The sequence below is a fragment of the Schistocerca americana genome, unplaced genomic scaffold (genome assembly GCF_021461395.2).
Source record: "Schistocerca americana isolate TAMUIC-IGC-003095 unplaced genomic scaffold, iqSchAmer2.1 HiC_scaffold_62, whole genome shotgun sequence".
NCBI lineage: Eukaryota > Metazoa > Arthropoda > Insecta > Orthoptera > Acrididae > Schistocerca > Schistocerca americana.
Genome location: NW_025726368.1, coordinates 1,205,594 through 1,277,682, shown reverse-complemented (window position 1 = coordinate 1,277,682; position 72,089 = coordinate 1,205,594). Strand labels below are relative to the sequence as shown.

Sequence of the window (72,089 nt, the reverse complement as noted above, 5' to 3'; positions counted from 1 at the left end):
TTCCTGACTAGTCTCTTAAACTTCAGCCTACTCTTCATCACTTCTAAATTGTGATCTGAGTGTACAGGGTGTTACAAAAAGGTACGGCCAAACTTTCAGAAAACATTCCTCACACACAAGTAAAGAAAAGATGTTACGTGGACATGTGTCCGGAAACGCTTAATTTCCATGTTAGAGCTCGTTTTAGTTTCGTCAGTATGTACTGTACTTCCTCGATTCACCGCCATGATTTCATACGGGATACTCTACCTGTGCTGCTATAGCATGTGCCTTTACAAGTACGACACAACATGTGGTTCATGCACGATGGAGCTCCTGCACATTTCAGTCGAAGTGTTGGTACGCTTCTCAACAACAGATTCGGTGACCGATGGATTGGTAGAGGCGGACCAATTCCATGGCCTCCATGCTCTCCTGACCTCAACCCTCTTGACTTTAATTTTTGGGGGCATTTGAAAGCTCTTGCCTACGCAACCCCGGTACCAAATGTAGAGACTCTTCGTGCTCGTATTGTGGACAGCTGTGATACAATACGCCATTCTCCAGGGCTGCATCAGCACATCAGGGATTCCACGCGACGGAGGGTGGATACATGTATCCTCGCTATCGGAGGACATTTTGAATATTTCCTGTACCAAAGTGTTTGAAGTCACGCTGGTACTTTCTGTTTCTGTGTGTTTCCATTTCATGATTAATGTGATTTGAAGAGAAGTAATAAAATGAGCTCTAACATGGAAAGTAAGCGTTTCCGGACACATGTCCACATAAGATATTTTCTTTCTTTGTGTGTGAGGAATGTTTCCTGAAAGTTTGGCCGTATCTTTATATCTGACCCAGGGAATTACAATCCAGTAGTTGATTTCGGAATCGCTACCTGATCACGATGTACTCTAACTGAAATATTCCTGTATCTTCCACCTTTTCCAAGTACACCTCCTCATCTTGTGATTCTTGAACAGGGTATTCACTATTACTAACAGAAAATTATTGCACAATTCAGTTATTCTTTCTCTTTTCTCATTCCTAATACAACCCCATCTTCTTCCATAACCCTTTCTTCTACTCCTTCCCCTACAGCCTGAATCCTGTCCCGCCATGACTATTAGATTTTCATCACCCTTTATGTACTGAATTACCCATTCAATATCCTCATACAGTTTCTCTTTCTCTTGATCTTTCACTTGCGACGTCGGCATGTATTTCTCAACTGTCGTTGCTGGTATTGTTTAAAGTCGACTCTGATGAGAAGAATCTTATCACTGAGTTGTTCATAGTAATTCACTCCCTGTGCAACCTTCCTATTCATAACGAATCGTGCTCCTATTATACTATTATCCTATACCCATTTGAGCAGAAATCCTCGTCTTCCTTCCATTTCACTTCACTGTCCCCAACAATATCTAGACTGAGCCTTAGCATTTTCTTTTTCAGCTTTTCTGGCTGCCCTACCACGTTCAAACTTCTGACGTTCCACGCCCCGACTCGTAGAAACTTATCCTTTCGTTGGTTATTCAATCTTTTTCTCATGGTCACCTCCCACTTGGCAGTTCGCTCCCAGAATGGGGTACTATTCCGGAATCTTTTGTCAATCGAGAGATCATGAAGACTGTTTTTCAAATTACAGGCCACATGTCCTGTGGATACACATTATTTGTCTTTAATGCAGTGGCTTCCGTTGCCTTCTGCAGTCACAGATCTTTAAGTGAAAAAGGTTGCCTCTGTATTCATGATAAAGTCTGTACTTTGTATATGTGCTCTGCTTTTTTTTTCAGTACTTTATAAAATTATTGAGTGAATAATTGCGATACGTTTCAGATACGATAAGTTTGGTGTACTTTACAGCAAATACCTTGAACTTACGACCCATTCTAAAGCTCACTACATCGGTTATATAAAAGTGTGGCATTTTTTAAAATCTTGTCCACTTCTACAGATATTTCTGTGAACGTCCATGATTGAAGTGCTGTCTTGCAGAGGGTTTACATTTCCGATATAAGACATATTGGATAAAGTTTCTCAGGTTGAACTTATTTGGTATGTGTGTGTGTGTGTGTGTGTGTCTAGGGAAGTGCTTGTAATCGATATATCGTTATGCTTGTTGCTTTATAGTGGACAAATTGCACACTGATTGGCAACAGTAACAGCTTATTTAATATATTTAAGTTAGCACATGTATTTTTGTTTGTATGTACACAAAATGATGTCATTTATTGCATTTAAATTCTTGAACTACACAGTGAAATCAAAGTGTCTCCAGTATCAGATTACTAACACCATAGATTACTGACTATGACCATAGTGTACTATCTCTCTCAGAACTTCATTGAAGCAGTTACCAGTTTTGCCAACCTGTGGGATTTGTCTCATGTTGTGGGACATTTTGACAAATATTTTGCCTGCCGTGGTGGCCGAGCAGTTCTAGGCACTGCAGTCGGGACCCGCGCGACTGCTACGGTCGCAGGTTCGAATTCTGCGTTGGGCATGGATGTGTGTGATGTCCTTAGGTTAGTTAGGTTTAAGTAGTTCTAAGTTTTAGGCGACTGATGACCTCAGAAGTTAAGTCCCATAGTGCTCAGAGGCATTTGAACGATTTTTGAACAAATATTTTTTCAGGAAGTGGCAAAGGGTTTTTTATGCAAAAAGTGAGATGAATATGGGGCAGTTAGTTACTGCTTCTGACTTAATGTAGTAATGGTTATGGCACATACAACAGCAAAGATAAAAATTTCACAGAAGCTAAGTACATGGCACCCAGCAACTGTCATTTGTATAACCAGCAGTCAGCATTCTCACTATGTCTACGACAAGTTTGCTTACACAGCCGTAAAACATATGCATTGTTACAGGTATGATTGTCACATACCTCAAAAATAAGGTAAAAACAGCTCACAAAAGTAATTATACGACACCGGTTGACTGTCATTTGTTCAACCAGCCGTCAGAACTTCCATTGTAGTAGCTATTGTTAGTTCAAATTTACTTTGGTATGCACAAATTAAATGCAGGTTTATTTATGAGTGAGTAGCACTTGTGAAATTCCCGATTAAATAATGCATCTCAGAATGCATGTTAGACGGGAGGTTAAGTCAAGCGGCATGTTAAGCTGTATGGTATTGTCTGAACTAGTTTAACTTACTCAGTTCAGTTTACACGAAGTTATTACACCTTGGTTGTCACTTGGGGTCTTGGTTCAAAAATGGTTCTGAGCACCATGGGACTTAACATCTTAGGTCATCAGTCCCCTAGACTTAGAATTACTTAAACCTAACTAACCTAAGGACATCACACACATCCATGCCCGAGGCAGGATTCGAACCTGCGACCGTAGCGGTCGCGCGGTTCCAGGCTGAAGCGCCTAGAACCGCTCGGCCACACCGGCCGGCACTTGGGGTCTTGAATGCGAATCTTGATCTTACTAAGTAGTAATTGTTTCTGAGTGGTTTGCCTTTGACTGTGGCAGCATACACAATCATTAACTCGGCTCCAGGGAGATAGGGTCCCATATTCTTCCACTGGGGTAATTCTTGGTTGTCAAGTCCACGTTGCGGGTGTGGGAATCCTTCACTTCAGCAGGTCGGAGTGATAGGATGGATGAGTTCAGGCAGGGACCCAACCCCGTGGGGTATAACATGGAACCCATGCCAGGATTACAGGTAAAGACCTTAATGGCAGCGATGGCGGAGAAGGCGGACTTCGGAACGGCGAAGCTGGCAGATGAGGCAACCCTCCTTTCTGGGAATTAAATGAGAGGGGAAATACCATTTAGCAGTAGCGTCTGTACTCCAGAGGGCCGGCTGCAAAAGAAGTCTGTTCTCCAGGTTAAGGGTGACCTAATTACATGCTGGCAGTAGCTATAAAATGCCCTCAGCAACAGGCGAAGCGACCCGTCAGTTGAGGAATTTTTTATTGCATGTATAGCTACATCTCTTCTAAATTCAGAGCATGCTAGGACGTCCCCCACCCCCTGAAGCGATGCACGCCTCTTGCGCCCGAGTGACGTGAAAAATGGGCGAGAATTACCCATTCATAGGTGGGATAGCTTATAGAAGTCAGTCCAACCTAAACAGCTAATGAGATTTGCTACCCTCAATATTGATTCATTGACCGTCCGACATCGTGAACTAGCAGAAATGCTTAAAAAAAGACCTGTCAACATTGCCTGCATCCAGGAGACCAAGTGGAAAGGTTCAAAGGCGAAAGAAATCGGAGATGGCTACAAACTCATCTATCGTGGTACCAGAACACGAAATGGCGTAGCAATAGTTGTCGACCAAGACTTCCGTAACAATGTCACCAGTGTCAACAGGATGTCAGAAAGGCTTATGTCTATCAAGATTGACTCAACAGCTATCACTGCCCACATTGTATCTTGCTATGCAAATCAAACTGGATGCACTGAGGATGAGAAGGACAAGTTTTGGAACAGTCCGGATGCCCTCCTTCGAGAAGTTCCCCAGGATGAGTCCATTATTGTTGGAGGAAATTTAAACGGACATTTCAGGGCTCACAAAGAAGGATATATGCGATGCCATGGAGGACATGGGTACAGTGGGTGGGAAGATGATGGATGTCAGATACGTGATTTTGCAGAAGCTCATGATATCATTGTGATCAACACATAGTTTAAAAAGAGGCCAATACATCTGGCTACTTATACAAGTGGAGAACATGCTACTCAGATCGATTATTGGCTAGTTTGTCAACAAGACATGAAGCTGGTAACGGATGTCAAAGTAATTTTGTATGACTGCATCGCCCGACAACACCGATTGCTTGTCCTCAATATTCGTGTGTTATATAACCCATACCTAAACCTAAGACTAGGCCTGAGCGAATTAAGTGGTGGTGAATGAACACCTAGCGAAAAGAGTTGATGACAGCCTTGGTAAACTTCTCCATGAAGACCGATCAGTCGGTTGAAGATATGTGTTAAGATACTGTGGAACAAATACATCAAGCAGCGAGAAAAACTCTGAAAAAAACCATACCTGGAAGAAAATACATTGATAAACAAACCTGGTGGTGGACAGATGAAGTCAAGCAAGCAGCCAAGGAGAAAAAGATGGCGAACAAGACTTGGTGGAATTCACGACTTAACATTGATCTCCAGAAATATGGCAACCTGAAATCAGCAGCAAAAAGAGCAGTAGCTGCAGCAAAAGACCAATATTACCAGACACTGTATGACCAGCTTGACACACCATTGGGAGAAAACAACATGTACCGTCTTGCTAAGTCACATCACCGTTCAACTGAGGACATTGGACACGTCATGCACATCAAGGAAGCCGACGCCAAACTGCTAAGAGATAGACAATCTATTCCCCAGAGTTGGACAGATTACTTTGATAACATCAGCAACAAAGAGTTTACACATCCACCAATTACTAGTCCTAATCCTATAGTAGGACCCGACCCCTCAATGACACCTGAGGAAGTAATGCTTGCCATTAGCAAGATGAAAAATGGAAAAGCAACTGTTTCAAATGACCTACCAGCGGAAATCTGGAAAATCCTCGGAAAGCCTGCTTCAGAATTCCTTGCTTCGCTCTTCAACCGCATCATCGTCGAAAAACAGCTGTCACAAGCATGGACATCTAGCATCACACTTCCAATCTGGAAGGGAAAAGGAGACGTGAACGACTGCTCGACTTATCACGCTATTCGACTCCTGTATCACAGTTGATAGCAGACTCAGAAGTGTTATCTCTGTAACACCAAACCAGAGTAGATTTTTTAAGGGTTGCAACACCATCGATGTTATCCATGCCACTCGCCTTTTGATGGAAAAACACAGAGAGAGACAGAAGAGTGTACACATGGCATTTCTAGACCTAGAAAAGGCTGTCGGTCGTATGCCACACGATCTTATTTGGCGAGCTCTTCGCTGCTATGGCGTCCCTGACGAGTATGTGAGTAGGGTGCAACTTTTGTACCATAATTCCACTAGTATGGTTCGGAGTCCTGCTGGAATTGCTCCGCCCTTCGATATCACTGTGGGTGTTCATCAGGGTTCTGCCCTTCCACCATTGCTATTCATCCTTTGCATGGATATGGCAAGAGCTGACATACAGGCTTCACATCCCTGGACCCTTCGTTATGGTGTTGATGTGGCACATGTTGCCCAAGCGTGCCCTGAACTCCAGCACCAGGTTCAAACGTGGAAGGACAGACTGGCTGAAAAAGGACTGCACCTCAATGTCCAAGTACAGAGTACCTAGAATGAGGGTCCCAAACCAGAGGCACCATAAGTGTCGGCGAAGGAGACCTGCAGAAGACCATGCATTGTAAGTACCTAGGGCCTGTCGTCACCTCAGACTGCGACACATCTCTTCATACTCGGATGAGGGTGAATGCAGGTTGGCTTAAGTGGAGACAGGTCAATGGAGTCCTCTGTGATAAAAAGATCCCTCAGTATCTAAAGGCAAAAGTATATAAGACCATGGTACGCCCAGCAGCAATGTATGGGACTGAGTGTCGCTCTATGACGAAACAACAGGAGCAAATGTTACACATCATGGAGATGTAGATGCTTTGGTGGTCCATGGGGCTGACGCGGTGTGAGCACATAACAAATGCAGACGTCCAGAAAAGGTTTGGTGTCGAGCCGATCACTGCCAGTTTAGTTTAGTTTAGTTATGTCATGTTCTGTAGATAATTTTTACGATTATTTTATCGATATGATGTGGAACAAGTCAGATTACAAAATATATATAGACACAAGTGAATAGTGCTAATACTAATATTACTGAAATTTTTAGTTCTACATATGCAACTACATTTAGATGTACAATTTTTTTTACCAGTTCTGAAACAGAATCTCGTCCGTGGAATAGAAGGAGTTGTCCAAAAGAAATGATTTTAAGCTAGATTTAAAACTGCTACCTGCCAGACACTTTATGTTGTTGGGTAAATGATCAAAGATTTTTGTTGCTGAATAATGTACTCCTTTTTGAGCAACTGACAGCTTCAATAACCGTTAGGAAAGGTCATTTTTCCCTCTAGTGTTGTACATATGAACATCACTGTGCTCCGCAAACTGAGATGGATTATTTATAACGAATTTCATTAGTGAATTTATGTACTCTGATGGTGCAGTTAAAATACCTACCACCTTGAATAGGTGTCTACATGACGTCCTTGGGTGAACACCACTAATTATTCTCACTGCTCTCTTTTGTGCAATCAATAGTTTATGTCTAAGTGGTGAGTTACCCCAGAAAACTATTCCATAACACATTATTGAGTGGAAATATGCAAAGTACGTTAGGAGCCTGATCTGTTTATTACCAAGACTAGCGATTATACGAAGAGCGAAAGAAACTGAACTTAATTGTTTGAGAAGCTCAGTAATATGCTTCTTCCAGTTCAAGTTGTCATCAAATTTGGATAAATCTACCCTGTTAACTGAGCCCTGTTCATATGCTACATCAATTGTGGGTGCGACTCTATTCAGTGCACAGAAGTGGATATAGTGAGTGTTCTTCAAAATTAAGGGAGAGCCATTTTCTGAGAACCACTTAATAATTCATTGAAACACATCCTTAACAATATCTTCAGCTGCTTTTTCTGGAATGGGATTTATTATAACACTTGTGTCACATGCAAAAAGTACTAGTTATGCTTGCTGAATGTTAAGTGAGAGGTCATTCAGATGAATAAGCAACAGCAGAGGACCTATAATTGAACCCTATGGGACTCCCTTTGTGATAACTCCCACTCACTAGAATTTACCACCCTCCCAACATTATTTGTGTTATTCAGCACGACTTTTTGGTTTCTGTTCGTTAAGTATGATTCAAACCATCTGTGTGTATAGCATTCGATTCCATAAAACCTGAGTTTTTCTAAGGGTGTGACGTGATCCACGCAGTCAAATTCCTTGGAAAGATCACAAAAAATACCAGCTGGCGATAATTTGTTATTTAGGGCTTGTACTGTGTGATGGGTAAATGTGTAGATAGCATTGACAGTCGAGTAACCCTTCCGGAATCCGAACTGTGACATGCTGAGTAAATTATTTTCACTTAAATGTGAGACTATTCTTGAATACATAACTTTTCGAATATTTTAGAAAATGAAGTCAGCAATGAGATTGGTCTGTAATTATTTAAGTCGCTCCTGTCCTCTTTCTTATGAAGAGGTTTGACAATTGTGTATTTCAATCTGTCTGGAAACTTTCCCTGTGCTAGCGAAGCATTACGTATATCACTAAGGACTCCACTTATTGAATTAGAACAACACTTCAAAAGTCTGTTAGAGACTCCATCAACACCACATGAGCTCTTATTTAACAGTATATTTATAATTCCCTTAATTTCACGGGGGGTGGGGGATTTGGTCCTATTTCTAAAGGCCTAAAGTCCTGGGGAATGACATTTTTAACATTTTTTTGCTTCTTCAACTGAACCCTTTAAACCCATTTTTGCTGCTACATTCAGAAAGTGAATGTTAAAAATACTTGCAACTTGTGAATTATCACTCACAACATCATCATTTAGCTTTATTGCTATGGTATGCTGCGCACTGTGAGGCTGCCCCATCTCCCATTTGACAATGTTCCATACAGTTTTAATCTTATTATCCGCATTATTAATTTCTGTCAGAACACATAAGCTTCTCGACTCCTTAATAACTTAATTTAAAATACTACAGTATCTTTTGTAGAAAGCAAGTAACGTTGGATCCTGACTTATTCTGACCTGTCCATATATTTCATTCTTCCTCTTATGTTGTATCTTAATTCCCTTAGTAATCAATGGCTTACTTGACTTTGTAATGGCTTTTTTGGATAACATTTCAGGAAAGCAACTCTCAACTATTGAGACAAATTTACGGTGGAATAAATTGAATTTGGCATTAGCATAATTTTCTGTGTATACTTCATCCCATTCTACCTTTTCTAGGCCGCTCTTAAAACTCTGTACCCTGTTCACCTCCCTGCCTTGTATAAACCTGCCTGAAGCCTGTACGGTGCTATATGTGTTATTTCCGTGAACTGTGCATCATGATCAGATAGCCCATTAACAACTGGGTACATATTAATTGTTTCTGCCTGAGCACTGTCTATGAAAATGTTACCGATAAGTGACCTGCTATCCTACTGCACATGAGTTGGAAAATTTACAACAAATACTAGATTGAAACAATGAAACAAAGATTCTCGCTCAATTTTCCTATCCGTATCTTTTAAGAAATCTACATTAAAATCACCACAAACCAGTGACTGCTTCTTTTTGTCTGACAGGTAGCTCAATAAAGCCTCTAGTGAGAGAAGCCGTCTCCGCTGTTACGTCCACATCATGAGAAAGCAAGACAACTCAGTTGCAAAAACAGAGCTCCACATCAACCCAGGAGGAACAAGACCACCAGGAAGACCGGCAAAGAGATGGACTGACAACGTCAGGGGAGACATGTACGTTATTGGCTTAAGACCAGAAGATTTCAACGACAGGGAGAAGAGGAGAAGATGTAGCGAAACAGCAGACCCCGCAAGTCGGGATTAATGCTTGGAAAGACAGAGAATTGTTTCTGGGTGGTTTGTTTTGCACACATTTAGGAATGTCAGACTGCAACCCATCGAGTGCAGAGAAATCGATATTCGGGTGCAATGAATGAGATCCGGTAAAACATACTGAAACTTTTCAAGACTCTTGGCTTCAAACTGACAGATTTGGAGGTTGGTTGGATGCCGTTGAAGGTAACAACAGAAAGGTGCGGTGTAAACAGTGTTACTTTATTGTTGCCTGCAGTAGAAGCGACCTCGAAAAAAATGCTTATCGAGTTAAACACATTAAACATGTTGAAACTGTGCAAAGGAACAAAACTATTGTTGATTGTTTTCGAAAATGTTTGATGAAAGCAAACATACGGAAAAGGCGAAGACGGCTGAACTGAGATTATCAACTTTTTTCGCTGAGCACATTGTTGCATTTTCAACAGTGGACCAACTTGTTCCTGTGTTAAAAGATGTTTTCTCTCACTTCAAAATTGCTCCAGAGGTTACTTGAGGTCGTATAAAGTGTGCCAATATAGTGAAAAATGCTATTGCAAAGGTGGAAACTGATAAAACGTTTGCCCGCATCTCGTGGTCGTGCGGTAACGTTCTCGCTTCCCACGCCCGGGTTCCCGGGTTCGATTTCCGGCGGGGTCAGGGATTTTCTCTGCCTCGTGATGGCTGGGTGTTGTGTGCTGTCCTTAGGTTAGTTAGGTTTAAGTAGTTCTAAGTTCTAGGGGACTTATGACCACAGCAGTTGAGTCCCATAGTGCTCAAAGCCATTTGAACCATTTTTTTGATAAAACGTTTCAGTATCTAAAGGAAATTTTCTATTTTAGTGAACGAGAGTACCGACATATCAGATAGCAAACATATATAAGTTTTAGTGAAATATGTGTCGCCAGTTGATGGGTATGTGAAAACCCAACTTCTGGTGTCGAAACCTCTGGATGCCAAAGACTGCTCGGAAGAAAATCTATTCATAGCTCTGAGGAGTGTGTCGAAAGAGAAAGATATTCCAATTACAAATGTGATTGCCATGGCTTGTGACAATGTGTCTATAATGTGGGAAGCTGTGATTCTGTCATAACAAGACTTAGAAATGTTGTACCAAATCTGATTTTTCTCAACTCTATATGCCTTTCATCTGCTTCAGTTACAAACAAGACACGTCAGAAGCTTCCTAGATCCTGTGAAGAGTTAATAAGGTCCATGACAACCAACATACCTGGCAGTGCAAAGCGCTGCACTATTTTACAAGAATTTCAAGAACTTTTAGGAGTTGAACGTAAATGGTTCTTTAAATTATCGGGAACGCGATAGCTTATTTTGCATATATGTGTTGTTCGTCTGCTGGAAAACTGGGACGTGTTTTTGCACTACTTCCAGTTAGCAACTATTCAAAATTAACGTCTGCAGAAATAGAGCTTCACGAATTTGAAAGTTCGTGTATTATAAGGCGCGTTTACACTTAGCTCAGAACATGTTTTTGTTTGCAGCATTGATCCCTCCACATGTTTGCTACGTTGTTCGTTGTTTGTGTATTCAGTGATTACATATTGTCTCTAAAGTATATTTTGGTTTACTTCGACACTTTTAACGCTCTTTTCCAATTGAGGAAAATATTAATTCACAAGTTTTCAGGAGATTCTTTGTGTCTGTTTATAAAACATTGGTCAGAACTTTCAAAACCCTGGTGATCTCACTGAAATACACAAGGTTAACAAACTTCCATCATACCATTATCTCCTATTAGAACCAGAATATCTTGGCCCCAAATGTGAACGGTTATTACAAACTCGCTAGGAAATGTGGAAAGGGAATTCATAAACTAAGACTTAAATGCACTGATTTCTATATCTCAGCAATCGAATAAATGAAGGATCTGCCTATACACGATGAATTTTTTAGAGACTTAAAATTCGTAGAGTCAAATATTGCATTAACAGCTGACAGAAGGTACCAGATTTGTATCACGAATCGCATCGAAGTTTGGAGGATCTGATGTAATTACCTTTGCAGCTGAATGGAGAAGTCTACCGTTTGTGGCTGAAATAAGAAGAAGGAACGTTCAGAAATGGACTTGGATCGTATGCAGAGTGAAATCTCAAACTTGAAAGATTTCCGGTATCAGGGATTCAGAATATCAGTAAACTTGCTGAGCTGGTTCTTTCGCTTCCACATTTTAATGCTGAATCCGAAAGAATATTTTCTATTGCAAGTGATGTAAAAAAGAGGAAATGAAACAGAATTCGAGGTGAGAAATGAAATTCATTTGTTTTGTGAGATGTTTATTTCAAGCAAACGGAATAGACTTCACACCTTATTAAGTGGAACAAAAACAACTCATGCTTTACAATAAGAAAAACTTGTATTAAGTGAAAGTTTAACTGTGCGATGGAGACTGAAAGAGGGAGGAGTACGTGTATATCTCTTCAAAAGCAAGGGTGTATTTTCTGAAAGGATAAGCAAGCACTTCAGTAATGTAAGTCCTGAGTTTACATTATATGATGTGGTATTGCGAGGGTGCTGTTATATATTGTAGTTGCATTTTACACTCTACTACTAGTTTAATGTGCTGTGTGTGGAATCGTAAGCCATTATTTCTTTTGTTATACCTATTGTCTCTCTCTCTCTCCCGCTCTCTATCTCTCTCTCTCACTCACTTTTCCTAGGCATCATGTGTTTTTTCTTACCATGGGACACTTTATACAGAAAAGGGACATTTTGAGTAACAGGTTGGGACTTTGAGCTTCAGAGTGTGGCATCACTGGTAGTTATTCGTAAAAAAGCAGAACAGACGACAGTCGTCACCTTTAATCGATGTTCCGTGGTTGTCACTTTTTTAAAAGTTTATTGTGTGGAATACATTTAGAAAATCAACATGTGAGTGATCTAATAATTGTCTCTTGACCGTTGACTCCGCATATCTTTTCTTTTTCTTATTAAACGTAGTTAGGTTTAATATTTGCGTGATAATATGAGTGAGCAAAATGTTAAAGTGCGGCATGAAAATACTCTGCGGTTAACAAGTCGAGTTACAGGCGAAAGAAAAATCGTATGTATTCGTGGTTGTGTCATGCAGCGGATGCTGCCTTAATTCAGTGCGACGTTAAAGACTTGTGACATACCATGGCTGGAACAGCTAGTTGAGTCTCCCAGTTGTGAATAACGTTGTTTCGGATTTACCGGTATTATTAAAATGATTCACAAAACTGCGTTGTTTGATGTACTTGGGAGTCATAATATGAAATTCGTTAACATAATTTATAAATTTGAAGTTCATATAAGTTTACTATGACTTGTATAACCGCAGTTTTGTTTCTGTAGATAGCTTCTTATGCGCGAATGTTACTTAGTACTGTGCTCAGGAAAGTATGAGTCTATATAGTGCACAACGTGAGTGATGAGTGTGCCCCTTTTTGCCACACGTTGTGTAGTTGACATCTGTGATGCTCTTATTGTTTAGGTAGTTCGCGTGTCTTGTTTACAATATGGCTCGAAGTTGTTTGTGTGTGGGGGGGGGGGGGGGTGGTATGTAGGTGTAGTAGAGATGATATGTGTATTGTAGATTGCGATGATGCCCATCCGCCTTTACCAGAACTTCACTTGTAATGTTTTTTGTTTAATCTGAATTCTGTTGTCTCTAATTCTACCGTAGCCCGAGTTCTGGAGTCAACGGAAGCGTCAGATTCCACCCGTCTGGTTTGACCCGTGACGTTATGGATGTTGTGGTCTGTGACATTACGGCGCTGAGTTTAGTTTGAGTTGGTTGGTTGTAGATGTCTTCTTGTGTTTGATGGTTCCCTCTGGTGGTGTGTCTATGTATGTGCGTTGCCTTGTGTGGTGTATTGGGTTTATTTGAACTCTGGTTTTGGAAGAGCGGAGTTGTGGCATTGTTCATGACCTAGGGATTGAAATTGTTTTCAGTGAGTTATCAGTTTTATTGTGTTCTGTTTACGTGTCAGCATTTTCGATACGTTTTATTGGTTTGCTGTTTGTGGTGCGGTAAGACGTTTAATTTATTGATTGGATTCTCTTTTTGTTGTGAATATGATGATAAAGTGAAATAGCACCATGTTGCGGGCGGAGATGGGAGAGGATATGTTGTCCTCGATTAAGTTCTGCAGGTGTCTGGATTAATAGCGGAATTTGTGAAGTGAGGCGTTTTGCCGAGAGAATACGCGGTTGGCGAAAGTTCCGGCTTCTCGGACCGCGGACATGTACATGTGTTGGTGTCGGAAGGACAATGTTTGGAGCTCCTGTAGGTGCGGTACCTGGTTCGAGAAATCTAGGTTGGCTGTGAGAGATTATTTTCATGACGTACTATTTTTGTTACAGGTCCCATATTAGTTTTTGTGTGTATGCGACTGTAGTAAGTGAGAGGACGGTGTTAGATTGATTTTCTTTTTGTAGGGCAGTGTGTTCTGAGTATGTCAGTATAAGAGTAAGTTGGGTGAGCTGGGGTTAGTGTTTGAGATAGATGAGTCACAGTTTGGGATGAGGGAAGTATGGGAGAGGTACATCTCTGGTTGGTTTGTGGGTGTGGGGAGGTTGTTACTTTGTGGGGTGGGTATGCCGATTATGTTTTCAGGGTTTTGGAGGGGCGCACTAAGAGGGACTTGAAGGGTTAATTGAGGAGGGGAGTACTGTAGTTTCAGATGCTTTTCGTCATACAAGGGTTTGGAGAAGAGGGCTTTTGATCAGTTAGTTGTAAACCATAGTTTAGAGTTTAAAAATAGCAAAACTGGTGCATGTGCTAATGCAATGGAGTTGGTTTTTTTTTTTTTTTTTTTTTTGGGGGGGGGGGCAGTGGGGGGGGGCTTGGTGGTTAAATCAGTTATAAGGAAGGGAAGAGTGGCTCTTCTAACCTGCCATCTCATTTAGATGAGTATTGGTGTTGGAAGTGTGTCCCTGGCATTATTGTGTTTTTCGTGTTCTTCTGTGGGCAGTAGGGAAGATGTACAGGATAGTGGTTGGTTGAGGGTGTTCGGTATGTGGGGGGTGATTGTGGGTAGTTGTTGTGGATTTAGGTGGGGGGGGGATTCTTTTATGATTATGTTCGAGAGACCTTTTTTTGTTACAGTTGTTTTTGACTTGTACTGTGTGATTGAGTTCAGTTTATTTTTGTGGTTTTTATTTGGTGTGTGAGTGAGTGTTGGCCAACCAAGTGTGCAGTGCCGGAATTTGTTGGTGGTAAGTAGCAGTTTTTTTGGGTCTATTGTTCATGTGTGTTTATCGTGTATCGATTGTTTTTAATTTCTGTGGGGAAGTTTGATTTTTGTGTTTTCGAGGTGATGTGGGTTTGGTTTTATTTATCGCAGTTGCAGGCGTTTGGTTTTTGGTATCATCGGCTGTGGTTGACCTACGTAGGTCAAGGGAAATGTTTGATTCCAATTTTTGTCATCTGATAATGAAGCCAATGAATGTCATGGCAAAAATTATTGTGGGCAAAAAATTTAAAGTGTGTTGCTGTAAGAGTAATTTACTTGTCAAGAACTATCACTAATTGTCTCTGTGAAGTTTTATGAAATGTCTCATTTTGGGTTTTATAGAAGCATTGTCATGAAGTATTGTCGTCTGGCATTATCATGTGAGGGCAATTCTAGGTATTTGCATGACATCTTGTTGTTGCAGCTTGTGCTAATTAGATTAAATGCTAAATGTTCATATATATAGAGTACATTAGAAGCCAACATTCTGCGAGCTAAAGGTCATGGAGGCAATAAACTTTTGTACTTCTGTACATTGTACCAAGCAGTAGTTGGCAGAAGTAAAATGTTGAGGAAATATATTACGCTCTGCAAGAAACAATACATATTTATACATGATACTATAGATTGAACTTATAGTTGTTCGTATGTAGGTAACAAATTATTCAATAAAATACCACTATTTGTCTAAGTATTTACTGAGCATGCTTATAAACATAATGTGCTTGGCTCATGCCTGCCCCTTCTGCAGTGTGAAGGGAATATGATTAAATGTAATTGCAGTACTTAACCTACTCTTGTTTTACAGAGAGTAATGTAACGTTTATTGACATTATCTGTTGGTGTAATGACACCATTTGCCCTAATGACTTAGTAATAAAATTATTACTGTTAAATTATCCTTCAGGTATGTCACATGGAGCACTTAACTAAACAAACTTCGTTCTCAGCTAGAGTTTGATGCAAGCTATCGAACTGTTCACATTCCACCGCCTCACGGAACCACCCACTGTAACTGTTTTGAAGCCGTAGTTGCTTACACCATTCTCACAGAGGTTGACGTGGGGATGTATTTGGGAGAGGAGTGAAACAGTCTGTCAGAACTAGTCATACAGCAGTAAATAAAAATTGGATGTTTGCTTTGCGACTGCCAAGTAACTCGTGTCTTTTATTGGATGCTGTATCTAATTTGTTCACTTGCATTATAAAAATAAAATCTTTAATCAGTGTCTACTATATTGGTCACACATTTACCATTTGCATCGGTAGCTTGCTAGTTACTTCCATGTTATACATGATGTATTCAAATTGTAGTACGGATTATGTCAGCTGAACAGCAGATTGCATGGCAGAAGTCCAGTGACACTGTACCTGTCTCTTACTTTGCATGCTGCAGTTCATATTTATGAATTGAATGAAGGACAGTGAACATGACAAACGGTGAGTGGAATTGCCACATTCCAACCAAACCTTAGCCTTGGGCTTTGCCACAGGTCACTTTGTCACCACATCTAGTTTTCTTCCTACTGTTAACACTGAAAACAAACACAGTTGTTTAGTTACAATCACTCATTTCGCAGTTGCCGACTGCATCGTGCAACAGAAGAGCCAGGACATTAACTACATTTAGCCTCTTGCATAGATCATTTAAAACATGTATGAAGTAGTGAGTTATCCTTTCCTTCTACTGTTGTAATTGTGGATATTGCTGTCACTTTCAGAATGAAGTGAATTTTTGCGTACTTAATCAGTGAATGAATGCAATTTGAGCCTTTGGTTGACGTCCCTAATTGCTTAGATATGTCCACAACACAGAATATTCTCCCACAGAACATTAATGAATGAATGTCTCTGTATCCCCAGAGTTGGCCAGTTTTGAGTTTTTATCAGTATTTGAACCCAAGAACTTGGAAGTTTCTACCCAATTTATTATTTTCTGTTGTCATGCTAACATTAATAGGTGATGAACTTAGTTTGCAATGCCAAACTGGATGATTTATGTTTCTCAAAGTTTGCAGCAGGTACATTTGTCTAGAACCACGTACTTTGTCTGGTTTGAATTGATTGCTTATTTTGTTTTGATCTGATAAGCTGAAAGTGCATTATTGTACTGTGTCGTGCAATGTTTGTCGGATTCTGATAATGAGTGTTTACGACCTGTCGCCGCTCGTGGCATGGCTTGCATTTGTGCGTGCTACTGCGGCTTACAATAAAAAAAGAGGAATTGTCTCATGAGCGAAACAATGGCAAGAGACTGCTATTTGTTGTTACTTACACTGCTGCTTTCTTTGATTATGATCAACAAGAACCAAATAATAGACTGCGTGTGATAGATGATGATCTGAACGAGAGTTTGGCAAAAAATTTTCTCTGTTTGAAAATCTTTGCAGCCGCCTGTTTAGTACATTACATTCTGCACAGAAATGAGTCCTCTTAGATTTAAAAATCTAGTCAGTTGCCGTGCTTCATTTCTGACTGAATCACTATTCAGCGTAAGAATAATACAAATATAGGCATGACATGATACGTATATTCTTCCATGTTTGCTGTTGTCTCTCTAGTTTCGTAGTTAATTAGGCAGACAGGATTTAAATGAGATAGCAGCAAATACAAAAAATACATGGCGTAATGTTTACATTCTTCTACCTTTTCTTTTAATTTATTTACTGATGCAGATGTTTTGGCGCCAGTATTTATCTTTGTGCCTGCAAAGCATGCCTGTGTAGCGCTGCGTATATTAGACAGCAGAAGTTAGTTGTGGCGGCACCTACCAACATTTTTCAGAACTTTCGCTTACTTTGAACCTGATTGTAAACCGCAGACAGTTTTTTAGATTACAAAAACTGGAAAAAGTGTGGCTTAGATTTGAGTGAATACGGTAATTCTTTCTCTGTTGCTGTATAATTCAGCTAGTGTTTGTCTAGGGTGCAACTAGCGAAAGCAATGGTTTTATTTTCTCCCTCTTCTGGGTCCCATTCCCCTCGCAATAATTCTGCTGCTATGCCATATTCTGATGCATCTGTTGTGATGCCAAATGGTTCACGAAGACTTGGATGATTTAAAATAGGATCATTGACTAGGGTATCCTTTACTTCCTGGAATGCCTTTTCTGCATTTTCATCCCATAATCATTTTGCCTTTTGCTTTAATAGCGATAGTAGATGTGGATTACTATGACTTGTCCTTGTATATACCGTCTATAAAATCCCACTAATCCTAAAAAGGAACGTAACTATTTTACATTCTGTGGATGTGGACAGTCTTTAATCGCTTTAATGCGTTATGGATCAGGTGTAATTCCTCTTATTCCTTAAAGATGTCTCAAGAATTTTAGTTCCTCTCGCCCAAAATGTGATGTAGCGAGCGAGCTTAGTAGTTATTCCCTTGGTATAGAATTTCTCTATTGCTCTTGAAAGTACATCACAATGTTCCTCCCAGGTTTCTGAAACAATCAGTATATCTTCTACATAAATCAATAGCTCTTGTAACAACTTTCTCCCTAATGTTTGATATAATGCTCTTATAAACACTGATGCTGATATGTTTAATCCAAATGGCGAAACTTTAAGCTTGTAGACTTTGTCATATAGGAATGCAGTATAAGGTCTAGATTCTTTAGCTAATTTCACCTGCCAGTACCCATCTGTCCGATCCACAGAACTAAAATAATTTGCTTTTGCAAAATGAGCAAGTAGTTCGTTTATGCATATGGGACAATCTCTCTCCAGTTCAATGTGACAATTCCAGGTTCTCGCATCTAGTACTAGGCGCACACCACCTGTTGCCTTTCTGACAACTATCGGTGGATTGTTGTATATGCTTGTGCTTCTTTCTACAACATTATTATCTAACATTTTATGTATTTCTTCCTGTACTTCCTCTCTTACGTTGATAGGTACAGGGTAAGGTCTAAAGAAAAAAGGTTCCTTGGTTTTGATCTTAAAACTACACACATAATCTCCTATATTCCCTGGTTTGTCTGAAAATACATCTGAATATCTGCATAATATTCCATATAGCTCTTCCTTTTGAGTAAGGGTTAACAACATTTCAGATTCGTAAGCCTTAGCATGCAAATCAGCTTTATTTGCAATTTGTTGTAGATTACTTACATCCTTTTCCATTGAACTCGTATTCGCTATTAACCATAAATTATTACTCCCGTTTAGTCCTTGACATCGATCTGTCTTAAACAAGATCTATTAGGCTACAGTTATTTAGATTGCACTTAAAGAAATCACTCTGAAAGTCTATTACCACCGCACATTTCATTAACCAATCTACTCCTAGTAATACTAGTGTATTTATTTTAGGGACTATTAACATGGTTTGTTCAAACACAAGTTGATCTATTTAAAATGTAATCCTTGTTTCCCATTTCACTACATTGCTCTTAATACCTGTAATACCTACAATATTTACTCCCGTAACAGATAAGTTAGGAAATTCCTTTATTCTTCCACTTAATAGCCATTCCTCGAAAATTGACACTTCGCTTCCTGAATCAATGTAAATTTCCACTCCTTGATTTCGTATTCCTCCGATTGCAATTGGTTTGCGTTGCACTTTTTCTAAATTTTCCTCTTTCGCTAATAACCAATCGTTAATCGGTGATATTTTACTATAAACGATCATTTTACTTATATATATGGGCCGAGTATTGTTCTGTGACATCCTGAATTCTGGCCGTTGACCTAGGATTTTTCTTGTTTTCCATCACTATGACCGGATACTGATTGGAACTTACTTCAACAGTACGGTGGTTTGCCCCATGTTATTTTGTTGCATATTTATTTGTTGGTTTTGAGGTGTAAACACCTGTGAATTGATGTTACCAATCTGAATTCTTCCCCCTCTAGGGTTATTGTGATTTAGACCATTATCCGTGCTGTGAACAGTTTCATTACTGCTTACTCTACAATAATTAGGTTCCTTCGCCCGCGGTAAGGAATTAGGAAAGGATATGTTATTTCTGTTTCCCGTATTTCAGTCATTCACTGAATAATTTTCATTTCTTTCAGTATTCAGTGTCTAAACCTACAATAAACATTAATAACTCATTCACGGTTTTCCACACTCTGTACAATATTCCTTGTCGAACGTGGTATGGTAAACATCTAATGAGTACTTTCCGTAAGTGCATTTCATCTGTTGGATTATCTAAGTATTTAGTTTTTGTCAAATGCCATTCCAAATACTTTTAATATGTGCCCCATGACTTATTGTATGGAGTAGGGTCTAATAACTTTAAGATTAATTTTTCCTGGATACTTGAAGACCAGTGCTTTCTCTTAAAGCTGTCTGAGACGCAAGTTCTTCTGCATGAGTATTTCCCCATTCCACTGCTTCTCCCAATACGTGTCCTTATGTGAAATGTATTTTCTTTAAGTCATCCCAATTTTTGGGCAAAGATCTGGCAAACACTCGTAAAAAATAAATTGGGTGTCCATCACTGTCTGGTTTGTACTTTGGAAATTGCCGTGCTAAATCAAACCTATTACCTATAGATAAACCCTCTATTACATCTTTAGTTACTCCTGTTATAGTTTCAGGTTTACAATTTTCTAATTTCTTTTTATTATTGTCTATTGCTTTCCACATTCTATGAAGTTCTTGTTTACTGTTAATTGTACCTTCCCCAGAAGTGATTTTGCCATTATTTATTTCTGTTTTGTCTTTTACTTCTTTTTCTACGAATAACTGTAAACGTTTCTCCAAATGTTGTATAGCATGAGGTGTTCCTGCTACAGCATTTTCCCGTATGGACGTGATTTGCTTATTTATGTCTGAAATACTAGTGCATACTGCTTGGAATTGGGAATTAACATTATCTACATAGCTTGTCCACTGTCGGGTTGTTAATCTATGTACACTTTTCTGTAAATGATCTGTTAACACTTGTTTAGCTACTTGTTGCACCTGTAATGGCACTGAGTCTCGTAATTCTTTTACTCTAGAATTTATTTCCATTATTTTAATGTTTTGATTATTAACTTGTGCATTAAAGTTTGATCCTAAGTTAGGTTTAACCTCTTGTATTTTATGGTTGAGTACGTCATTGATTCAGTAACTTGTTCCTTAATGGACTAAATTAGTTCTACTTGTTCCACTCTCCGTCCTTTCTTTTATTTCTCTGCTTGTTTTTTAATCATACCTTTTAGTATTGCCTTATCCTTCTCTGCTTGTTCTTTAATTATGCTTTCCAGTATTGCTTTATCCTTCTCTGCTTGTTCTTTATTTATGCCTTCAAGAATCTATCTTAACTCCTCGTTTTGCATTGCCGTATTTCTTGTGATTGGCATACACTTTTTATTACTAATCGACAGTATTAATATTAAACCCTACACTTGCAGAAATGTCTCAACTTTTTTTTTAATGTTCACGGCTCACCCTTCTGCGGAACTGTGAACTGCGTGCTTGTTGTAGAACAGCCGAAGCCAGTGCTGAAGTCGAAGCCGATGTCTGCTCTTGCTGCCACTGTCTTCTTTTTTTCTGTTTCAGGTATCCAACAGTAAATTATAGTTTCCATTCATTATGTGTTTACTAATCAGACAGTTCATTCAAAAGAAGCTCTTAAATATTATTATTCTTGATTCCTTGCTACGTGTGAGGTAAGACACTGTTGTTGATCGCTGGTTGTCAGGGGCAGCTTCTGTCTTCTATTCTTTGGAGTCGTAATTCTGGTTCAGATCAATTTTTTGCACTTAATTGCTGGTGCATTCTCCATTCGCCTTTTCCACAGTTACCATATGGGGTGTATTTTTCCGCTTTCTCCTGCTGATACATATTTTGTATGGTTTGTGGTGGATCTTACACCAGCACTATGGGGAAGTTGCATCCCTGGCTGATACAGCAGGACAATATTTTGCCGACCCTGATACACCGCCAGATGAAAGTAGTATTACCTTTATCCTCTCGTCTCAGAGTAGTTGTTTGGTGGTCCGAATCCTTCCATGCCACCTCCCTGTCAATCCAACTGTGGTGAAGATACCTGGAATGTTTTTGCAAGTTCTCTCTACTGCACTACTAAATAAATAGCCACACTTATCACAAACGGGGTACATTGTGCCCAACATTTTCACTATTACTTTTAACAACACAACAAACATTTGCTACGGTAATACCATTCTCTTGAGAACATTCAAAAATGTCCGTATATGCGTACTTCAGGACCTGAGAGAGCAAACCAGATAAACTACTGCTGTTCAATTGTTCATTACGCCCTTGTTGGTGCGTCATTTACTCCATGGTTCTCGGATTCAGGCACTTGCTGCACTATGCCACAAATGACTCCCGTATGACCAGTGGTTGTAATACCATTTTACTGTTTACTGGTCACCTTCTCACTGGCTCCATGACTGCTCCACATTCACTGCATACAAGAAAGGAAAACACACAGTTTCCCCTTTCTCACTACATTTCTTATTCAACTTACTCGTGGGCACCTCTTGTCGACGGCCTTCCAATGGTCTGTTGGGATGTTTATAAATATCTTGAAACGCTACACTAACCAACCTTGGAAATCATGACATAATTAGAATGAACAACATAGTTTATGCCAGTTGTTGTTACAACCACTGATAACATTTAATAATGGGCTGCTTACATTCTTTGCTTCGTAAACTCATGACACTATTTATAAAAGCCACAAATTGGAATTGCACACTAGAATTAATGTGATCATGAAAATAAAGCAAGAACAGGATTCAGGTCTTTGTTTGAAACCTGAGGAGCATTCGAGCATTCATTGCATTTTGTACATGTATAGATGATAGTGTGTTCCAGTTTGTATTACTTGAACAGTGAATTGTGTTTTATACATCTCGTGTACATTTGCAATCCATTTGGTTTGCATGCAGGAGACATGTCAAAAATTTATAACACAGTTACAAAGGAAAACACAGGAGAATTGCTTCAATTTAACCCTTGTATCTCTGGAAAGATCAGTGAAATAAATGTTGGTGTCAGTAGTGTTCAGTTAAAACCTGAAATTGTTAAAACTGAACAGAGCTCCAGGGCGATGTGAATCCCTGTCGTATTCAATACTGAGCTAGTCCCCCTTCTAACTATAATCTATTGGTCAAAAAGGGGTAGTAGAAGTGATAGATAAAATTACTGTCCAATACCCCTGACATAGATTTGTTGTGTAATCTTAGAACATATTCTGAGCTCAAACATAATGAGGTATCTCAAACAGAAGACCACATAGGTGCCAACCAGCACGGATTCCAAAAACATCAAGGCAGCGATTTAGAGGCAGCATTTCTTGGTTTTTGAAAAGCATTTGGCTCACAGTCAGTACCAAACTTAGGCTTATTGTTAAAAGTATGGTCATATGGGGCATCAAGTGAAACTTGATTGGATTGAGGACTTTCTGGTAGGGAGAACACATGTTGTCGTGGATGGAGAGTCATCTTCAGATAAAGAAGTGACTTTGGGTATGCCCCGGGGTAGTGTCAGGGCCCTTGCTGTTCGTGTTGTTTATTATTGACCTTGTGCACAATATTAATAGTAACCTGAGACATTTTGCAGATAGTGCAGTTATCTATAGTAAAGTACCATCTGAAAGAAGCCGCATAAATATTGTCATATCTTGATCAGATTTCATAGTAGTGTAAGGCTCTTGTACCCAAAAATCTTATATATACAGGATTCATTATTTTTCCTTGCAGAAAATTTGAGGGAGCCATCTGGAGGTGGCATTGAGGCAGCAACAACATAAATCACAACCTGTCCGTGGAAATGGCATGGCAAGCCGTTCCACAGGACTACATCCAGCATCTCTACGATCGTCTCCATGACGATGAGGAGACAGGAGCTGAAGCTGTGGCTGGTGCCAGAGCTGATGTCCGCTTCCCGGTGTTTGTTTTATGACTATCCCAGAATTTCAGCTAAGAAATAAGGCAGAGGGCACTTCTCTGCACTTAGCGACAGTGCGAGGTCTTCTGTTGATGACTACAGCGACATCTTGAAGTGGTGCGAGAGCCCCGTGGATAGCTGCATAATGAAGAGAAACGGACACATGTGGACTTCCGCTGTCACTGCTAGCCACCAAGCGGTGTGTGGCAGGGGGCACTATTCGCGCCGAAGTCATATCGCCCCCTCCGTTCCACTCGCGGATCTCGTGAGGGGATAAAAGACTGTCTGAATGCCTCAGTACGAGCTCTGATTTCCCTTAACTTTGAATGGTGATCATTGTGTGATATAAAAGTAGTTGGTAATAATATATTCTCTACATCCTTGGCGAAAACCGGATTTTGGAATTTAGTGAGCAGCCCCTTCTGTTTAGCGCATCGTCTATCTGCAAGTGTGTCCCACTTCAAACTTTCTATGAGATTTGAAACGCTCTTGCGATGGCTAAATGCACCAGTCACAAACCTTGGTGTTTTTCTTTGGACTTGCTCAATCTCTTGAATCAGACACAACTGGTAAGGGTCACACACAGATGAACAGTAGTCTACCACTGGATGAACAAAAGTATTGTAAGCAATTTCCTTTGTTGAAGGACTGTATCGCTTCAGGATTCTACCAATAAACCCCAATCTAGAGTTTGCCTTACCTGTTACATGTGTAATCTAATCGTTCCGTTTGAGATCATTTCGTACAGTCACACCCAGATACTTGACATATGTTACCACTTCCAAAGACTGGACGTTTATTTTGTACTTATACATTAATGTGGATTTTTGCTTTGTTATGCGCAGTAGGTAACACATACTAATATTGAGAGATAAGTGCCATTCATTACGCCACATGTTTATTTTCTGCAAATCCTCATTGATTTGTTCACCATTTTTGTGTGATACTACTTTTCTGTAGACTACAGCATCATCGGCAAACAGTCAAATGGCGTTGCCAGTATGATTAACCGGATCATTTATGTAAATCGTAAAAAGCAGCGGACCTATTACACTGCCTTGAGCCACACCTGATGTTAGGCTTGTTTCTGTTGAAGTCTCCACATTCAGGACGACATACTGCTTTCTGTCTATTAGAAAACTTTCTATACAACCGCATATGTTGACAGATAGACTGTAAGCGTGCACTTCTAGGAGCAAGCGACAATGGGGAACTGAGTCGAACGCCTTTCGAAAGTTGGGGTATATAATACACAGAGGGGGCCAGCTGTGTCTCGCATGACCACTGTTCCCTAAAACAGTGCTGGTTTCTGCAGATGAGCTTCTTAGTCCAGAAAGGTCTTTATATCTGAACACAAAATATGTTCCACGATGCTACAACAAACTGATGTCCGTGAAATTGGCTGGTAATTATGTGCATCCGATTTTCTACCCTTTTTGTAATTTGCTGTGAGCTGGGCCTTCTTCCAGCCATGGAACTTTTCACTGTTCCATTGATTTCTGGTAGATGACGGATAAGAATGGTGCTATATTTGTAGCGTAGTCAACATAAAATATTACAGGGACACTGTCTGGACCAGATGCGTTCCTGGTATCTAAGGATCTTAACTGTTTCACAATCCCAGATACACTAAACACTGTCAGCCATCCTTGCATTTGTTCGATAATTGAAAGGGGAATGGTACTGCAGTCCTGTACCATAAGTGAGTTTTTAAAAGCTAGGTTTAGAATTTCAACCTGCAGTTTATCATCATCTATTACATTACCTGTACTGTCAGCCAGAGAAGGTATTGAATTATTTGTAGCGTTCATAGATTTTGTGTGTGACCAAAATTTTTGGGGGTTATTCTTAGAACCTGCAGGTATAATATTGCTTTCAAATTCGTTAACAGAATCTCTCCTTGACCTTTTGACAGCTGCTTTCATTTCGCATAATTTCTGCTTTTCAGCAGGGTAGTGACTATGTTTGAAAAAACTGTGCGAAATTCTGTGCTTTCCCAGCAACTTCCTAATATGTTTGTTGAACCAAGGTGGATCCTTTCCTTGCCCTATATTTTTGCTAGGCACATATTTCTCTAGCACGTGGTGGACAATACCTTTAAATTCCAACCAGAGATGCTCAATATCTTTTTGTCCCGTGGTGAATGCTTGGAGCTGACTATGAATATCTTCATTAATGACACTCTTATTTGCTTTTCCAAACAAGAAAACTCTAAACTATTTCTTTGGTTTTCTTGCAACTTCCACTGACATAGAAGCCACAACCACATTATGGTCACTAATACCTTCTTGTAGATGAACTTCTTCAAAAAGTTCAGGTCTGTTCGTCGCCAAGATATCTAATAAGTTCTCATCTCATCCCAGAGCCCCAAGAAGCTGAAGGGTATGCGAACTGCATTACCTGGGCAGACCACAAACCTGAGAACAGAGTATCAGTTACAGAATAACCCAATTTACAGGTGTGAAGTTGATTCAGGTGCTCCCACCGCAATTTGCATGGACCTTCTGTCAAAATATGCAATTGCCAAGCAACATTATGACAATATCTCGTACCCAGCACTTCTGACCACTGTGTGATCTGAAAAAAAATTAGAAAAAAAAGTTCATTGTGTTTATACATTGCCTTAGTGAGTGGAGCAGGTGCAGGCGGCTTACTAGAGCGAGGAGTGGTGTCACTGTCTGTGAAGCAACTCTGCTGGTGATGTGCTGTTGCGAAGTGGTAGAACGAGAAGAGAAGCACATGTTGGTCCCGCATGTGGCAGGTGCGTAGTTTATCCATCTTCTGCTGAAAAGTTCGAACAAAGCATTCTCCTTCTCCATTGGACTGCTGCACTTGGGATGCGATAAATCCCATTGGCTGTACAGAAGTCATCGAATTCTGCGGACACAAATTGTGGTCCGTTGTGAGTCACAAGCAATGCTGGTAGACTTTCAAGGCAAAATATGGGATGCAAGGCTTGAAGATTGTAAAGCATCGTCGTAGAGTGTGTGGGAACCATAAAAGGGAAGAAACTTGCTGTACATTTCAGAGACAGTCGGCCAATGAGTGTTCTGGTAGTGTCCGGCAAAATCCAAATGCAAGTGCTGGCTTTCGCCAATCAAAGAACTGTTGTGGAGGACCCGGCTTGTGTTCCGCACAAGTAAGGCACTGAATCCAGAATGAGATTTTCATTCTCCAGCAGTGTGTGCGCTGATATGAAACTTCCTGGCAGATTAAAACTGTGTGCCGGACCGAGACTCGAACTCTGGAGCTTTACCTTTCGCGGGCAAGTGCTCTACCAACTGAGCTACCCAAGCACGACTCACGCACCGTCCTCACAGCTCTCGCAGGAGAGCTTCTGTAAAGTTAGGAAGGTAGGAGGCGAGGTACTGGCGGAAGTAAAGCTGTGAGGACGGGTCGTGAATCTTGCTTGGGTAGCTCAGATGGTAGAGCACTTGCCCGCGAAAGGCAAAGGTCCCGAGTTCGAGTCTGCCCGGCACACAGTTTTAATCTGCCAGGAAGTTTGAAGGCTCTGAATAGTTACCTGCTGTACTTGGAAGTCCATGCCAAACCGCATACCATGTTGGTGAGCCAGTTGCTTGGTATGGGCTATGACTTAGTGACCCTGATGAAGCAGAATAAGAAAATGTCTCCAGAGATCCTCTGGAATTGCCACACACAACTGTTCAGATTCAGTACGCTGCAGTATGACACTTCATAGCACAGGCAAGTCATGCTGATATGCAAAGTCTCGACAAACCCCAGGCTACCAGTTTGTTTCACAGTGAGTGACCAATTGGTGTGGATGTAGTACAACATAATCCACAAGTAGGGATCTGCTGTCATTGCCTGGGCAATCTTCTGGTTGTGTAAAGGAAACTGACAGACCTGTGACTCAGTGTGGCAACAAGACACTTCTGATGCTTCAACGTCTGCACCCAGTGCCAAAGGAAGATGCAAAAGTGTGTCTGCATCGGCATGCTTTGTTGTAGGCCTGTGCATTATCTCGCGTTGTAGTGCTATAAGATGAGAGCCAAATGTTGCAGTTTATGTGCAGTGAAATTCTGGATGAGCTTGGCTGGGTTAAAAACTTACTGCAAAGGGTTGTGACCGGTGATCAAGTAGAACTTTCTTCTGTGCAAATACTGGTGAACTTTAGTCATTCCAGAGATGATGGCAGGAGGCTCCTTCTCTATTTCCAGATGGTAGCTCTGAGCTTTGTTAAGCAATTTGGAGCCAAAAGCTATTGATCTGTGAGTAGAACCAATCCTGCAGCAAAGCCTTACTAAGAGGCATTAGTAGTCAAGACCATAGGTTTTGAAGGATCAAAATGAAAGAGGCAGTGGTCACTGAGGAAAGAGTCTTTGAGTCGTCGAAAAGCAGGGTCACGTTCTTGGGACGACACAAAAGGTACATTCTTCAGCAAAGACAGTGCAGTGGTGCCGCAGTCGGAGCTGGATTTGGAGTGAAGCAGATGTAATACATCAGCTTGCCTAGCACTGACTGCAGTTCTTTGGAGATCTGAGGCCACGAAGGACCTGCAAGTGTGACTACACCAGGTGAACTCCCTGAGAATTAATTACATGCCCCAAGTACTCGATCTCAGTTTGAAAAAACACACGCTCAGGTCTGTTGCATTTTAGGCCTCTTCTGATAACACTTGGCACAGGCTGTGCAATTTATAAAGGTGCTCATCTGCTTTGGGATCATCTAAACAATTTGTACACAGACACAGGTGCAGCTAATTGTTCCAAACAGCACTGAAAAATTGGAGGTGTGGGTGCACTACTGAAAAGCAAATGAAGAAATTTGAGGAGTCCCTTATGTGTATTAATGACACACACCTGCTGTGATTGTTCATCTAAAGGAATCTGGAGGAAGGCATTGTGTAAATCAATCTTAAAGTAACGACAGCTCCCAAACAGTCAACAAGTTAACCAGGTCGAGCCAGAGAAAATTAATCCGTTTCTATTCGGGGTACAATGTTGCTATCTTCTTCTTCTTTCTTCTTCTTCCATGGCACTACAATCCAGTATGAACCTTGGCCTTCCCAATGAGCTTCCACCATCCATCACGGTCACATGCTACCCTCCTCCAGTTTTTTTATCCGAGCTTCCATATGTCTTCTCTCACTCCATCCAGCCATCTTGCTCCAGGTCGACCTCGCCCTCTTTGTCCTCCCGGATTATCAAAGAGAATCTTCTTTATCACCTCGGACTCCTCCGTTCTTGCCACATGACGTGCCCATGTTATCCTTCTTGATGGTATGATTTTTGTTACAGGAGCATCAGCATATGTAGTGTACAATTCTGCATTGTACCTTTCCTCTGTTGTTCTGTGTCACAAACAGGGCCAGTTATTCTCTGCAAAACTTTCCTCTCAAATATGTCGAGCAGCCTTGCATCGGTTTCTGTCAAGGCCCATGTTTCTACATCTACATTTATACTGCGCAAGCCACCCAACGGTGTGTGGCGGAGGGCACTATACGTGCCACTGTCATTACCTCCCTTTCCTGTTCCAGTCTCGTATGGTTTGCGGGAAGAACGACTGCCGGAAAGCCTCCGTGCGCGCACGAATCTCTCTAATTTTACACTCGTGATCTCCTTGGGAGGTATAAGTAGGGGGAAGCAATATATCCGATACCTCATCCAGAAACGCACCCTCTCGAAACCTGGCGAGCAAGCTACACCGCGCTGCAGAGTGCCTCTCTTGCAGAGTCTGCCACTCGAGTTTGCTAAACATCTCCATAACGCTATCACGCTTACCAAATAACCCTGTGACGAAACGCGCCACTCTTCTTTGGATCTTCTCTATCTCCTCCGTCAACCCGATCTGGTACGGATCCCACACTGATGAGCAATACTCAAGTATAGGTGGAACGAGTGTTTTGTAAGCCACCTCCTTTGTTGATGGACTACATTTTCTAAGGACTCTCCCAATGAATCTCAACCTGGTACCCGCCTTATCAACAATTAACTTTATATGATCATTCCACTTCAAATCGTTCCGCACGCATACTCCCAGATATTTTACAGAAGTAACTGCTACCAGTGTTTGTACCGCTATCATATAATCATACAATAAAGTATCCTTCTTTCTATGTATTCGCAATACATTACATTTGTCTATGTTAAGGATCAGTTTCCACTCCCTGCACCAAGTGCCTATCCGCTGCAGACCTTCCTGCATTTCGCTGCAATTTTCTAATGCTGCAACTTCTCTGTATACTACAGCATCATCCGCGAAAAGCCGCACGGAACTTCCGACACTATCTACTAGATCATTTATGCATATAGTGAAAAGCAATGGTCCCATAACACTCCCCCGTGGCACGCCAGAGGTTACTTCGTCTGAACACGTCTCTCCATTGAGAACAACATGCTGTGTTCTGTTTGCTAAAAACTCTTCAATCCAGCCACACAGCTGGTCTGATATTCCGTAGGCACTTACTTTGTTTATCAGACAACGGTGCAGAACTGTATCGAACGCCGTCCGGAAGTCAAGGAAACTAGCATCTACGTGGGAGCCTGTATGTAATATTTTCTGGGTTTCATGAACAAATAAAGTGAGTTAGGTCTCACACGATCGCTGTTCCAGGAATCCATGTTGATTCCTACAGAGAAGATTCTGGGTTTCCAGAAACGACATGATACGGGAGCAAAAAACATGTTGTAAAATTCTGCAACAGATCGACGTCAGAGATATAGGTCTATAGTTTTGCACATCTGCTTGACGACCCTTCTTGAAGACTGGGACTACCTGTGCTCTTTTCCAATCATCTGGAACCTTCCGTTTCTCTAGATACTTGCGGTACACGGCTTTCCAAAGCGTAAGTGAGAACCATTGGATAGTGAATTTTGTTGGGCTACTGAGGAGACTTGACTGGAATAAATCACTAAAGGCAAAATATATCTTATTTGCTGATATCAGTCTAATCTTAGTTACAGTTGAGATCTCATTAAAGCAAGTGACTGTGGAACCAAGATACTTGAAGCAATCAACCCTTTAAAATGTGTATGCATTCACACTGAAAGTTGACGGCATATTCGTTGATATGCTTCCCCACAGGCCACGTATTTAGTTTTATCTTCATTTACCATAAGACCCATCTTCTTACTTGCTTGACTTAAGGCTGTAGAAGCTTCTTTCAGTTCGGGTACTGTCCATGGATTGTTTTCTATGTCATCTGCATGTGCTAAAATCTGTGCTATTTTTTTATTTCTAGGGGGTTTGTGTAATATCCTCAAACACGAATGCAGATTCTTACGTCGGACATCATAATTTTAACCATTCTCAGGAGCTTTCCCTGTATCCCTATCTCCTGTAATGCATGAAACAACTGGTTTCTATTGATGCTGTCATATGCAGCCTTAGTCAATAAAGAGGTGGTATTCGACAGTTTTCTCCAAATTTGGCGCAGGTGTGATCTATTGTTGACCTCCCTCGTTGAACTCCGCTAGTACCTTGTACCCCAGGTTCAGGAGGGTGATTCCACAGTGGTTTCTAAACTCTATTCGGTTGACCTTTTTATCTATTGGACATGATATTCCTTCATTCCATTCATCTGGTATCCTCTCCTGTTCCCATATGAGAGTGATAAGTTTAAACAGAGACTGCTCTAACATTGTTCCTCCACATTTTAACAATTCTGCTGGAATGCTATCAGTGCAGGGAGCCTTGTTATTCTTCAGTTTCTGTAAAGGTTTTTAGAACTATTCAGGGGTTCAATGTTGCCTTAGTCCGCACAAATACACCATTTGCCCGAAGGCTTCTGGATCAAGTACTAATGGAGATGCCCACTGACTGGCCCTGATGGATGCCACAGTGAAAGTTCCAAGCAGCCTGTTCCCAGAGCACGTGTAGTATAGTGTGAGACCTGAAGAAGCGAGACTGTGCATTGTCTTTAGTGGTCACATGCACAGCAGAATTAGAAGCTTTGGCTAAGCCATCAGGGGACAAATCTTTGAATTCAGCACACAACTGACCAACACTGTCCTTCAAATCAAAATTAGCAACTGATAACACATTTGTAACACACAAAATCCAAACAAATCATGGTCAGGCATATTTGCACTGTTCCGTGAAAGCATACCCAGAAGTTTGTCTTTTGCAAATTCTTGTATGTGGAAGGAAGGTTGCAAGAACCTAGTACTGGAATGTTAATTCCGTTATATGGTGTAAGTGTAATGTATTATTTGTGCAGCTTGGACTTGCTAAGATGATCAGAAGCATTGAGACAGGGAATGAAACTGAGACACTCTTAGCTAATTGCAACTGAATAGTGCAGCCACCTATTACAAGGTCCACAGAAAGCTGTGTTGTGCTAAAGAAAATGCCACTGATTTCATGATTTGTAAACTACCACTCTTCTCTTCCACACTAGAAGTTCTGTTTGGTTCAGGATGCACAACATGTACAACAAAATTTGATTTCTGTGGGTGTATATCAGGAGAGGGAGGTTTCTCTTTCTGTAAGCACACCGCTTGAACATGTCCGTTCTTGCCACCTGAAAAACAAGGTGCATTTCGTGGCAGGTAGAAGCAATGCTTATGAGCTGAGGAGCAGCGCGGGCAAGACTTCATGCCGGTATCTTGCTGGCCTGGCTGTTTATGTGACTGGCTATCTGAGCCCACTATCTGAGTCCTTGGAAGTCTGTCGCCCGCTGTCTGTCTGTCCTGACTGCTTGTTTAGTCTGAAAACTTGGATCTTGCAGCAACCTCCTGAACTTTCTCATCACAATAGTCAATCAGAACCTGGATTAAACCCCGATAATTCAAAAGTTCTGGCCGTGAAGCGGGGAATACTTCGGAGCACGATTAATAGACTAACACACTGGTTGCTGATAAGAAAAAAGATTGTTTAACAGTAACTGGTACTTGGTGTACAGAGAGGTGAGCTTCAGACTGAGCCAAGTACTCAACATAATCCTCTTTTTCCCCTTCAAATGGGTAAAATGGATCCGTAAATTGTGGTGGTGCCGTAGTTTGTGACGTCTTATTGCGAGTCTCATTGGCTGCCATCTGCATTTGAATGAAGCCCTCAGCATCTCGATAAGCTGCGTCATTTGTTGTGTCTGTAACTGAAGGGGACACGTTAGCTCGAGCATCGGTGCCAAAGGCACTCGAAATTGTGGTGCTGCTAATTGCAAGTTGGGTGTGCGTGGGACTTGGGGCAGTGGGTTAGCCGTAGCAAAGCAAAAATGCTAAAGCTAAATCAGTGTGTGGCAGTTCAAACAAGCAAACGGAACAAAAGTGGTAAGCGTGGATCTGACACAGAAATGTCCAGAAGCACAAATGGTAGAAGAACAAACAAAAATGTCCAGAAAGTGGTAAAAATTAGGCGACAAAGGGAGGAAAATGACACGGCATCGTAGGTTTGACAAAGTTTATTGCCAGATGTGTCGTGTGTCTGCAACTGTTAGGCCTGGGGCAAATAGGTGGAAGGTGGCCTGAAGATATGTCGCCATAGGAATCTGGATGGATGAGCAAAAGATTAGTGCACACAAATGCATTTTAAATAAATATGTTGTAGTCGACTTAGTGCAGAACAACTGCTGCATTGTTGGCAACTTGTGAGTGATCGTGGCTAGCTATAAGCAGAGGCGTGAAATGAGCGGCACCCAAGTGCACTGAATGTTTGCCAGTGAAGTTAACTCTCAACGACTTGAAGTAATGTTTGTCACCAACTAGCAACAGGGAACTTTCACTAGAAGCACAGAACAAAAGGTAGAAGTAGTCTGGTGCTCAGATGGCGGCCGCTTGTAACACCGTCTGGGTGGTCTCCATTGGTTGGCGACATGGAGGTTCTTCATTGGCAGGGTGATGAAAGCACTGCTTGTGGTGCTTGCAGTAATCTTAGAGCCGCCAGCTCTGGCCGTGTTGATAACCTACGGTACTGCAGTTATTATACGTACTGTGTAAGAGGAGGATCGAAATGTTTCCATTTGAAAGCTGTACAATCCAGAATTGTGTGCCAGTTGGGTGAAATTGCCGTGAGCACTGAGGCAGTCATCCCACCGACTTACCGGGCTGGAGAAACCTATTCAGTGAAACACCATTTGCTGCTGCATGAAGAAGTCTGTAACTGCCTGCTGGACATCCTCAACTGAGAGGAATTGTCGTTGCTTCACAGTTGTTTTTAATGGCAGAAGGTGTGATGATTGCATGGGGAGACGTCAGGGCTATTGGACGGGTGCTAGAGTGTGTCCCACTCGAGGTGGTGTAACTTCTGCTTTATGACATTTGCGACATAGGGATATGGGTTACGAGGCAACAGTGCCTCGTGTTGCAGTTTTCCCAGACGTTTTGCCTTAATTATATTTAGTAATTTCTCCAGTGTTGCACACAACTGTTCTCCAGTGAGGGAGACACCAGGTTCCTTGCAATCAGTAAGCAGTGGGCTCTGGTAATCAAAGAACAGGATGAGTGTCTCTTCTTCAGCAGATGGCTGGCTCTTGAACTTGAACTTGATGGGGTGAGGGAACAGTGGATGACGCCATTCCATTGTCGACGTTTTCGACTCCGGTTCCCAGTGGCAGCACCAGCTTTTGTTGCCTGCTACAATGCACTCGAGGAACGTGTTACCTTCAACATTGTCCCAGAGCAACAGAGGGGATAGTTGACTTCTGAGATGCAAAAATACAGAAATTATGTGATGTGATAAAACAGCAGGCCAAAAAATTTTCTGGAAAGAATTGCATGCATATATTCAAGTGGCTGAATGGTTAAGATCCATGTCCAAGTGACTGTCGTAATTTGTTGTAGCTTGAGTGTAATTTTTGCCTTTGAGTAAAAGTGTCATTTCTTTTATTATAGCATGTTGCTTTCAGTTACCTATTGTATTATCACAGAGCAGTTCTTTCTATGTATATTCAAAGTTTCATCTTGCTATATTACTTGCCAGTGACACATCACTTGAAAATTACATTTGTTCTTAACTTTGGCATACCACTGTGTGTGCGTGTGTGTTGTTATGTCCTCGTATGAGGCTGACACAGTTTTGGTGACTTCAGTTCACTTAATATTTCTTTCGGTTTAAACTTAATATTTCCTTCGGTTTAAACTTAATATTTCTTTCAGTTTAAACTTAATATTTCTTTCAGTTTAAAATTAATATTTCTTTCGGTTTAAACTTAATATTTCTTTCGGTTTAAACTTAAATGAAAACATCGTAGTTTTGGGCCATATTAATTGGAGGTTAGAGCATGGACAGACCCTTGTGGAGTTTCACAATATCCTTGCAGTTTAAACTCCCAGGAAAAACTGCCTGCTATGGATGTGTTAATCACATTCATTAGTGGCTTAGCAGTAAAGGCAGATGATGACAGTTTCATAAAGTATTTGAAATGCCATACATTTATGGGGGCTTTATTTAGTGTTTTTCAATCTGTTTGACTATTGTTACTCGATACTTGTAAACATGTAAATGGAAACCATATATGACATTATTTCGTGAAGTTGAAATGATACTTGTTAGATTTGTACAAATATTTATTGAAGTAGTTTCTAGATGCATTTCCTACTGATTTTAGGTTGCTTTCTAGAAAACTGTTCTATCTGATTTATTTGATGTTCTTGTTCATATGTTTTGACTGCCCAGTTTTCTCTTTTTATGATCAGCCGCCCCGTTCTGATCAGCTGCTCGTTTTTGCATTGTTTTGTGATCCAGTAATCGGCTCCTCAATGTGCAATTTGTTAGTTGCCCAACAATTCTGTGATGTGAAGGGAATGAAAGATAGTTACATAATTTTTTTAGTTTTGGTTGTTAACCCACTACTCTTTTGCAATGCTTAATGTGCTGTGTGTTCAACATTGTCAATTGCTGTAATAGTTGAACAATAATAAAACAATGGAAAATCCAGGATGGAATGATCATAATACAGGGTGATTCAAAAAGAATGCCACAACTTTAGGAATTTAAAACTCTGCAACGCCAAAAGGCAGAGCTAAGCACTATCTGTCGGTGAATTAAGGGAGCTATAAAGTTTCATTTAGTTGTACATTTGTTCGCTTGAGGCGCTGTTGACCAGGCGTCAGCGTCAGTTGATGCTAAGATGGCGACCGCTCAACAGAAAGCTTTTTGTGTTATTGAGTACGGCAGAAGTGAATCGACGACAGTTGTTCAGCGTGAATATCGAACGAAGTATGGTGTTAAACCTCCTGATAGGTGGTGTATTAAACGTTGGTATAAACAGTTTACAGAGAATGGGTGTTTGTGCAAAGGGAAAAGTTCTGGACGGCCGAGAACGAGTGATGAAAATGTAGCACGCATCCAGCAAGCATTTGTTCGCAGCCCAGGAAAATCGACTCGAAGAGCTAGCAGAGAGCCGCAAATTCCACAATCAACTGTATGGAGAGTCCTATGAAAAAGGTTAGTTATGAAGCCGTATCGTCTGAAATTGGTTCGAGCACTGTCTGCAGCTGATAAGATTAAAAGAATCGATTTCTGTGATTTTATCCTTGCTCAAATGGAAACAGATGAATCTTTCGTTTCAAAGATTGTGTTTAGTGATGAAGCAACTTTCCACACTAACGGGGAAGTCAACCGTCACAATGTCTGTATATGGGGCACTGAGAATCCGCGGGAAACAACTCAGTATGAACGTGACTCACCTAAGGTGAACGTTTTCTGTGCCATTTCAGCCAATAACGTTTTTGGTCCCTTTTTCTTTGAAGGTGCTACTGTAACTGGACTAGATGTTAGAGAATTGGCTGTTCCCTCAGCTCGAACAAGAAGCACAATAATTCATATTTCAGCAGGATGGAGCGCCACCACATTGGCACTTATCTGTCCGTAACTACCTGAACGTCAACTACCCGAGGCGATGGATTGGCCGCCAGGCAGCCCGTGACAGAGCACTTTCATCACTGGCCTTCAAGAAGCCCTGATCTAACCCCCTGCGATTTTTTCTTATGGGGGTATGTTAAGGATATGGTGTTTTGGCCACCTCTCCCAGCCACCACTGATGATTTGAAACGAGAAATAACAGCAGCTATCCAAACTGTTACGCCTGATATGCTACAGAGAGTGTGGAACGAGTTGGAGTATCGGGTTGATATTGCTCGTTTGTCTGGAGGGGGCCATATTGAACATCTCTGAACTTGTTTTTCAGTGAAAAAAACCTTTTTAAATACTCTTTGTAATGATGTATAACAGAAAGTTATATTATGTTTCTTTCATTAAATACACATTTTTAAAGTTGTGGTATTCTTTTTGAATCACCCTGTATTATGAAAAGGATAGATTGCTACTCACCATGTAGCGTAGATGCAGAGTTGCAGATAGGCATAACATAAAGATTATCAAACAAATTAGCATTCCTTTTGGCCAAAAAGGCTCTCATTGGAAACACACACACACACACACACACACACACACACACACACACACACACACACACAGAGTCAGATGTCAGTTTGTGGGATGGAGTGGAGTTCCATGCCAGATGCACTTGTTGGTCAATACAGGGACGGTTGATGCTGTTTGTGGCTGATGCTGGAGTTGTCAACCGATGATATCCTGTATGTGCTCCATTGGAGACAGATGTGATTGAGCAGGCCGAGGCAACATGTCGACACACGGTGGAGCACGTTGGGTTACGACAGTGGTATGTGGGCAAACGTTATCCTGTTGGCAAATGCCCACTGGAATGCTGCTCGTGAATGCCAGTACAACAGGTTGAATCACCAGATCTTTGTACGAATTTGCAGTCACGGTGCGTGGAGTAAGCACGAGAGTGCTCATGTTGTCATATGTAATCGCACCCTAAATCGTAACTCCAGGTGTGGTCTAGCATGCAGACAGGTTGGTTGCGGGCCCTCAATTGGCACTCTCCTAACCGAAACGAGGTCATCACTGGCACAGAGACAGGAGCAGCCATCGTCAGAAAACGCGACAGACCTCCACCCTGACCTCCAATGAGCTCTTGCTGGACATCACTGAAGTCACAAATGGCAGTGGTTTGGAGTCAGTGAAATGAATTTTACAGGGCACCTGTCTTGGAGCTGTCCTCGAAGTAACTGATTTGTAACAGTTCGTTGTGTAATTGGGATGCCAACTGCTGCCCCTTGCTGCTGCAGATGTAATACGATGTGCCACAGCAGTACGCCAAACTCAATTGTCTTCCCTCTCTCAGTAGTGGCAGGTGTCCACCGAGACCCGTCTTCTTGTGAATGTACATTCTCGTGACCACCACTGCCAGCAATCGTTGACAGTGGATACATTACTGCCAAGTCTTTTCTGCAATATTCCAGAAGGAACATCCAGCTTCTAGTAGCCATATAATTTGACTTCTTTCAAAACTGGTGAGGTGTCAGTTATTCTGTCTTTGTCACCTAATGCATTCTTGACTAACATCAACTCACAGCATCTAATCTCACAGGTAACTAATGCTCATGGTTGTAACACTATATATTTATGAGAAGTTTGCCACTGGATTGAGGACTTTTCAGTAGGGAGGATTAAGCATGTTATCTTTTATGGAGAGTCATTTTCAGATGTAGAAGTAACTTCAGGGTTGTGCCAGGGAAGGGTGTCGAGTCCTTTACTGTTCGTATTGTATATTAATGCGATTGCAGACAATATTAATACTTATCTCAGACTTTCGCAGGTGGTGCAGTTATCTGTGATGAAGTACTGTCTGGAAGAAGGTGCATAAATATTGTCAGCTATTGATAAGATAGCAAAGTGTTGCGAAGATTGACAACTTGCTCTAAATGTTCAGAAAGGTAAAATTGTGCACTTCACAAAACAAAAATATATTTAATATCAGTGAGTTAGTGTTATAATCGGGCAACACGTGCAAATATTTAGATGTAACAATATCCCCATGAACCATGGACCTTGCCGTTGGTGGGGAGGCTTGCGTGCCTCAGCGATACAGATGGCCGTACCGTAGGTGCAACCACAACGGAGGGGTATCTGTTGAGAGGCCAGACAAACGTGTGGTTACTGAAGAGGGGCAGCAGCCATTTCAGTAGTTGCAGGGGCAACAGTCTGGATGATTGGCTGATCTGGCCTTGTAACACTAACCAAAATAGCCTTGCTGTTCTGGTACTGCCAACGGCTGAAAGCAAGGGGAAACTACAGCCGTAATTTTTGCCGAGGGGATGCAGCTTTACTGTATGGTTAAATGATGATGGCGTCCTCTTGGGTAAAATATTCCGGAGGTAAAATTGTCCCCCATTCGGATCTCCGAGCTGGGACTACTCAGGAGGACGTTGTTATCAGGAAAAAGAAAACTGGCGTTCTACGGATCGGAGCGTGGAATGTCAGATCCCTTAATCGGGCAGGTAGGTTAGAAAATTTAAAAAGGGAAATGGATAGTTTAAAGTTAGATATAGTGGGAATTAGTGAAGTTCCATGGCAGGGGGAACAAGACTTCTGGTCAGGTGAATATAGGGTTATAAATACAAAATCAAATAGGGGTAATGCAGGAGTTGGTTTAATAATGAATAAAAAAAATAGGAGTGCGGGTAAGCTACTACAAACAGCATAGTGAACGCATTATTGTGGCAAAGATAGACACTAAGCCCATGCCTACTACAGTAATACAAGTTTATATGCCGTCTAGCTCTGCAGATGACGAAGAAATTGAAGAAATGTATGATGAGATAAAAGAGATTATTCAGGTAGTGAAGGGAGACGAAAATTTAATAGTCACGGGTGCTTGGTGTTCGGTAGTAGGTAAAGGAAGAGAAGGAAACGTAGTAGGTGAATATGGATTGGGGGTAAGAAATGAAAGAGGAAGCCGTCTGGTAGAATTTTGCGCAGAGCATAACTTAATCATAGCTAACACTTGGTTCAAGAATCATGAAAGAAGGTTGTATACATGGAAGAATCCTGGAGATACTAAAAGGTGTCAGATTATATAATGGTAAGACAGAGATTTAGGAACCAGGTTTTAAATTGTAAGACATTTCCTGGGGCAGATGTGGACTCTGACCACAATCTATTGGTTATGAACTGTAGATTAAAACTGAAGAAACTGCAAAAAGGTGGGAATTTAAGGAGATGGGACCTGGACGAACTGACTAAACCAGAGGTTGTACAGAGTTTCAGGGACAGCATAAGGGAACAATTGACAGGAATGGGGGGAAAGAAATACAGTAGAAGAATGGGTAGCTCTGAGGGATGAAGTAGGGAAGGCAGCAGAGGATCAAGTAGGTAAAAAGACGAGGGCTAGTAGAAACCCTTGGGTAACAGAAGAAATATTGAATTTAATTGATGAAAGGAGAAAATATAAAAACGCAGTAAATGAAGCAGGCAGAAAGAAATACAAACGTCTCAAAAATGAGATCGACAGGTAGTGCAAAATGGCTAAACAGGGATGGCTAAACAGGGATGGCTAGAGGACAAATGTAAGGATGTAGAGGCTTATCTCACTAGGGGTAGGATAGGTACTGCCTACAGGAAAATTAATGAGACCTTTGGAGAAAGGAGACCCACGTGCATGAATATCAAGAGCTTTGATGTAAACCCAGTTTTAAGCAAAGAAGGGAAAGCAGAAAGGTGGAAGGAGTATACAGAGGGTCTATACAAGGGCGATGTACTTGAGGACAATATTATGGAAATGTAAGACGATGTAGATGAAGATCAAATGGGAGATACAATGCTGCGTGAAGAGTTTGACAGAGCACTGAAAGACCTGAGTCGAAACAAGGCCCCGGGAGTAGACAACATTCCATTAGAACTACTGATGGCATTGGGAGACCCAGTCCTGACAAAACTCTACCATCTGGTGAGTAAGATGTATGATACAGGCGAAATTCCCTCAGACTTCAAGAAGAATATAATAATTCCAATCCCAAAGAAAGCAGGTGTTGACAGATGCGAAAATTACCGAACTATCAGTTTAATAAGTCACAGCTGCAAAGTACTAACGCGAATTCTTTACAGAGGAATGGAAAAATGGTAGAAGCTGACCTCGGCGTAGATCAGTTTGGATTCTGCAGAGATGTTGGAACACGTGAGGCAATACTGACCTTACGACTTATTTTAGAAGAAAGATTAAGGAAAGGCAAACCTACGTTTCTAGCATTTGTAGACTTATAGAAAGCTTTTGATAATGTTGACTGGAATACTCTCTTTCAAATTCTGAAGGTGGCAGGGGTAAAATACAGGGAGCGAAAGACTATTTACAATTTGTACAGAAACCAGTTACACGAGTCGAGGGGTATGAAAGGGAAGCAGTGGTTGGGAAGGGAGTGAGACAGGGTTGTAGCCTCTCCCTGATGTTATTCAATCTGTATATTGAGCAAGCAGTAAAGGAAACAAAAGAAAAATTCGGAGTAGGTATTAAAATTCATGGAGAAGAAATAAAAACGTTGAGGTTCGCCGATGACATTGTAATTCTGTCAGAGACAGCAAAGGACTTGGAAGAGCAGCTGAACGGAATGGACAGTGTCTTGAAAGGAGGATATAAGATGAACATCAACAAAAGCAAAATGAGGATAATGAAATGTAGTCGAATTAAGTTGGGTGATGCTCAAGCAATTAGATTGGGGAATGAGACAGTTAAAGTAATGAAGGAGTTCTGCTATTTGGGGAGCAAAATAACTGTTGATGGTAGACACTTCGTCCAGTGTTGCTGTAGCTTTTGATATTGTACAAACTGGCAGAGGTTCAGATTCATCGTTGTCTTTACTTTCTTCACTTATCGATATCGTCAATTGAAGACCTCCTACGATTCCAATTTTTTCGAAGTAAGTCCGTGCTCTGTTTACATTGAAAAAAATACTCAGCTGAATAACTTTTGATCTTTAACCTCCAGAATTTTTCAGATGGAACCAAGGGTAGATAGTGGCCTCCGAGCTGTTTCTTTACTTACATCTGTACCTTTGTTGAATTACATTATCATAGTGCAAGTTGGTAAGTTTGATTATTACTTTCATCAAATAGTGTGTTGTATCCTAATGCCTAAAAGTAACAACTTTGGATGAATAGCAATTTTTAGTTTTTTTTATTTTGCACTATACATGTATATCTTCACAACTTAAGACTTTAGTAACTTTGAACCTATACGAGATATTAACAAATGGTTTCTATTGTATGATAAGATAACTCATAAAATTTCTTTTACCTTCCAGGTCATACAATTTTGATGCAAAAGTGAACCTGAAAACATGATAAAATGTGGACGTCTCTGGAGAAAGCTCAGTGTGTGGGGCCTGGTAGATACAGACGATACCTGATACCCAAATGCAACAAACCTTTCAGACTTGGAATACATCATTTATGGAAACAGGTAGTGTTCTCCATAAAAAAAACAGGGCTGGTCACCACGAGTTTCAGATGCCATTGTGGACAGGGTATGGCAGGCGTTTGCAAGGAGTTCTATAAAATCTGTATGTACTGCAGCCAGGGAGTTGGAAATGAGAAGATCGACATGGCACAATCTCTTGCATAAGAGGTAATGGCTCTAGCCCTACATGCAGCTGCTTCAGACATTTAACCCTATGACAAACCTAGGTGCGAACAATTTGCAGTGGATATTCTATGCAAGATTGATGCAAGCATTGACTTTTTGGAAAAGATTCCTTTCTCTGATATGGCAACATTTCGTGTATCCAGCAAACTGAATTGTCATAATATTCATATGTAGGATTTGCAGCATCCTCGTGTTACACATGAAATGGAAAGACACAGTCGTAAGGTCAATGTTTGGTGCAGACTGATCCCCAGTTGCATCACTGATTCACTCTTTCCCATCACTGCCATCAACAGTGGTGTTAACGTGGACATGCTACAATAGTTTAATGTGCCACAATTCAAACACCTGCAGCCTGGTGTCATATTTCAGTAAGACAGGGCATCACTTCACTGGCCCCTAAATGTACTTCAATTTCTATATAAAAGGTTTCCAGGTAGGTGGATTGGACGAGATGGTCCAACTTCAGGTGCACCATGATCCCCTGACCTTACACCACTAATTTTTTCCTGGGGTTTTGTGAAGGATGCGGTATATTGAACCAGGGCTAGAGACCTACAGGAATTGAAGGCACACATTTGCAATCCATTCGAACATGTTACCATGGAGACCTTGAATCGTATGTGGAGAGAAATGGAATTCCAACTAGGCATTATCCGTCCTATTAAGGGTGTACGCATTGATTTGTGTGAATGAGGAAACAAAATTTAGTTATCTGATCGCGTAAATTTTATTTGTATGAAAATAGATCACTCACTGAATTGTTGAATTTCATTATTCAGTTCACTCTAGATCCTGCTATTCTCAAATTACTGTTGCTCAGTTCCATGGGTGAACTTCAGCTCTGCTTTCAGTTGTTGGTAAATCTACAGTGGGCTATCTTTCTCAGTAGCAATGTAAAAAGCATCAGTGTGTGCTATGTCCAAGAAGTTATTGTGAAGGAAAAGGAACTGTGTTTTCTTATGAACTTCTGCTGATCGAGCTTGTATTTGTAGTGGCCTCCATTGTTCATAGAAAGCTTGTAATTCTGATACATAATTTCTCGGCTCCTGTGCCAGAATTTGTGGTCTTTCTCGTAGTAAATAGTCACATCCCCCACATCTAGTGTGACACTTTGTAGCTTAGTTAATTTTCTCATCTGTAAGTTGTAAAACAAAAGAAAACCTTTAATTTTTGGTTGAGTGACAGTAGTTTTTTCATTACTTCATGCAAGTAATATCAAAGATTTTAGATGTTGCTTATGAAATACTCACTGCTGATCCATTTTCAGTTACTTGTGGACCAGCCTGTTTGCGTAGTGCTCATATCCTCAGCTAAAACTTGCAAAGTAACATCCATGGACTTTGCTTGTTTTGTGAAAGTTATATGTTTACATCCTTTCTGTGTGTTGAGTTTTAGGTAGCCAGTGGGAGGACAGTAAATGGTAACCAATGAACAGCTTGTAACTAGGTACGCCTTCCTGCAGCTACCTTTTGTTTCACTTTCTCATTTTTCTGCTTACAGGAGTTCCTGTTACATATACAGCACTTGACACTGCTTGTGAGAAAACATTATTAATCAGCATTGATGGTGAACTTGGTCCCTAGCACCCACTAGTGGGCGTCTCCACTTCCATAGCAGGCAGTAGACAGTTGGACCCTAAAATATTTATATTAGGGTTTCACAAAACTTTGAAAAAAATATTTGGTTAGTAATTATTATTTTATGCTTTAACTTGATGCAACTCTGCTTTATATATTTTATAATGTGAAGTTACATTCCCACTTTATAAATCGTCATTACAGTGGAATGGTGGATAGTTAGAAAATTTTAATATGAAAGCTACATTTTCCTAGATGTGGATAAATTTATTGCCTGTGGAATGCGCTTGTCTTCTGCTGTCCGAAGTGGGCCGCAGGACACTGTGTTTTTCTAGGTGCGGGGGCAGTGCATGTACAAACATCAGAAATTGAAAGTTGTGTTTTTTATAATTCGACAACTGGACATGATAGTGATAGGAGAACTATCTTCTTACATCTTTCATTAACCCAATGAAAATTTTGTGCTATTTTTCACGCTAATCAATGTTTATCATGCCATACCTCCCAAACTAGGTGTTGTACAACACAATTTCATAACTGGCTTCAGTATCACATGTTAACGGGAGGAAACTTACTGGCCAATAGAGTTAGTAACAGTGAAGTAATAAATTAAAATGTGTTACTTGGAATTTTTAGCAAACCAGCATTTGAAATGTATTATTTGACAAACTTTTTCACTTTACATTTTTTTTGTGGGAGATCAGAGCAAGAAAAACTTTCGGAAAGATTTGAAAACATTTTAACAGTTTGTTGGAAGTGTGTGGGTGCTACAGTTTTCGGTAGATGAGAGTAATATTTTTTGGTTCATTGATGCCATGCGAGTTCAAGCGTGCTGCAAGGAACATTTTGGTATTAAAGGCACAGTGGACTGCGGCGCAACAGTAGGTAGCGGAGGCAGCGAAGGCAAAAGGTGTAGTGGAGCGTGCAGTCTAAAAGGAAGGACTTTGTGTATTATTGTATTCAGAAAGTGCAAAGCAGTCACAATTCTTGTGTTGTGAAGGAGCATATAACATTTTAGTAACGAAACAGTTGCTAGACGGTGCACAAGAGTGCCATCTCCCAAGTAACAACATCCAACTCATTATAAAAAGTGGTTAAAGCTCAGTACACCAAATTCATATTCTTGTGGAAAAAGACCCTGTTTCACAAAGCGCCTAGCATCTAGCACACATTGGTCTATCGCTTATTCGTATGATATTGAACCTCATCCCTGTTGGTTTTTGAACAAATTCTAAGTTGGTTTCTAAATGGATCATAAGTTGATTTTTGAATGTGTGCATAATGTACATGATATTTCTGCCATAGGAATCCCAGTCCCACCTAGAAATAAATTTTCCTGCAGACAAAAGGGTACGGGGCTATATGAGATCTGCAGAATAAAGCCGAACGGGTGAATGCCAGTCGCTGTATATGTGGTTGACTGGGTTTGCAAATAATCAGCTTTGTTATAATTACTAGCAAAATCCATAGATTCAGACTACCAGAGTGGAAATAAATGAGTAACAGGAATAACAGGTAACAAAGATCATGTATTATCTTCTCGGTGTATCCAAGAAAATGAGATTTTGACAGAAAATTTGTGGCCAGACCGCTAGTAAGGGCCAGTTGTACAATCCCCAGCCAGCAGCCGCTAAAGTTCTGTTCTGGGAGTAGCGCGGAAAACGTGTTGTACGAACACGTAATAACTCCTAACTGAAGAATAAATGCGGTGTAACTAAACTGGTGATTGTGGCCAGGTTAAGCGGAGAAGTAGTTTTGACACTGGCAGGAATAGTTACTGAATTAGTCATGACAAGATTGTTTGTTAGAACGAGGAAGAAGAAGAAGAAAACGGGGACATCACACAAATTGTGGAAGAATACGACGATCCCAAATTTATATAAAAATTTTGTACTACTACTCTTCGATCTCATACTTCAGAAGCCAGAGAGTATGAATGAAATGTGAAACTATTTCCTAACATACAACGTTTTGCTTGTCATTTAATATTGGTACTTCATGAATTATATTCTGTCGTGTTACAAAAATGACCATTTGTACCATAACAGTCTCATTTATTTGGTGTGTGTTAAAATTGCTGAAATATTAGGCAGGCCTATTTAGTTTTATCTAGCAGACAGTGACGAAATACATATAAACAGACTGAGAAACCACACCAGTCTTAGGTACTACTTGTATTAACAGCTATTCCAGTGTTAAAGGACAACATTGAGTTTTCCTGTTCAAAATATTTGACAGACTTTGATGAGGTAATAGATTCTTTTGCAGAAAGGAAAGCACGCCATGTAAAGCTGTAGCAAGATTAGAGAAAAAAATGCTAGGGCTTCAGGATTGAAGAAATATGTACTACTGTCTTGCTTGTTTCTTGTCTTTACTGGTTTCATGGATCATATATTTAATTTTATTAATAGGCAACAAAGAGTTTCTGAGGAGTTCTTGTTCTCCAGGTTACAAATTCCATCCAGTATTAACTGTGAGTTATTTTTGAGGGGGGGGGGGGGGGGGGGGCGGCAGGATGTCAAACCGGCCGACTATACGACATTTTAATTTCAACTGTCCTGAATATAGTTTGATGGCACCCATCACAAAATATTACACGTTTGAATTCCACAGAGTGAAATACAGTGACATGCAGTGCGCTACAAGGTGAACATATTTTATATATTTGAAAAGTCGATTTTTAAAATTTTTGGCGTCCTACCTCAAATGCTGGAGGGAGGGGGAGTGCCAGTATCTATTATTGCCCCTTTCGGAAATATTGTAGATCCAAGGCTGATAAACGAGTTGTATGGGGGAGGTGGGTAGTCTCCTGTGACCCGTGTTTATGTTTGAAAACAAAATGGATTTCTGCGGCCGGGAGTTAACAAGTGAATTAAAATACATTCACATAATTACGGAAGGCTAAAATATGTTTTACGAGTGTAATCCCAAAAGTAAGGTCTCCTATTTTTGTTATAAGTACAGAACTCTCTTTGTGTGGCAGTTGGTCACACTGTTATTGAGAGTGCTTCACGTGTTGTGTGTAAACATGCACACGTCACGCTGAGGCGCTCAGTCTTGGCTTGGCAGCCGTTGAGAATGTAGCTCCTGTTGGATGTTACTGGCAAGTGCGAATTGCGTGAAGTTAATCGGTTTTTTGAATGCAAAGGGGACTGCGCCAATTGAAATCCATCGCCAATTGACGGAAGTGTATGGTGAGTCGTGCATGGATGTCAAAAATGTTCGTAGAATTTTAACGGAAACATTGAACTTCCGGAAGGTGTGTGCAAGATGCTGACCAAGGACCACATGCGGCAAAGGGTTGATGCTTCCCGTGCATTTCTTCACCGCCTTGCACCCAAACATGCCAACTTTCTGGACTCAATTCTCACGGGTGACGAAATCTGAGCATACAACTTTACACCTGAGACCAAGCAACAATCACACCAGTGGCCGCATCCTTCTTCACCAAAGCTGCGGAAATTCAAACACACACAGTCTGCTGGTAAAGTCATGACAACCGTTTTTTGGGATCTGAAAGGGGTACCATTTGTCGACTTTGCACCCACTGGCACCACAGTTAACGCTGACAGGTGCTGTGGGACTGGAAAAACTCGAGCGGGCAATTCAGAACAGGAGAAGAGGAATGATGAACAAGGGTGTACACATTCTCCGTGACAACGTTCGCCCACACATCACTCGGCAAACTGTTGCTCTCCTGCAACAGTTCCAGTGGAACATAATCACCCACCCACCCTATAGTCCTGAACTGGCGCCCAGTGACTGTCACCTGTTCCCTGGGTTAAAAGAACAGTTGGCCAGAAAGTGATTCACCTCTGAACAGCATGGCGGCAAGCTGGTATAATACGGGTAATTATGTTGAAAAATAGTTAAATGTTAAAGCTGTAAACTGATGTAAACCGCTGTAGAAATAACAGCGCTGTGTACTTCAAAAATAGGAGACCTTTTTTCTTGGTATTACCCTCGTAGTTGCAGATTTTATTTTATTCCCACACTTCAGACAGTCAAGCATTAATCACCTTGCAGACCAATGAAGCAAGGTAACGGCTGATAAACTGTGGCCCTCGTCTGTGGGCCAAAAGTCGACAAAATTCCAGGGCTAGAAAGTTTTAACAGCCGGGACGTCAACGCTTATCGGACTTTTCACATCACAGAGGTCTACAATAAAGACATGGGTAAATCATATTACCTGCCGTCAATGCCGTTCGTTCTGAGGACCAGGAATCATAGTAAACTAAATGAATAGGAATCTGTGTCAGTGTGGGTTAAAGGTGCTGACCATTGTAAGAGCAATTAAACTTGTAGGTGATCTCACCCGTTATTACAGAAATGAAATAAATCTTTCCTAGTCCTTACAAAAAAAAATTATTAATTACAATATTGCATCAGCCACATGCGAGATACTCTCTGTGAGTGATCACCTTGTTCGTTACGCAACCGCTTATCGCTCTTTGTTAACAAATGTGACAAGCCAAATGAGACGCACCAACAAATGCATGCTGCTAGTGTAACTACAGGACGTGTCCAGGATATCCACTTTTCAGACTTAGAAAATTTCGGATTCACAGCATTAGCCGAGAACAGCTAAGCGTACATCGAGAACCAGGGGCTCAAGGAGGCAATAGCTTTGCCTATATAAGTAATGAATCTGGAAAGAAGTCGTCAGACTTCGTGCAGCTGCGCGAGCAACAGCATTGGACCACTCACACAGAAGATGCCACTACTTGCTAAACCCCAGATGTGCACATTGTGTGTGTTTGTGTGTGTGTGTGTGTGTGTGTGTGTGTGTGTGTGTGTGTGTGTGTGTGTTCACATTTCCACTTATATGAAATGTCAACTAATCGCTGAAGAGGACGCAGTCCAGAAAATGTTTGGCATGCTGCTACATTTTGTTTGCAAAGTTGCTATGTAAACCGTAGCTGTATGTTTTAGAGCTTGTAAACCGCAAACAATAAGGACGTAGAATGAGATTTTCACTCTGCAGCGGAGTGTGCGCTGATATGAAACTTCCTGGCAGATTAAAACTGTGTCCCCGACCGAGACTCGAACTCGGGACCTTTGCCTTTCGCGGGCAAGTGCTCTATCATCTGAGCTATCGAAGCACGACTCACGCCCGGTCCTCAAAGCTTTACTTCTGCCAGTATCTCGTCTCCTACCTGCTAGTTCTGCAAGGTTCGCAGGAGAGCTTCTGTAAAGTTTGGAAGGTAGGAGACAAGATACTGGCAGAAGTAAAGCTGTGAGGACTGGGCGTGAGTCGTGCTTTGGTAGCTCAGATGGTAGAGCACTTGCCCGCGAAAGGCGAAGGTCCCGAGTTCGGGTCTCGGTCGGGCACATAGTTTTACGCTGCCAGGAAGTTTCAATAAGGACATAGTTGTCTCCTTAAGTCACCACATAGATACATAGATGTCAATATAATTATTAATTTGCAACTTGCCTTCCAGACTGATTTCTTCACATTGTGCGTAAAACGCTGTCTCACTCATTTAACACATTCTTTGGTTGCATACGCATGTGCACATGTATACAAACAAAATTGTTTGTATTGCCTTTGATAATTCTAAGTTGAATGTAATAAATAATACAAAACCGAAAAAGCCTGATATTCATTTTGACACACCAAGGACAATAAGATCCAGTGTGTAGTAACATTTTCAAAAGTTTGAGAAACATACCAGTAGTTAGTTCTTATTTTGTACTAATTTTTATGGTGTAATGTCCATTTTATTTAACACATTTATCACAACTTCAACATGTTCATATCTCAACACTCAATGCTTAACTTTGTCCAGTGTTGCTGTAGCTTTTGATATTTTAAGAACTGGAAAAGGTTCACATTCATCCTTGTCTTTACTTTCTTCACTTGTCGATATCGTCAATTGGTAACCTACTTCAATTCCAATTTTTCTCGAAGTAAGTGTATGCTCTGTTTACATTGTAAAAAATACTCAGCCCAATAACTTTTGATCTTTAACCTCCAGAATTTTGCAGATGGAACAAAGGGTAGATAGTGGCCTGTGAGCTGTTTCTTTACTTACTTCTGTACCTTAGTTGAATTACAGTATCATAATGAAAGTTGTTAAGAGTGATTATTACTTTCATGAAATAGTGTGTTGTATCCTAATGCCTGAAAGTAACAGCACTGGATGAATAACAATTTTTAATGTTTTTGTTTTGCAGTATACATGTATATCTTCACAACTTACGACTTTAGTAACTTCGAAACTATACAAGATATTAACGAATGGTTTCTAGCAAATGATAAGATTACTCATAAAATTTATTTTACCTTCCAGGTCATACAATTTTGATGCGAAATGGAACCTGAAAACCTGCTAAAATGTGGATACCAGTGGATAAAGCTCAATGTGTGTGGCCTGGTATATACAGATGATATCAGATACCGAAGTGCAATGATCCTTTCGGACATGGAATACATCATTTATGGAAACAGGTAGTGTTCTCCATAAAAAGGGGCTGCTCACCCATCAGTTTCAGATGCCAGTGTGGACAGTGTATGGCAGGCATTTGCAAGGAGTTCTATAAAATCTGTATGTACTGCAGCCAGAGAGTTGGAAATGAGAAGATCGATATTGCACAATGTCTTGCATAAGAGGTAATGGCTCTATCCCTACATGCAGCTGCTTCAGGCATTAAAGCCTATGGACAAACCTAGGTGCGAACAATTTGGAGTGGGTATTTTATGCAGGAATAATGCAACCATTGAATTTTTGGAAAAGATTTCTTCCTTCGATATTGCAACATTTCATGTATCCAGCAAACTGAATTGTCATAACGTTTTTATGTAGGATTTGCCACATCCTCATGTTAGACATGAAATGGAAAGAGACAGTTGTAAGGTCAATGTTAGATGTAGACTGATCCCCAGTTGCATCACTGATTCATTCTTTCCCATCACTGCCATCAACAGTGGTGTTAACATGGACATGCTACAAGAGTTTACTGTGCCACAATTGGAACACCTGCAGCCTGGTGTCATATTCCAGTAAGACAGGGCACCACTTCACTGGCCCCTAAATGTACTTTAATTTCTATGTAAAAGGTTTCCAGGTAGGTGGATTGGACGAGATGGTCCAACTTCAAGTGCACCATGATCCCCTGACCTTACACCACTAATTTTTTCCTGGGGTTTTGTGAAGGATGCGGTATATTGAACCAGGGCTAGAGACCTACAGGAATTGAAGGCACACATTTGCAATCCACTTGAACATGTCAACATGGAGATCTTGAATAGTACGTGGAGAGAAATGGAATTCCAACTAGGCATTATCCGTCCTATTAAGGGTGTACGCATTGATTTGTGTGAATGAGGAAACAAAATTTAGTTATCTGATCATGTAAATTTTATTTGTGTGAAAATACATAACTTACTTAACTGTTGAATTTCATTATTCAGTACACTCTAGATCCTGCTATTCTGAAATAACTGTTGCTCAGTTCCATGGGTGAACTTCAGGTATCCTTTCAGTTGTTGGTTAATCAACAGTGGGCTGTCTTTTTCAGTAACAATGTAAAAAGCATCAGCATGTGCTATGTCCAAGAAGTTATTTCGAAAAAAAAATCTTTTTTTCTTATGAACTTCTGCTAAAACAGCTTGTATTTGTAGTGGGCTCCATTGTTCATAAAAGCTTGTTATTTTGATGTATAATTTCTTGCCTCCTGTGCCAGAATTTGTGGTCTTTCCCACATCCCCCACAACAAGTGTGACACATTGTAGTATAGTTAATTTTCCCATATGTAAATTGTAAAAAAAAAGAGAACCATTAATTTTTATGTGAGTGAGAGTAGTGTTTTCATTATGTCGTGCAGGTAATATCAAAGAATTTAGATATTGCTGACGAAATACTCACTGCTGAGCCATTTTCAGGCTGCTTGTGGGCCAGCCTGTTTGCATAGTGCTCATATCCTCAGCTAAAACTTGCAAAGTAACATCGGTGCATTTCACTTGTTTTGTGAAACTAATATGTTGACATCATTTCTCTGTGTTGAGTTATACGCAGCCAGTGGGTGGACAGTAAATGGCAACCAATCAACAAGTTTTAACTAGGTATACCTTCATGCATGTTTTTCTGCGTGTCAGGGGTTTCTGTTACATACACGGCACTTCACACTGATTGTGAGAAAACATTATTAATCAGCACTGATGGTCAACTTGGTCCCTAGCACCCACTAGTGGGCGTCCGAACCTTCATAGCAGGCAGTAGACAGGTGGAGGTTAAAATATTTACATTAGGGTTTCACAGAAATTTGAAAAAAATATTGGGTTAGTAAGTATTATTCTATACTTTCACTTGATGCAACTCTACTTTATCAATTTTATAACGTTGAGTTACTTCCCCACTTTAGAAATCATCATTACCGTGGAATGGTGGATGGTCAGAAAATTTTAATACTAAAGCTGCATTTTCCTAGATGTAGGAAAATTTATCGCCTGTGGAATGCGCTTGTCTTTTGCTGTCCGAAGTGGGCCGCAGGACACTTTGTGAAATGTTTTTGTAGGTGTGGGGCAGTGCATGTACAAACATAAAAAGTTGAAAGTTGTGTATTTTATAATTCAGCAACTGTACACGACAGTGATATGAGAACTACCTTCTTACGTCTTTCATTAACACAATGAAAATTTGGTGCTACTTTTCATGCTAATCAATATTTTTCACGATTTTTGGACAGCATGTTTGTAGAGATGAAGCAGCAATTAGTATTATTAATCCCACATCAACAACACCATACGAACACACAAGCTGCTACCATGACGACGGCATCCTCGCTACACGGACTAGAGGGTGCCTGATATACGCTTTATAGCCTGTGGCAACGGCGTCCTCTCCACAGGGAGTAGAGGGCTCTGTAGTCCTTCCATATTAGCTGTTTTAGTAAATTGACTCAAATGTTTTCTATGTAAATGTACAAATAGATATATTGTAATACAAGACGACACCAGTTTTTGTGTGCCACAAATTGCTTATGGCACATAATGTAATATACTTTTACGAGTTGACTACGAAACATTTGTTGTTATTTCATAATTAACACTATAATTGTAACTCTTTTTAAATGAAATGGTTTCGCCTTCTGTTATTTACTGTAACTTAAATTTACGTTAAACCAAGGTGACTAGTAATTACGTATAATAAACTGTATTAAATACCGTTGATCGCCACTGGGGGGTGTTGCTGTCTATTCACATGATACCAGCATGCTATTTAAGCCCATACGAAGGGTGAGTCTCGCATAGTTTCCTGCTGTTATGTAGACAGGAGTGACACCGCCAACAGTCGACCAATGGGTAACATACTTTAAATTTACGTAATTTTAGCTGTAGTATAATGGAGTCTTTCTGACAAATATCTATAATTTCACAGTGTAAACGTCCAGATGATAATGACCCCTACGACGGGTTGAAACCGGTTGGCTGTATAATAATAATAATAAATGCGATTAAGACTGTTTTTGAATAATTAATATATATCACGCCATACCTCCCAAACTAGGTGTTGTACAACACAATTTTATAACTGGCTTCAGTATAATATGTTAATGGGTGAAAACTTTCTGGCCAATAGTTAGTAACAGTGAAGTAATAAATTAAAATGTGTGACTTGGAATTTCTAGCAAACCAGCATCTGAAATGTATTATTTGACAAACTTTTTCACTCTACATTTTTTTGTGGGAGATCAAAGAAAGAAAAATTTTCAGAAAGGTTTGAAAACATTTTAATAGTTTTTTGGAAGTTTGTCGGTGCTACAGTTTTCTTTAGATGAGAGTAGTATTTTGTAGTTCATTGACGCCATGCGAGTTCAAGTGTGCTGCAATGAACATTTTGGTATTAAAGGCACAGTGGACTGCGGCGCAACAATAGGTAGTGGGGGCAGCGAAGGCAAAAGGTGCAGTGGAGCGTGCAGTCTAAAGGGAAGGAGACTGTGTGTTATTGGGAAGATTATTCAGAAAGTGCAAAGCAGTCTCACAAATCTCCATGTGTTGTGAAGGATCAAATAACATTTTAGTAACAAAACAGTTGCGAGGCGATGGAGAAGAGTACCAGTTCCCTCTGCCTTATCACTCAAACGTACCGGAAATCAATGCCCTGGTTGACAGTTATGTCAAAGCTAAGGGATTCACCGTGAGCAACAGATTCACTGATTACTTCGGTGGGCAGAATTTTAAGTCATTCACGGTACTAATCACAGTAACAACATCCAACTCATTATAATGGTGGTTAAAGCTCAGTACACGTGAATTTACTGATGTTTTATATTGGACATAATCAAAGACATTTCTTCTTACATGTTTCATTCAGTTTTCTTCAGATTTCTCCCCAAATTAACTCATTTTTGCAATTAGTTTCTCATGCCAGTGTCAGCTGTGTTCCACAAAATATGCCGTTTGGACACGAATTTGATAAGTTGCTCATTGTTTGAGACAGAGAATCAGTCAGCTGACATTTCAGGTGAATAATTAGATCAGAAGAATTACGTAGTCTTACTGCCTGTACATGTGAAAAAAATATTGCAGCTGTCATGTGGTATTCTCCAGCTGCTCAGTTGACTTTCCCACTACAAGCGCCCTCAAGCAAATTGCTGCAGTGTGCGAGACATACCCTTCCTGAGGCGTGCAAGCGTGTCCCACAGTGGCACTGTTTTGCCGGACGATAGGCAAATGGTCTGCTATGTTCGCATTGTGCGAGTGGGGAGCGCAGTCTCCCACACATTTTATGCAGCACGTTGCGGGAAATTCCCACAGCTAGGAAAACATTGCAGTGATGCAAAAGTGGATGGTAGGTAAAAAAGGTTCACAACCCCTGCTTTAATAAATCAGACTGCCACGTATAAAACAACTTCAAATATGTGTTTACTTTATAGGTGCTCAGCAGCATTTTGGGCAACAGGTTTCCTGCAGCAAACTTCATCAACTGCCAGCTTCTCAGCTTCTTCCCAAATTGGGAAGTTTCCAGGTGATACAAAGTTTTCCCTGTTTCTGCATCCATCTGTTAGTTTCCACACCACTGACACTTTGGGGATTCTTCCGTCCTTCAGGCATAGAACGTGGCCCACAAGTGTCATTCTTCTTTCAGCAATGGTATTGTTTGGGCTGTGCAGACAACCATTTGAAACTTGGTCACTATAGCTAATACCAAAAATTTACCCCGAGTGTCATCAGTGAGAAACACTTAAATCGTGTGTCAATTTTGTTGACATTTCCTAGGTTCCGCACCAGTGCCTGGCCGTCACTAGGACGAGAGACAGGAGTGCACCTGGAGCTTAGTATGAGTACTTCTAGAGTCTTAATTCCTGTGTGGATCAGATTGCGTGGAAGACTGCAGAAGCCCTTCCCAATTCAGCTAGTGATGCCTGCATCTACATCTACATCTCCACTACACTGAAGTGACAAGTCACAGAATTCTTCGTAATATCTTCTCGAGCCTGATTTTGCCCAACATAGTGCAGCAATTTGACGTGGCACAGACTTGAAAAATCGTTAGCAGCATCCCACAGTAGTAATGAGCCAAGCTGCCTCTATAGCTGTCAGTGTTCATGAAAGTATTGCCAGTGCAGGGCTTTGTGTTAGTGTGGGATTTTGTGGAGAACTGTCACGTGAATGTTCAATGAGATTCGTGTTGGGTAATCTTGGTAATCAAATCATTCACTTGAATTGTTCAGAATGTTCTTCAAACCAATCACAAACAGTTGTGACCCATTCACATGGCGAATTGTCACTCCATCGTTGTTTGGGAAAATGAAGTCCAGGAATGGCTGCAGGTGGTCTCCAAGTATTGAAGTAAAACCGGACTTGAACCCTGCCGTCAGCTCCTACCATCTGAAATTGGGGTTCATCTCACCAGTACACAATTTTCCAGCCACCTAGGATCCGACCGTTAGTCACAAGCTCAGGAGAGGTGCTGCAGACGATGTTGTGCTGTTAGCAAAGGCACTCGCATCGTTTGTCTGTTGCTGTAGCAGTTAATACCAGATTTCAGGACCGAGCGAGGTGGTGCAGTGGTTAAACACTGGACTCGTATCCGGGAGGACGACCGTTCAATCCCGCATCCGGCCATCCTGATTTAGGTTTTCCGTGATTTCCCTAAATCGCTCCAGGCAAATGCCGGGATGGTTCCTTTCAAAGGGCGCGGCCGACTTCCTTCCCCGTCTTTCCCTAATCCGATGAGACTGATGACCTTGCTGTCTGGTCTCCTTCCCCAAAAACAACCCAACCAGATTTCACTGCACTTTCCTAACAGGTGGGTTTGTCGAAGTCCCACTGATTTCTGTGATTATTTGACACAGTGTTGCTTGTTTCTTAGCACTGGCAACTCCACACAGCACCACTGCTCTCGGTCGTTAAATGGAGGCCATCAGCCACTGCGTTGTCTGTAGTGAGAGGTAATGCGTGAAATTCGGTATTCTTGACACTGTGGATCTCGGAAAATTGAATTGTCAGATAATTTCCAAAAGGGAATGTTTCACGTGTCCATCTCAGACTAGCATTTCGCATCCACAGTCCGTTAATTCCTGCCGTGTGATGATAGTCGTGTTGGAAATCTTTTTACGTGAATCACCTGAGTGCACATGACAGCTCCCTGTTGTACTGCCATTGTATACCTTGCGTGTGCAATGATAGTGCCATCTGTTTATGTGCATATGGCTTTCCCATTATTTACGGATAAAACTGCTGAGATATGGGAATTGGTTAACACCTTGCTGTACCTTCTGTTGCAGTATAAGTTGAGTAGGTACATTTCCACTTATGCATATTGTTTTTGTTTCATCACTATTTCTTTACAGTCCTAAAGAAATGGCTGCTCCACCCAGCTCGGTAACTATTAGTTGAAAGCTGTGTTGTGTTTCTGTCAACAGAAAAATGTAGTCAGCAAAATCCAGGTTCTTAAATCTGTATAACACGACACACCGTAGGTGTAAAAGTGAAGTGTGGTTGACCTGCCATCTAGCAGCAAAACAGGCAAAGCTATGGTTCTATCATTTTAGCAGACTGTTCATCTGCCAGGCTGAAGTAGGAGCAGTTCTGTTAACACAGGTGGCACTTGGTATTGGGAGCGCCTATATTGTTGGCGACACCCCAAATAGATTTTGGCTTCCCGACCGGTGTTCAGTTTATACTGCGGAGCTTTACGCTGTTCTCCAGGCTGTCCAGTACATCTATTGCCATCAGCGGGTACAGAATGTTATCTGCTCAGACTCTCTCAGCTCTCTCCAAGCTCTGTACCCTGTCCACCCTCTGGTCCACCAGATTCAGGACCTCTGTGGCATTCCTATGGATCCCAAGACTTGTTGGTATCTGTGGAAATAAGGCGGCCGATATAGTGGCCAGGGCTGCAGTCTCTCTTCTTCGGCTAGCAATTCGCATGATTCCTTCGCCGATCTATGGAATGTTTTATGTCGTCATGTTGCTCTTTTATGGCACGCACATTGGTCGACACTTCCCAGTAATAAATTGCGGGACGTGGAAGCTCTTCCCTGTACTTGGACCTCTTCCTCCCGAACTCGGCGTCGGGAGGAGGTAATTTTAACTAGACTCCGGATACGGCTCTGTCTTTTTAGCCATCGACATCTTTTAAACGGCGATTCTCCCCCACTCTGTCCCCACTGCTCTCAACTGTGGACGGTGAGACACCTTTTACTTGAGTGCCCCTATTTTACTCCGTTACGCGCCCGTCTACAGCTGTCGCCTGATATATCTTCCATTTTAGCAGATGACACGCGATCAGCCGATCGTGTTCTCGAGTTCATTAGTGCCAGTGAGATGACATCAGTCATTTGAAGCTCCTTTTGGGGACAAACAACCCCCCTTCTATAGTGGTTTTTTAAGCTTTCCTTCTGTTTTTTGGTTTCCACACTTTTTTGAGTTTTGCTCCCATTGCTACTGGTTTCCAGTTTCGTTTTTTTTAGCTTTTCCTAAGTCACAGACCGGGTGCTAATGACCGTAGCAGTTTTGCGCCCTAAAACCATAACAAAAAACCACACAGGTGGCATCTGTTCTATTCTGTCGTGTGTCCGTGTGTGTGCAGTAGAGGCGGTGACTCCGCGTGCACAGAACGCAGCCTTGCGAGCGGGCTGTCTACTAGTTATAGTTTTCCGCAGCAGACAAAACACACGGATCGATTCGTCGATTCCACATAGTATCCTGGGTATTTTTTCCACTAAGAAGTAGCTTATAAATACATTAACGAAACAAATGAAATATCTTTTTTGTATCCCCATTGAAAGAAATCTCTATATCTAATGATAGCTTCTTATTGTAGCAATGAAATGGAATAAAAAGAGCTTTCAAGTGATGATTGAAGAATACAGCAACGAAAGGTGTCGCTATGACCTAGCATATTTTGTACCACAATAAGGCAATCTACAGATCTACAAATGATTCATTCTGGGTTTATACAAGTTAATGTGCCTATAATTTTACTTTTGATAGATATATATATATATATATATCACATAAATTAGTGAAAGTAGCACATGCCTTTGGTTCTGTAGCTTTATTATTTCAGCACGCCAGGAAGGAAAGCTTCGCCAGAATAGGAGAAAAAGTGAGAACAGTTGTCTGGTTTAATGAATGAGGAATGTAAAGCACGCTTAGCCTCCTTACGTTTGCATTATTCAGCTGAACTCAAAAAGATGGGGGGAAAAATGCAGAGTAGCTCAGGCGGGACCGCCCATAAACTAAGCGTGTGGTGGTTCGACCTGTTGGCGTATTTGAAAGGCCACATAGTGCCTAGAAAACTGCTGAAAAATATCCCAGTCTCTGTTGTGCGTACTAATTTTTGTCACTCTGTCATCGCACATTTTCTGCATTATGTAAGATAGGTTATCCTGTTGTAGGAATCTACATTGATATCAACGGTTAATTTCCGATAGTAAAAATATACTTCACAGGGTTTGGACACGTCCACTTAGTGCAGAAATTGTTGATTTGTGCGATATGTGCTAGTGCTTTCAAATACTATGCTTCCACTTTGTGTGTGCTCCCCATGTCATTTCTGTGAGTGAAAACATTCACATGTCAAATGCACAGCAGTGGAAACTTTGATGCAAGCACACTGGTAGTAATAAATGAAATTAACTTAAAATACCCCAAATACATGTACGGCAGACCGGTGGACTGAGAGCATTTTTTGTGGTCTATTGTGCAGAAGCATCCACTAGACTTTTTGAAAAATCTGATACATCACTGTATGTAGTAGTTTGCAGAGATGCTCGTGTATCAGTTTCAGAAGAGGTAATGTCAATGATATTTAATAGGAACTGCTGAGCAATTTATTTGTTTGTAACGTACTCTAATGCCTAAGACAATCAAAAGCAATGTGAAGTTGGACTGCAAAAATTCACACCTATCTGTCATAGATTGACTTAATTGATGTGTACAGCCGATCTTCTTCTATGGATTGCCGGCTCCGTTGATCTCCAAAACCTTCTTCTTTGAAGAATACTGCTGGTTAACAGGAATTTATAAGACTCTCTCTCTCTCTCTCTCTCTCTCTCTCTCTCTCTCTCTCTCTCTCTCTCTACTTTGGAAATAATTTAGTGCTCAATGAATACTTTTAGTTCAGTCTTGGTAATTTCAACTTCCACAAATAACATATTCACCATTTCTCACATCAATATTCGAATGTATACAAGTCAACCGATTCGTCTCGCATTAGACTAGATAAAATACATCTGAAATAAAGTTGGTTTAACAACCACATAATTTATGAACCCGTCTTGCCTCTAGAGTGTCCAGCATGTGAAGTACTTAAAAATCTGGAAAAAAATAAAAATCTATTTTACACTTCACTCTCACTTCTTGATAATTAACTTCATCCCTGGAGTTGTCCTCTACTTTAGACTTCTTTACCCTTAACAGATACTACGTCTACATATATTCCGACTCGACATTCCTTAATAATTACCAGAATCGATTCCTCTCAGGTTTATGCTCTTTCCTTGCTCATGCCTCCCTATCTACTTGACGTGGAATCCTTCTAGTTATATGTATATATCCAGGGTGGTCCATCGAAAGTTTCAGATGAGATTATCTCCAAAATTATCGAGTAAAATTATCTGGTAAAAAAAAGTGGATAAGACAAGTTCGTAAGCTCAGAGCAGGACATCAAATGATACTAGACGTGATCCACAGCCCCCTCCCCCTTCAGTGGGGCATGGGGCAACTTTTAAATTTTAAATGGAAACACCTATTTTTTATTGCAGATTCGGATTCTCCATAAAAAAGTAATCAAGTTATGTCTGAATCATTTCTAAACCATTGACAGATGGCACTGAAATCGAGAAAAATTAAAATTGGGAAGAACTCGGATTTATTTAGAATGATCCGAGGAGGATGCATGAAATACATACAAAATGTCCACCCATTCTTTCATTACGCCAAATTAAGCTATTTTTTATTTTTTACAAAATGTATCCTTCCCACCACAGTATTTGATGGAGGGAGGCAGAATGGTATTAAAATTTCGTTACAGAACTCTTCACAGTTTCATTACTCACCTGACTGTAGCGCTAGCGTGGCCAAACTGGGAACTGCAGCTCAATATAAAGATCAGACGTCACTTAACTTTCAGATTGTGAACCGTAAACATCAACTGACGAAAGTAAATTATTCTTTAGCGAAACATGGCTCACTATTCTCCTACAGAGATTGTTGATACGATGTTAATTTTAGGTGGATGCCATAACAATTACGCTGCAGCTGCAGAATTGTATGTGTATCGTTTCCCAAACAGGTGACATCCAAGGGAAAATATTATTCTAAATTGCACTCGACGAGCTCGAAATGGATACATGCACCGTCCACCTCGTCATCGTGATTACAATGAAAATTACGCCCGTACCCTAACATTCTCGCCTGTGTTCAACTGGATTCTGAAACGAGTAGTCGGTACCCCGGTCGGTGGATAGGATGCGGCGGGCCAATTCAGTGGCCTCCACATTCACCAGACCTAACATCTCCTGATTTTTTCCTTGTGAGGCTATTTAAAAAATACTGTTAATGAAAGACAGCCCACAACGCAAAACGATATGGAGCAACGCATTGTGTGTGCAGCCATACATGGGATGTGCTGCTCAAAACTGTGGACAACTTATGCAGACGATTGACTTCATGCATTGAAGCAAATGGGGATGATTTTGAACAATTTCTTCGTGGATAATTTCATTATTTAAGCACCCCAAATTGTGAGAGGCAAGGGGACTCACTAATGAAGCACCCCATGGGAACATCATTCTACAAAGTCCATGTCATTGTTCCTGGGTAATACTAAAAGTAGGATACAGTACATTTTGTACAACAGCAGCTTAATTTGGCGTAACGAAAGAACTGGTGCACATTTTTTATCGATTTGATGCGTCTTTCTCGCATAATTCTAAATAAATCAGAGTTCTTCCACAATTTTACTTCTTTCTTGATTTCAGCACCATCTGTCTATGGTTTAAAAAATGTTTCAGACAAAACTTGATTACTCTTTTATGGAGAATCCGAATCTGCAATAAAAAATGGGTGTTCCCATTTAAGATTTGAAAGTTGTTCTCCACCCCACCCAAAGGGATGGGAGTTGGAGCTCACGTGTAGCATCATTTGATGTCCCCCTTTGAGCTTACGAACTTTTCTTACCCACTATTTTTACCTGATGTATAGTTTTTGGGACAATCTCATCCGAAACTTCAGATACACCACGCTGTATATTTTCCTATATATACGTGCGATGTAGAACTGTCACAATAAACAACAATGTGTGCATATTTCCTGCTGTACACAAACCTTCCCTCTCCATCACTTGATGGTTCTCACCTTTTGACAGGTTTCTAGTCAGTATTTTCATTGCTTGTGTATCTTCGTGTGTGTGTGTGTGTGTGTGTGTGTGTGTGTGTGTGTGTGTGTGTGTGTGTGTGTGGGGCCTGATTCTCGGTCTACTTATTTGAAGTAATTTGTAGGTTATTGGAAACCAGGAAGGACTTCTGCGATGGAAGTAGATGCATATGGAAAGAGGGAGAAATAGACACGTCCTCAAATGAGAAGTAAGAAAGGAAAAAAAAAATAGATTTGGTTGCTAAGATTGAAAAAGAGAAAGAAGACAGCCCCAAAGACAGGAAACCCTTCCCACAACCCTTCCCCAGGACCCCCTACCTCGCCGGTGCTTGAGTGACAAGCTGGAGGTGGTTCCTATGGAACAGACATTACCACCGTAACCTTTAAGGTCCCCGAAGAAAATCTTAGCAACCCTGTGGAAATAGCAGTGTCAAATAATCACACACACTTGTTTGCGAGGGTTGTTTGAAAGGTGTGATGTGAGTATTGTGTCATTCATGATATATCTGTTAGTGTAAATCGTGCTTTTACCTACACTACCCAGCCCCTTTCAAAATCTATACAAACGCTCCCGTCTATATCATACCTCATAAAAGGTGTAAAATATTCTGTGCAAAATAGAAAATTATACACTATGATAAAATAGTTGTTCTGTCCGTCACATTATATTACATTATTCATAAATATAATATTCTACTCGGTTCGTTTCATGCCTAGAGGTCACTGTTTCTTCCATGGTTCTCTTATGCCAGTCTTTACATTATGTTTATATCCAATTTTCTAAACACTAAAATTACAGGATAGTTTAGTAATTCAGTAATAGACTACAGAATCATGTAAGATTTGAAGGGAATTCAGTGCAGGAAAACTATTCTGGAAGAAACACCGAAAACAACTCGGGATCCGACAGTTGTCACTCCGCCCGTTAACACAGAACGTTAACGTCCCTGCGGGATAAATGTGACTCTGCCCGGATTCCATGTATCTGATATTAACCTCACTGGAGCAAGTGCAAACCAGTAATTCTCGCTGAATTTTGTGTGGAAGTCTCCCCACGGCAAAACAATCACCACTTTACTAGGTAACACAACATCAGGTGAAGTTATTCCATTTTCTACTCTATCCTGGATAAATTTGAATCCTTTCCACAAGTCAGCTATAACCTTGCTGGTATTATTAATTTCGGAAGAAGCAATAGTTGAAATGAAACTTCCTGGCAGATTAAAACTGTGTGCCCGACCGAGACTCGAACTCGGGACCTTTGCCTTTCGCGGGCAAGTGCTCTACCATCTGAGCTACCAAAGCACGACTCACGCCCGGTACTCACAGCTTTACTTCTGCCAGTACCTCGTCTCCTACCTTCCAAACTTTACAGAAGCTCTCCTGCGAACCTTGCAGAACTAGCACTCCTGAAAGAAAGGATATTGCGGAGACATGGCTTAGCCACAGCCTGGGGGATGTTTCCAGAATGAGATTTTCACTCTGCAGCGGAGTGTGCGCTGATATGAAACTTCCTGGCAGGAGTGCTAGTTCTGCAAGGTTCGCAGGAGAGCTTCTGTAAAGTTTGGAAGGTAGGAGACGAGGTACTGGCAGAAGTAAAGCTGTGAGTACCGGGCGTGAGTCGTGCTTCGGTAGCTCAGTTGGTAGAGCACTTGCCCGCGAAAGGCAAAGATCCCGAGTTCGAGTCTCGGTCGGGCACACAGTTTTAATCTGCCAGGAAGTTTCATATCAGCGCACACTCCGCTGCAGAGTGAAAATCTCATTCTGGAAATAGTTGAAATGTTTCCAGAGGTTACTCTCGTGACAACTCCTCGATCTATTATTTCTTAAATGGTTCCTCCAAGCTACATACACTTGTAATAACAAAGCTGGATGCATTCTCTTTGAAATTCCATCCTACATTATTTACTCGTGTACTGACACCTGTAATTTGCAATTCAATAATAGAAATTAATTCCTTAGACTAATCTAGACTCTCTTTTGAAGTACTTAAACCTTGTGTTAAATTATTGTATTCATTATTGTACACGTCTTTTAAAGATTCTAAGTTTTCAATAGGTTTCGATTCTACATTATTACGTTTGGCATCAAATTCAGTTTCCAAACCAACCATGTCTCCACATCAGTTACTAGATTCTTTGCTTTGAGTGTCTACTCTGATGTTCAACAAATCTATATTTGTCATGTCATACTGATCCTTTAATTTAGAATCCATTGATTTTATTAAGTCTAGGTTTTTATTCAAAATCTCACCTCGAGCATCCAATTTAGAACTTATTGAGTTCATCACTGTCTATTTCTCTACTTAAATTAGCACTCTGTGCACCAAGTTTTTCACTGGAAGTTGCACATATTTCATTTGTCAAAGAAGCACCCTGGTCATCTATTTTATCATTTGAGTATTTACTGAGTCTAAATTAAGACTTCGAGCATTTAAAGTTTTTAGTTCCTTTCTTAAAGAAGTATTTTGAGCCGTCAGTTTGTTTCTTGAAGCTGCTGAATCTGCACTTTGGTCATCAATTTTATCACTTAGTTTTAATCTAATTCACTAATTCAGACCAGTCTGGCACCTCCTCACTCACTTTCATTGCTATGGCTGGTTCTGAAGTTTCTCCAATTCTCTGTGTATCCATATTTGTCTTAGTTTTTGATCAGGTGATCATTTAACGAATTAACTCTAAGCATTGTAACTACACTAATGCAGTTTCTTCGACTTTGTACTCGAACAATTATTATTTTTCGCTCTACGGTGTAGAGTTTAGGCTCCATCAATGAGCAGGTGTGGAATCGGCACCGGTGAAAAATAACTGCTGCCGGTGGCATCGGTTGCTGGTTTTCGTGTCTGCATCGGTGTGCGTATGTAGAATCAGCGCCGGTTAGCAGCAACTGGTGCCGGTGATGTCGGATGTTGTCTTCGCATCTGCGTTCCTGCGATGCGTGTGGGAGCTGGACATTCCCCACAACGTATCTTCTTAGTTGAATTATACTCGTTGCATCTCTTCTTAGTCTAATACATCGAGGTCTTCTTTTCATTCTTTTAACATTATTACTTTCGTACGTCTTTCACTGTGTTGCATTCACAAAATTTATTTAATTTTTGGACTTAATCCAGTTACATGAAACAGTTCCCTTGTCTTGTTATTCCTGATTGCTATGGCGTCATCTTCTGCTTCGATTTTCTCTCAAAATTGCCCTTTTTTAAAGTCCTGTCATGGTGATATTTGACATTAGAAATTTAAAAAATACTTAACTATGTGCTTACATCTTCGAAAATAGCCTCTGAAATACGTACATAATTACCAAAGATTTAAATCACTTTATGTTTTCTGACAGTTTTTTTTACATATTTGCAAAGTTACATATGAAACATTACATTAATTTTTTGCTTCAAGGTACGCTGTATGTAAAATTTTAAATAAGGGACATTTTAGTTTATTTTTTAATCTGAAAGTGGACATGTTTTCTGTTAACTTTATGTAGTATGGCAAACAGTTGCATAGAAGGCATTTTGCTTTTACAGGCTCTTCGTCAGTTAAGTTGACCCGATTTCCTTCAGTATGTTTTTTTAAAATTTTGTTATAGTTATGGATATTACTGTTTAACAGTGCAGCGTAGTGACTTTATGTAAATACATACACAATCAAAGGCTTTTGAATAGTCTAGAAACATACCACAAACTTCCTTTTGTCCATCTAGTGCCTTAGTTGAATACAGTATACATTCAGCTGTTGCTGTACTGCTGGATCTACCTGTGCTAAATCCGTGCTGGGCATCAGAGTATGGCATTTTTTCTTTACAATTTACTATTGTTTTTAATTGCACGTTCTATTATTTTAGATGAGACAGGTGTAATAGTTGTTGTTCGGTAATTTCCTGGATCTTTCTTGCTGCACTTCGGAAATGGGGATCACCTTACTCTATCTGAAACTTGTCAGGAATAACCTTCCATCTGTGGCTAAATTTATTAGAAAAGTTACAGGCTTTGCCACCTACTGCAGTTGAGTAGATACAACGTCTCATGTGTCAGAATTTTTGTTTTTTAATTCACTGCCTCACCATAATGTTCATTTATATCATCACAGACTTCTTTAGTGTTTTTCTTTATAGAAAATAAAAGAGTTTCAACACTGACCTTTCCATATTACTGTACAAATTTATTGCAGCAAGCCAATGGTTCCAACATTCAGGTTTCATACATGTTATTTACACCAATAATTTTATACAGTCTACTGTATTTGGCACAATCAATTTTAATTGTAATGTTATTATTTTATCATGTTTACAGTGCAGTATTTCATAAATTGCTTTTTTTTCTAGTGCTCACAAGACATTTACAGTGGGGTGTGCAGTTGAGAACAGTTCTCCATCTACCCCTCAGCGCGCACCAGAATTATTCAAAGTGGGGCACTCTGCCAATTCTAAGAAGCAGGCCAAAGATGTCCTGGTAAGCAGCACATTGTCAATGCTGCGAGACAAACAAACAGCAATGAATGGGAGCAATGAGGATGACAAGTTGGGCGAATATGTTGCAGCTGAGCTGATAACAACTAAAAATAGAAAATTAAATGCAGAGGCAAAGTGAATGTTATCATGAATGCCATCATGGATGCAATTCAGAAAGTTACTGATTGTTAATTTTTAAATAAAAGATTGAAAATTAAAAATTGTTTTCGTTATAGCTTCCCACTGCCAGGGTACATACCCTACAGGATTGAAATATTCACAGGATTCTCACTCACTTCTGTGGCATGTAATGATGTCCTGTTTCTGTCCTGTTGTGGTAAGCTTGCGAGAGATTTGTCACACCGCCAAAACCCATTCCCTATGGCAGGGCTTCCCAACCTTTTCAGTTGGCGGACCCCTTCTACAGTTGAAAATCCATGGCGGACCTCTAGTCAGTCGAGCACAGTAACTTTAAATTTCAGAGCGAAACCCATGGGAACTGAGAGCTTCTTAATGCTAGTGCTACTTTCCCAATGACCCCCCTCCCTGAAGTATTAATAGTCTTTGGAGCTTCTTGTGAGTGTTCTTCCTTTGGTCGTCCTCCCTCTTCCTTCATTTCAACTGGAAACTTCCCTTGTTGTGAAGGTGATGGAGAAACCGCACCCTTCTTCACTGATCCCGCTTTCAGCGAGGGATCCATGTTAGAAGTAATAAACTGGTCAAAAATTGACTTATGAAATAGGTAGTGCACTGACAAAGCAAGTTTAACATTTAATGATGCCTGGGGCCGCATACGTGCCATTGAGCGCTGTGATTGGTCGACAAAGCTCGCTCTGCGCATGCGTAAAAGCTTTCAGCGCATCTAGCGCCGTGAGCCGGGGCACAAATGACCCCCGAATTGCTGCGAAACCGTCAATCAGAGAAGCCACATTCTCCGGCATTAAACTGTGTATGCGTTCTCACTTAGGAACCGCAAAGGCTGCTTGGGAATACGACCTGAAGTTAAAGTACTCGTTTTCACACAAAAAAAATAGTGATAAATTTGATTTTCACATTTTTATTTAATAATTTTACTCATTATTTTACACGATTCGGTGAAAGGTGGCCGCGGACTCCCTAGGAAGAGCCAGCGGAGCCCTAAGGGGTCTGCGGACCACATGTTGGGAAACCCTGCCCTATGGTATACAGATCTGTGTCTTCGACATCAGTACTTGCCAGATAAGTGCTATCTGCATCATCAATTGAATAGTTGTGTAGCGAACAAACAATGGGAAATCCAGGATGGAATGTAACAATATTGTGAAAGGAAAGTTGCCACTCACCATATAGTATGGTGCGTGGGTGCGTGCGTGTGAGGTGGGAGGGGGGGGGGGGAGAAGAGAGAGAGAGAGAGAGAGAGAGAGAGAGAGAGAGAGAGAGAGAGAGAGAGAGAGAGAGAGAGATAGCGTGTCCTCTGTCAGTATAACATGTAGCACTTTTTATGTTGCTGCATGGAAGTATTTTTTCCTAGGGTATCTTTAGCCAGTTTTCACGCAGAACTGATGTGACTGTTGGCATAGATCTCCCCCCCCCCCCCCCCCCCCCCCAACAGCCAGCAAAACAAGGCTGTGAAACTTTTTTTAGTTGTAATATGTCAAGTCATCAGATTGTGGAGGGACAAACCCAACATGCTTCCTGTCCATTGCATCTGAAGAGATAATTTGTACAAATATTTAATAATGGACACATTTATATTGCCAATTGCAGTAAACTGCTGAAAAGTCCTACTGGTGAAGAATATTTAAGATAAAATTTCTTTTTTATACATTTATATTCACTTCGGGAATGCCAGGCTTTCAATGGTACATAGCTCAATTTTGTGGCTTACCAATACAGCTTGGAAACTGCCAAAAGTTTTAAATTTTTTTTCCAAATTTAATTCCCTTATGTTTGTGTTCTTGGAGCCTGTTAACAATTAAAACAAAATTAGCTTCTTAGCACCACGTAAAGGTATTCCACACTCGTAAGATAACAGTAGTTTACCTTCAAGTATTTATCTTTCAGTCTGATGCAAATTTTAGCAAACACCTGCAGAATAATTTTTTGAAATGCTTGGCTGTGAAACTCTATGACTGAAAGCTAGGCTCTTAATGATTCCCTAGTTGCCAGGAATCGAAGTGTGACAATCAACCCGAAACATAGTAGGGCATAATGGAGGTTGTCAGTGATATGTGATGGTCAAACCATAAAACACAAGTTAAATGGTCTGATTCTTACCTCCGACTAGGTGAAATAGCTTCCCTCATCAGTGTCACGCACACAAATCCCATCGTGTAGCACGGACAATAGTTTGTCAAATCAGGACACATCCATCCTGGCTAAATTCCTGAATTCCAGAGGATTTTCGGGCCTCAACTCTTTCCTTAACAGGGAGTGTATGACCCTCCCTGCCTTCAGCCCTTCTTTGCAGCCAAGGCCAAACCCAAAGCCAGCCCCTGACATTACGTCATCGTTCTGTCCTAACTACTGAAGAAGCTACTGTCACTGCAAATGCAGCTTAAATAATACCGTCGTCCATGTCTAAAACACTGTGAAACAAAAGCGAAAGTAAACATAGTTAATAATAATAATAATTTTCTTGCATCACCAACAGAATGGTTTAGCGTACAATTCTGTATAACCATAACATAATTTCATTCTAGCGCCGCTTAATAAATATGAACCTAGATCTCTCAGAAGATTTAATGAGTAGTATCAGTTCTAAGAAACGATAAATTTGCATACTCGACAACATAAACAAGACTGTAGTTCCGAATATGTTCTCTTGGGGCACTAGGGTAGACCTACAGGTAGGTATATCACACAGTCGGTCGAAGTGAACCAGTCGACAGTGCCACACTTGTCGCTTGGGGTGCTGGTGCAGATTTGTATATGTTAGGTGTGTCTTGTAATACTGGCTTAAGACTAGTTTGCTCGTTCAGACGTATGCCCGTGTTGGATTTTTTCATAGTTTTGTTCATTAAGAAATCTATGACTTATATAGAAAGGAATGGTGACAGAATGAATGCTTATGATGAATTCTTCTCGGGTTAACAGCTGAGTGGTGGTGTCGTCTTGTCGCAGTGTTTCAATGACTTTCGTAGTTATCTTTGCCCACAGCAATGAGGAATATCTCGCAAGTCATGTCAACGCATCCTTCGTGGCTTAAAAATGAAATTTTACTGTGTGAGTGTTGTTCAGCAAATAAAAGAAGCGGACAATGGTAAGCATACACATTACTGTAATTGTTGCCGGAAAATGTCGCTGGGGGAAAATCTTGATCTGTTCCATCTATTTACGAGGGGTGAAGCTGGGTTTCATCTGTCAGGTTATATTAATTCACATGACACTGGGATACAGAGAATCCCCATGGCATACTGCAAAAGCCATTCACGATTTAAAAATTGGTATATGATGTGCTGTATCTGGTAACAGAATTATCGGGCCATTGTTATTCGATGAAACTGTCAACATGCATATTTACTTGCAACTCTACAATGAATTTTTGGCTCTGTTAACTCCAACTGAAAAATGTTGTGCATATTTCCGACATTATAGGGCAACTTCTCATACCTCAGATTTGTCTGATTTTACAGAAGAGAGGACCATTAGTAAGGGGTTGTGGCCACCCCACTCTCCTGACTTGTCGCCATGTGACTTTTACCTCCGGGGATTTCTAAAGGCTAGAGCCTACTGCAATAATTTGAGAACACTTGACACATTAAAAAACAACATATGTGAAGAAATTTCGAACATTCCTCAAAGAGTACTGAAAAGTGTATTTCGCAACATACTTAGACGTGCACAAATTTGCTTGGATGTTGGCGAAGAACATATCGAACACAGACTTTAAATTCCTTTCTAAAATATGCTTATGAAACTAATAAAAGTAAATCTGTTACTTAAACTGTTAATTCTATAGTTAATAATGAAACTGTACAATAAAAATGTAAGAAAGCGATGATGTATATTCATTTTCTTCATTCATATTCCTTTCAGCGTAGGGGCTGGTTTTTTGTGCACCTCTCAGTATTATCTTTAAATATCACGGCTGCTGCCTTGTGTGTTACGTGCTTGAAATCTAGTGTTAGGACACTGCTCTGGTTGGTTCCTGCCAGTGCTGCAAGGGAGCACTATAGTCCGTTCCCATGTGCTGTCATTACTTGAAGAAGATAGAAATATAACTGTGTCAATATATGCCCCTGCATCCCATCTCTTACATATAAGGGTTCATATTTTGCTGCCGAAAGGAAGTCAGGGATGTGCATGTTTTTGATAGTTGAGGAGCACAGTTTTAAGGTAATTAAATAAATGGAAGGCTGCTTTGTTTTTTAATCCCCTGAAATCCTGATGCAATATACTAACATTGTTTTTCACTGTGCTTTTATGCGAATCTTGTGACATACTAACATATTTTTCACTGTATTGTTATGAGAATTTTGTGGTATTTTAACATCTCTAGTACCTGCCTGCCTGAGCTTCTCTTTAAGCTTAATTTCAATCAACGTTGGATGATGACACTCGTTGTAAACCATGGCTGAATCCAGGCAAACCATCGACATCCACTGCAAGACCAAATTGCTTTGGACAGTGGTCTGGGTTTGGTAGGATCATGCATGTTTGGTGAGATCAGAAAGATGTCATCTATTATGAGCTGCTAAAACCTAGTGAAAACATTAATGCTGCTCACTACCAGCAGAAAATTATAGATTTAAATTGAGCATCTTGTGAAAAATGACTGGAATATGGAAAAGTGCAACACAGTCATATTGCTCCATGATAACGCCCCATCACACACAGCTAAACGGGTCAGGAAACGATCAAGGCATTCAGTTGGAAAATATTGGGGCATGTGGCTTATCCTCCAGACTTGACTCATCCAATTATCACCTATTTGTATCACGGGGACACGCTCTCGTGGAACAATACTTCAACTCGTATGAAAATGGCTCACTGACTGGTTCACTTCAAAAGAAGAACTGTTTCTTTTTTTGTGTGGCATTCGCAGCCTGCTAGAGAGGCAAGAGAAATGTACAAATAGCAATGGAGGATATTTTGAATAGAATATTGTTTATCAGTTTCAAACAACAGACATGTAATTATTGTAACCAAATTCTGGTTTCATACTTATACACCTGGTAAGAAACCAGTCTGGCAAAATGTCATGAAATGAGTTTCTCAACCTAATGCTGTCATGTGAAGTAGCCTTAATATGGTATTATGATTTGCACAATCGAAAGTCTTCAACAAATCGCAGGATTTTGCCAATGTTTAATAGTTCATAATTCTAAATTTTTTCTTGTGCTGAGGTATCAATAATTACCTCAGGAGGGTAGATTTTTTGAAATCGAAACGCTGGTTATGAGTCCTTTACTAAACAGGTGAGTGACAACTCTTGAGTATATTATCGTCAGAAAAGAGTGTTGTTTGAAACCAGTGCAGTCACCTTTCTTGTTGTGACATGGGATCAGTTGAACCTATCAATATGTGATGTGAGTTTGATATACGATGTAATTTTCTGCGTCTACATTCCTAATTAGCAAGCACCGTGTGGTTCATGTTGCAGGGTGCCTTGTATTGCAGCTTATCATTTCCCCATTTCTCCTGTTCAAATCACAAATGGACCTAGGGGTAGAGGCAATCTATATGCTTCCATGCAAGTCTTGATTTCTATTATCTGTAGACAGCAATCCTTATGTGAAATTTTAGTTGGTGGCCATAGAATATTCTGCTGCCTGTTACAAATGTCGATTCTCAAAAATTCGTCAGTAGTGTTTTCTGAAAGAACGTCATCTTCCATCTAGGGATTCCCATTTGAGCTCATGAAGATTATCTGATTAAAGCTACTGGTAACAAATCCTGTAACCTCACCTCCCGGGATCCCAAACACTCGAGCAGCACAATCTGCTTAATAGATAAACTACACTTTCCCAGAATTCTCCCCCAATAAATTGAAGTCAACCATTGGCCTTTCCCACAACCGACCTTATGTCTCATTCCATTTCAAGTCTTCTTGGCGCATGATGCCTAGATATTCAACTGAAACGCAACACTCCACTAATACTGTGCTTGAAACCAAGTCTGTTTTTCCTACACATCTACATTAATTTGTATTTTCCCGCATTTAGAGCAAGCTGCCATTCATCACACCAAATAGATATTCCGTCCAACTCATCATCTACCCTTCTAAAAGAGTGAATCAAATATAAATCTGAAATTTTTAGTGCCTGTTTGTAGATGGAGA

The 72,089-nt window shown here is 40.6% G+C and overlaps 1 protein-coding gene across 12 annotated transcripts; it reads left to right on the top strand.

The window, feature by feature from the left end:
- Positions 1-38,050: 38,050 nt before the first annotated feature.
- Positions 38,051-65,988, top strand: LOC124587780. Of its 12 annotated transcripts, XR_006975673.1 has the most exons (6): positions 38,051-38,273; positions 41,328-41,415; positions 41,634-41,956; positions 43,478-43,660; positions 49,848-50,005; positions 65,702-65,988. XR_006975673.1 is itself a non-coding variant. In XM_047131459.1 (3 exons), exons 2-3 carry the CDS (start codon positions 49,869-49,871, stop codon positions 65,964-65,966), a joined length of 402 nt encoding a protein of 133 aa, XP_046987415.1. In that variant the 5' UTR covers positions 41,426-41,717; positions 49,848-49,868; the 3' UTR covers positions 65,967-65,988. The 12 variants fall into 12 exon arrangements, 3 of the variants coding, with proteins under 3 accessions (XP_046987415.1, XP_046987417.1, XP_046987416.1); XR_006975674.1 differs by lacking the exon at positions 41,328-41,415; XR_006975675.1 differs by lacking the exon at positions 38,051-38,273 and having other exon boundaries at positions 41,254-41,415; positions 41,634-41,717.
- The last annotated feature ends 6,101 nt before the right edge of the window (positions 65,989-72,089 follow it).

What these genes read in the sequence shown, in the direction of transcription:
- LOC124587780 (XM_047131459.1), top strand. Translation starts at nt 49,869, where the DNA reads ATGGAACCTGAAAACCTGCTAAAATGTGGATACCAGTGGATAAAGCTC. An exon ending in TACATCATTTATGGAAACAG is followed by an intron (nt 50,006 to 65,701) that starts GTAGTGTTCTCC and finishes TTTTTTTTCTAG; the next exon opens with TGCTCACAAGACATTTACAG.